The 72,089-nt window shown below is 35.0% G+C and overlaps 4 protein-coding genes across 5 annotated transcripts; 2 read left to right on the plus strand and 2 right to left on the minus strand.

The window, feature by feature from the left end:
* Positions 1-784: 784 nt before the first annotated feature.
* LOC128990968 (serine/threonine-protein phosphatase 2A catalytic subunit alpha isoform) lies at positions 785-18,697 on the plus strand. Its single transcript, XM_054413653.1, has 6 exons — positions 785-1,045; positions 8,943-9,152; positions 12,317-12,580; positions 14,122-14,294; positions 16,227-16,334; positions 17,628-18,697. Exons 1-6 carry the CDS (start codon positions 944-946, stop codon positions 17,698-17,700), a joined length of 930 nt encoding a protein of 309 aa, XP_054269628.1. The 5' UTR covers positions 785-943; the 3' UTR covers positions 17,701-18,697.
* Positions 18,698-25,119: 6,422 nt separating this feature from the next.
* On the minus strand, positions 25,120-44,080 carry LOC128990966 (solute carrier family 25 member 16-like). The gene is made up of 7 exons (XM_054413651.1): positions 43,777-44,080; positions 39,999-40,091; positions 39,161-39,294; positions 37,248-37,433; positions 34,525-34,681; positions 31,346-31,487; positions 25,120-25,730 (listed from the first exon to the last, which is right to left on the minus strand). Exons 1-7 carry the CDS (start codon positions 43,841-43,843, stop codon positions 25,547-25,549), a joined length of 963 nt encoding a protein of 320 aa, XP_054269626.1. The 5' UTR covers positions 43,844-44,080; the 3' UTR covers positions 25,120-25,546.
* Positions 44,081-46,731: 2,651 nt separating this feature from the next.
* LOC128990970 (uncharacterized) lies at positions 46,732-53,923 on the plus strand. Its single transcript, XM_054413657.1, has 3 exons — positions 46,732-46,951; positions 53,113-53,414; positions 53,655-53,923. The coding sequence occupies exons 1-3, from the start codon at positions 46,840-46,842 to the stop codon at positions 53,901-53,903; spliced, it is 663 nt and encodes a 220-aa protein (XP_054269632.1). The 5' UTR covers positions 46,732-46,839; the 3' UTR covers positions 53,904-53,923.
* A 3,210-nt stretch (positions 53,924-57,133) lies between these two features.
* Positions 57,134-68,741, minus strand: LOC128990969 (uncharacterized). Of its 2 annotated transcripts, none has more exons than XM_054413656.1 (6): positions 68,638-68,703; positions 67,057-67,226; positions 64,715-64,920; positions 63,730-63,834; positions 58,297-58,500; positions 57,134-58,131 (listed from the first exon to the last, which is right to left on the minus strand). In XM_054413656.1, the coding sequence occupies exons 2-5, from the start codon at positions 67,130-67,132 to the stop codon at positions 58,297-58,299; spliced, it is 591 nt and encodes a 196-aa protein (XP_054269631.1). In that variant the 5' UTR covers positions 67,133-67,226; positions 68,638-68,703; the 3' UTR covers positions 57,134-58,131. The 2 variants fall into 2 exon arrangements, with proteins under 2 accessions (XP_054269631.1, XP_054269629.1); XM_054413654.1 differs by having other exon boundaries at positions 57,136-58,131; positions 68,454-68,741.
* Between the last annotated feature and the right edge of the window lie 3,348 nt (positions 68,742-72,089).

The following is a 72,089-nucleotide window of genomic DNA, read 5'->3' on the forward strand; positions in this document are numbered from 1 at the left end:
CGCCCGCCTGTTAAGGGATGGATCGGTGATCTTTATTAAGAACAGGACATAGGACTCAATATTGAACGTTGGGGGATGCCCAATGACATGACCAATGCATGTAATTGTTATTTTTGGTTAAATAAATGAGTTATTGAGTTATGCCATATGGCGCTGGCACATTTCCTTGATGCTAAAGGAAGCTCCATGTAGTGAAACAATTTGTTTCCTGTTTTCCAAATAGTTAGCTAGTGATTCGTGGACGACTCCTCCAGTCCAGTGATGCCTTACTTGACGTGCTTTGTCAAGGAGGATATCATGGCGTTGAACGCCTTGCTTAGATCACAAAGACTGAGATTGACAGAATCAATAGATTCAAATCAAATGCGTCGGAGATATCCTTGACTAGGTTAAAGAGTACAGAGGTTGTGGACTCCTTAGGTGATAACAAATTCAAAGATAAATCAAGACAAAATTACAGGTGGTCGTGGACAAAATCCACTCCGGTCATAAATGATATTAATTTGTATGCTTTTATAATAATACATTTTTAAGGGAATATGTTTTATCAATGGTAGCCTATTACTCAAAATTATTATATTTTTAATGCAGTCATCATTCCAACACCAGCCAAGATCATAGCCTTTTATCTTTATACAAATATGCTTCATTCCATAATCTATGTTCATACAGTATACAGCATAATAGCAATTTTTTTGTTTAAAACAAAATTTCCTTACGGCTACACTGCATGTTAGAGCAATGACGTCATTCATACCAACAAATTAGGTGAAGAGAAGGGAGCGACGAACATTTTTCTCCGCCATTTTGTCACTAATGTTCCAGATGAATCGGAAAATCGTCTAGTGTTTTGTCTAGTTTTAACTTTATGAAAAGGTTTACTGTGTTCTTAAAGATCTATTATTGTACCGTTACACTAGCCTAATCTAATTTAGCATTTAATATGGAAGAGAAGGCATCTTTAAAAGAGTTAGATCAGTGGATAGAGCAACTGAACGAGTGCAAGCAGCTTACCGAGAGTCAAGTGAAAACGCTTTGCGACAAGGTAAGACCCAACTGTCATTTATTTATAAATACCGGTTGCGAATTCAATCATTCAACTATGTAGGGATTTATTTGTTGACGCCAATGAATTTAAAGTGAACCTTTTAGCATAACTAACTTAGGCCTAGGTTTTCCTGTGTACTAGACTAATGTCTTTACTAAGGCTCTGACTAAATTGACTAGGCCTACTTCTACTGTAAGTATTTTAGACCTAGGCCTAGACCCAGCTGGTTTTATACAACATATTTATTAATAAAAATCTGCTGACTTTCTGGGGGCGGGACTAAGTTGTCAAGTTTGGAAAACCGACACAATCGGTCTGTCAAACTTAAAATTGGAGGGCTAACTTATTTTAGGCTAAGTTAGCTAGCCTGAGGTCTCTTCCTCAGACAATTATGAAACTAGGTTTACATTGACCTTTGGCACAAATACGAATAAGTTACGAGACATTTATGCTAAGTTAACCCTCCCAGTGTTACTTGACGAAAATTCGACAAGCAGCACACTTTGTGTAGTGTTACTTGTCGATTTTTCGACACGCAGACATCGTTTACGGCGAAGGCTCTATGACTGACTGAATCGGATTGAACTGGATCGAGTTAGGTATCGTTCTTTCCGTAATATTCTAAGCTTTCTGCAGAGGTCTGTCTCTAAGCGCTATTCATTTTAGTTCCGAAAATATTGTAGCAGACAGCTGACGCTGCTGACGTGCGTGTATTTGTAAACAGCTAGGTTACCCTCGGACCGATGACTGATGTGTTTTATTACGTTTATCATTGTTTTAGTGTTAAAAATCAAAAGTAGTGATATACGTGGTGCATTATAAGAAGATTTAAGTGGTTTTGAAGTGCTGGTTGATGATCCTGAAGAAGTAGGTAGTGATATTGATGTAAATTATCAGCCAGATTCCTAGCTATGGTTAGGCTATGCATTCTTAGCTAAACGCTATGTACTGAAATCAGTTTTTTGCCCATAACTTATTTATTTGCAAATCTACTTCCTTATATTATTATATATTTGTAATCCTCATAAAATTTAGAACAAAGTGGCTATTTTCAAATATTTATAGGCCTATAATTTATACAATTTCATTGAGCGCGAACTTATTTTTTTTTTTGAAAATTTTCGAAATTATATTTTTTTACCTAAAAAAATTTTTTTTTTTAAATGTTCCTTATGTTTTATATATAATATTGAAGCCCATGATTTTCCAAACAAAATGGTATATAGAACATTAGAATTAACATTGTTTTAAGCTTCTCAGATCCGTTTTAATAAAACCTTGCAAATGCGTCAAAAATAGGTGGACATTAAGGCCTAAACTATGGACACTTGGAGGGTTAACCCGGCGGAGTTTGAGTCCAGACTGGGCTGGACTGTTTTCTTAACTGATCAGTTAGGGCCTATTATTTATCATAAGTCATTTTCTGGTAATCAATATGATAACTTACCCTTCGTATGAAGAAAGAAAACCGTCCTTTTATAGCCTGATGATGGTGCCACACAGGCACCGAAACCAGTTGTGTTTTACAACTTTGAATTGCCTGGTAAGGTACCAAATACCGGAAGGTTAAGGTTAGGTTATGAATTCATCTGTAATAACTTATATAAGTTATTCATAGGTATGTAATTTAGTAAGCCTTATTTGTTGTTATTAAAACGATTGCTGATATTTCCTGATTTAATTTTCAGCGTTTGGAGTCAATAATAATTATATATATATTACCAGAAATTGTGTTTTATTCAACCAATACCTAATAACTTTTTTTGAAACTGCCTAATACCGGATTCAAATTTCCTAATACCGGATTTTTGCCGCGGCCTAATACCGGACGGCAATCCCGCCGGCGCTCGAAAACGTATTGAAAAGCAATTTTTATTTAAGCTTAGCACATTAAAAATAACAAGTGGGTTGAGTTAAATCACGGTTGTGAAGGGGATGATCTCACTAGGTCAGCTGGTATTGGTTAGGCATTCCCTGGACTGTGAGTCATGGGGTGAGTTGACCTTTGGTATGTTTTTTTGCATATTTCAATATAATCAAGGACAGTGTCATGAAATTTTGATAAATTGTTATTTGAAAAAATGAATTAATTTAGTGACTAAAATAGATATAAGAAAAATAGTTAGGTATAGTTTTTGAACAGGTGGACTGTATTTTGTTTAATTTACATTTATGAATCACTTACTGTTCTTGGTAAAATAAATCTTCTTAAATAAATAACTTTTCTTCTTGAAGTTGAATAAAACTGACTTTAATAATAATAATTTTCTTGAATTTAGTTTTTGATTCCAATACTTTTTTTCATGCATCTTCATTCAGGTCATTCTCATTCTATCTTCCTTTGTTTATCTTCATCACAGTCACATTCACATGTTTTTTAAATATTTAATTGTTGTACATTTAAATTTGAGTAGTTAAACTGCTTGCATTTACAGTGTTGCCAATTTTAATAATGAAATATTCTTTTTAGATTCAATGTGATAGGCTATAATATAATAACATATGATAATTAGTAATATCGAAATGAATTGTAATTTAAACTAATAATAATAAATTGTAGGCTAAACCTAAACATTGGTTAATGAATTTTGATTGACTTATTTGGAATAATTTAAATATGAATGAAATAAAGAAAACTAATAAATACTTAACAGACATAATGATGTCATGGTTATACAGGGTGAGTTTCTACTGAGCGTGTTAACTTCGCCAGTAGGATCTACTCACTAATAGGAACAAAAAAGGTCCCCTAAACCCATGTCCGGTTTTCAACCGTGTGGCTGTAATAGGGAATTTTGTGTTTTTATTATTTTAGGCTAGGCCTATTAGACTTTGCTCCACAATTTATGTAATAAAAACTTAACCAATTACTTTAGAGTTATAGTTGAAATCTTTGGATAGAATATTAAATTTGCAATAAATAAAAGGTTTAAGTTAATTCAACAGTTACCATTACATAGTCCATGTTATATCCTAAATAAAGTAAAAATTGCATTAAATTAATTAGTTACGATAATTTTCATGGGCCCACTTTGATACATAAACCTGCATCTATGCAATGTTGAAATGCGTAAAAAACTTGGCCATTTAGTAGGTAATCTTTCAAATAAAATGCTATTATAATACTATTATTGATATAAACCAGTGAGAAATTACTACTTAATAAACTACGATAAAACATGGTTTACAGATTTCGTTTTTGCACAGTTTTTACTGTTAATAATATAATTATTGTATAGCCTACTCCCATGTTGTATTATATTGAAGAATCTGATAAAATTTGTACATTATTTTAACTTTTAAATATCTCTTATATTAATACGTGAGGGCTGTTTTTTGTGAACAAAACTCCTCCTTTATTTCTTGGCCGATTTTAACGTTTTTGGTGTCAAATAATTCGTCTCAATTCGTAGTTTTGCATAAAGGTTTTAGAATTTTAAAACTCTTGCCCTTAAGGGCACGAGACGCTCTCAAAGGTCGCATTTTCCTCCATAAGAATTACATTGAAAACCAATTTAAAAACAAAAACAGCTGTATATAAAATGAAACTCACCAGTTTTTTCGGAGTAAATATTGATGTTTGTAATATTTAGGAGGTTATAGACAAATCTAAACAGTGAATCAGTTTTGTTGGAAGAACAGACAATTTCTTGAGTTTAGGAGAAATATTGAAAACAGGAGGAGGAGACAATTAATAGGAAATCTTGTGCGTATGAGAAGAGTAGAGGAGAGGCCTGGTCTCACAGTAAGGAATCCAGGTACACAATCACTTGGGGAGATGAATCATTTTTGCCAGTTATGCTAAGCAACTTATTTTGAAAGTAAAAAATAACCATGAAGAATATACTCATCATGTTGTCACAGTGGTAAAGTAAACCTACCTCAAGTCAGATCAAATAAATACATGCAAGAAATGTTTACTGGTAACAGCTTTAAGTCGGGAAACATTTGGGATCATCTTCAAATGGTCCAAAGTCGTTTGGTCCACAGTTTATATTGCCGTTCGTTTGGTCCAAAATCGTTTGGTCCAACAGTTAAAAACTCGTTCGTTTGGTCCAAAATCGTTTTATCCAATTTCATTTGGTCCAAAGTCGTTTGGTCCACAGTTTATATTGCCGTTCGTTTGGTCCAAAATCGTTTGGTCCAACAGTTAAAAACTCGTTCGTTTGGTCCAAAATCGTTTGGTCCAACAGTTAAAAACACGTTCGTTTGGTCCAAAATCGTTTGGTCCAAAAGTACAGGCCAAACTAGAAGTAAAATGTTGCATTGTAGAGTAAACTTATGAAATATACTGTACGTTTATATTGCCGTTCATTTGGTCCAAAATCGTTTGGTCCAACAGTTGTAAAACAGTTCGTTTGGTCCAAAATCGTTTGGTCCAAAGTATAAACTATTGCGTCCCTCACATTGAAGGCGTTCAAATATCCGTCGTCGTATACAATAATAATATTAATACAATTTTTGCTTTAAACATGTTGAGTTTCTATGTTTTTAACGTTAAAGACGCCATGTTTTGTTGTATTCAAACCACTAAAGCGTACATAAACAAACTTAAAGCTCAATAGTGTATCATACGGTTGGAAATCTTATAAATTAACAGTTTTTATCACATTTGGCGACCTTCTAATATACAGAGTGTTCAGTGGACCAACGTGTTTTAAATGTTTATCATACACCTTAATTTGTATTGTTGTACCGGTACCTATTTACAATGGAGTGTTTACTATTGATCATGGTTGTCTATAATTCTTAATCAAAAGGTTAAAATAGAACATGAAAATTACATTAATTAGCCTACTCATATTTTCTGGACGTCCACAATTTCCTGGTAAAAATTTTGTCTTACAGAATTATATATAAGGATCTTATTTTCTTATTTTAAAATTGATGTTCTTCTGTATAATATCATGTTTAGCAATATAACGTTCCATTACGAACAGTTATATAATCTTAATATTACAGTAACTCTTTCAATCATTTCTTATTGCATTATGTTATATCTATTGTACTGGTTGGTGTCTGCCTTTTTGACTACTTTTGCCGATATTTTGTCTTATTATTCAATACTGACAGATCATCACGAGATTATTGTTATACATGTGTATTTAATCATTGGACAATTTCCCATTAGGCTATGTAATACGATACAGAATAATAAAAGTGCAGAAGGCTTTTACAGTCTATGAAAATGAATGTTAAATAGGCTACTTTTATTTATCATAGACATATCATTAAGGTACATCAATTATAGGTCTACTCTTTGTGATATGCGTAATTGTCTGAGACAAACATTCAGGCACGTTGCCCATATTTTTTTTTAATAATAGTGGTTTTCAGTAACTGGATAAAATTTTTAATAATTTTATGAATAAATGCATGATAAGTTATAGAAAGTTATTAATCCTAAATTCCAGTTTATTACATACTTTTAGAGAGTTTACTTTGATGCATTCATTCAGCTTAGTGAAAGAATACACAATGGAGTCAGTGAATGTTATTCAACTAAAGAAGTGATGCGCATGTTTACTGGCGCTACTCAGCAACAAAAATTATTGATCTCTCAAAGTTACTTACCCAGATGGTGACATCAAAAAGGCCCAAACTCCATACTATAAACAGTTTCTCAGACCAAAGTCAATTTAATGCGCTTGAATTGTGGCATTTATTAATTCGGCTTATATTTCTCGTAACCAACAGATTGTTCATCTGCAGAAGAAGCTCATTGAGTTCTTATCGTGTCTAATAACATCCAAACACAGAAACCTTAAATTACAGTAGTACCTATATCTTGACAGATGGTTTGCAGTAGCATCTGAGCCAGTAGAGCCACTGGGGCGGAGCCCGAAAGGATTTTTGGGATAATAATATGCTTTAATATTAATCGGGAATGTGAGCTATTATCATGCCAAATTTAAGCCCAATCCGTCCAGTAGTTTATGCGTGATTGAGCAACACACACACACACACACAAACTCACAAACTTTTAGATTTATAATATTAGTAAGATTAAAAAATAAACCATCTGTTTAACATTAAATGCAAACTCAAAGCAAAGTCAATATTTATCCACAAATCTAGGGAATTAAAACGCGTTGTTTTAAGATTGACTGGGGATAAAAAGTAAACATTACACAAACACATTATATATAAATAAATATATGTATATGTACGTGTTTAGAAATGCAAACATATATATTATTTAGAAACATATCACAAAACAACAAATAATAGGCCTCGGAAGGCAGGCGGTTGGGTTGACGACGTGACGGCGATTATTTGAACGCCTTCTATGTGAGGGACGCAATAGTTCATACTTTTGGACCAAACGAACTCGTAATAGAGTGTTGAATAAAACGACCCGATCGAATGGTCCACAGTGAAACGTACAGTCTATTTCATAAGTTTACTCCACAATACACAATTGTAATTCTGGTTTTGCCTGTACTTTTGGACCAAACGATTTTGGACCAAACGAACTGTTTTAAAACTTGTGGACCAAACGATTTTGGACCAAACGAACTGTTTTAAAACTTGTGGACCAAACGATTTTGGACCAAACGAACTGTTTTACAACTTGTGGACCAAACGATTTTGGACCAAATGAAATACTCCCCAACTGGATCATAAAACGATTTTGGACCAAACGAACTGTTTTAAAACTTGTGGACCAAACGATTTTGGACCAAACGAACTGTTTTAAAACTTGTGGACCAAACGATTTTGGACCAAATGAAATACTCCCAACATTTGGTAGAAAACACTAAAAAATAAGGCCGGGTCCAAAAAATGCTAAAATATTTTTACAAGAAGCGTTTATTATTTCAAAGTGCTATTAAATAGTGTGAGTATTTCAATTAGTTACATAAGCATTTTGTCGGGTCTTTTAAACTCATCGAAAATTATGACTGTTATTACTGTAGTTTTAAAATAACTTCTGTATAATACCGGTACTTGACAATCGCTCGATTTCGAGCAACAGGTACACTAGTTTATTAAAATTAACTGAATTAATAAAGTGTATAAACTCAAGCTTTTTCGCATTTTCAAAGCTGTAGTTTGATTCTTAAATGCTGTATATTTAGTTTTTCCTTGTGCTTGATTAAGTCAGCTTTTATTGATTGGTCATATAGCTAGATAACTCAGCTGTTTGAACATAACTTACGTTGTTGAGTAATTTGCTGTTTTAACTTTGTATTTCCAAGTCAGTTAAGAGTTTTTCAACATTTATTAAACTATGGAGCCTTTTACCAAGCAAGAGTATGCCAACATGATGAATACAGTATTATTAACAGTAAAAGCTGTGTCAAAACAAAATCTGTAAACCATGTTTTATTGCAGTTTAACTTATTAGTACCTAATTTCTCACTGGTTATATCAATAATAGTATTGAATATCATTTGAAAGATTATTAAATGGCCAAGTTTTATATGCATTTCAACATTGCATGCATAGATGTAGGTTTATGTATAAAAGTGGGCTCAGGGAAAATCCCTTGTTTAGGTACCGAGCTGTAAAAGTTGTATCATTCATTACTTTGTAGGCTAGGCCATGCTTAGGTTTCCCATCTTCTGTTTTACCTTTATAACAACAAAAACCTTGTTGTAGAATTAAATCCATTCAACAATAGTCCAATTGGGCATATTGTTAAGATTTATTTGGGGAAATTGATGTAACACTAGATTTTACCACTGGAGTTGTACATCAAAGTTCTGCCCATTTTATAAACTCTGAGACTACAGCTTTAGATCATTTTTATTGTACAGCCTAAAAGGCCTAACTTATACGTTAAAGTTCCTTAAGCCTATGACCTAACAAAACTTGTACAGTTGTATGTATTTTCATTAGCTTGGTTGCCTAAATGCTTTCTTAAAACAATTAATTTGTCTTTTTTCAGGCCAAAGAAATATTAGCAAAAGAATCAAATGTCCAAGAGGTGAAATGCCCCGTGACGGTGTGTGGAGACGTCCATGGTCAGTTTCATGATCTAATGGAATTGTTTCGGATAGGAGGGAAATCCCCAGACACAAATTATCTATTCATGGGAGATTATGTGGACAGAGGATACTATTCTGTTGAAACTGTCACCCTACTAGTTGCACTCAAGGTAAGAATTAGTTTATTCTTAGTTACCGGTACTGTAGAAGTTAAGGAAAGGCCAATTGGCTGATTATGATTATTATGTACAAGGATAGGGATCAGCTAACTTACCTGGTAGACAGAGCCCAGATTAGCCTTGATAACACACATAAAGCATATAATGTACAACACAGAAAACTTAATATTTTGTCGCAATTAGGGACATCAACAAAAGGGAGAAGAAATAAGACAGCTAGCTGATTCCTATCTTTATTCTTAGTTATAGTTTTTTGTCATATTGTGTGTGAATGAAAAATACATTTGCCGAACATTATAGACTTCATAATTTTTGTGTTGAATTTTATAATGGTCGTATGACCTTAAGTTACAATATAAATCTTTGACATAATAAAATAAAAGTAGTTTTAATGATTTATGGGGCTGAAGTCAAATCCAGATTCTTTTTTAACTCATTACATCCAAACCAGTACAATATACTTACGAGGCTTGTCCAGAAAGTAAGTAGGCCTACCATTTTGGAAAAAAACATAGGTATGGATGATTTTTTTTTTAACAAAATGTATTTCTAGGCTAAGAGGAAGAGGATCGGATATATTAAACTATTTTTCTACATAGTTGCCACCAATGTTTAGACATTTGTCGTAGCGAAGAACCAACTTTTCTCCTATACCCTCTTCACAGAAAGTTTCCGCCATTGAAGAGAAACATTCCAGTAAGCATTTTCGGAACCCAGCGGGAACATATCTTGCGATAATTCAAGCGATTAACCACAATATAACTACAAACGATTAATGAAATGATTTCATTAATATTAGAGATTTTGATATTTGTGGGAATTCATCTGAAAGAATCATTATGGTGAAACATCTGTTTTCACGAATTTATTCATTCACTTTTTCAACCAATTCCTGACTCAACACATGGGTGCCCGCTGCAATCCTCGTTATGAACATTGGTTCGCCATTCCATCACTGATAATTTTTTTCTCCATAAACTTCTCTAAGTAGGCGATGAATTTCAGCAGGGTTCACGTTCCTTGTGTTCAAAAACCGTATTACAGAACGCACTTCACAGTCCGCGGGATCAGAAATTGTTTAAAACATTTTGAGTGCACACTAACTAATGTAAACACAACACAATTTTGCCGTTGTTGAGTCAGCTGTTCAACAATGAACCAAGGTGACTAGTGCGCATGCGCGTAACATCGTTGTTTCCTTTGGTTGGCCCAAGTGATGTGCCTTAATAATTAGTACATGGTGTCTACTCTCCGGGAAAACCGGGAAAACTCCGGGAATTGTATCTTACCTTGAAATGTCCTGGAAAACTCCAGGAATCCACCCAAACCTCCGGGAATCCACAGCCCGGTCATCGGAATCGTCGGCTAACCAAACACTGCCGCTTTTGTTGCCGAAATCGCGGGAGACAATTATCGGTGTCGCCGAAACGGCAAGATATCCTCACGGGTATTGGCACGATCGCGGGAGACGATTATCGGTGTCGCCGAAACCGCAGGATATGCTCACAGGTATTGCCGCGATCGTGGGAGACGATTATCGGTGTTGCCGAAACCGCGAGATATGGTCACGGGTATTGGCATGATCGCGGGAGACGATTATCGGTGTCGCCGATACCGCAAGATATTCTCACGGGTATTGCCGCGATCGTGGGAGACGATTTTCGGTGTTGCCGAAACCGCGAGATATGGTCACGGGTATTGGCATGATCGCGGGAGACGATTATCGGTGTCGCCGATACCGCAAGATATTCTCACGGGTATTGCCGCGATCGTGGGAGACGCTTTTCGGTGTTGCCGAAACCGCGAGATATGGTCACGGGTATTGGCACGATCGCGGGAGACGATAATCGGTGTCGCCGAAACCGCAAGATATTCTCACGGGTATTGCCGCGATCGTGGGAGACGATTATCGGTGTCGCCGAAAACCGCGAGATATGGTCACGGGTATTGGCACGATTGCGGGAGACGATAATCGGTGTCGCCGAAACCGCAAGATATTCTCACGGGTATTGCCGCGATCGTGGGAGACGATTATCGGTGTCGCCGAAACCGCGAGATATGGTCACGGGTATTGGCACGATCGTGGGAGACGATTATCGGTGTTGCCGAAACCGCAAGATATGGTCACGGGTATTGGCACGATCGCGGGAGACGATTATCGGTGTCGCCGAAACCGCAGGATATGCTCACGGGTATTGCCGCGATCGCGGGAGACGATTATCGGCGTTGCCGAAACCGCAGGATATGCTCACGGGTATTGCCGCGATCGTGGGAGACGATTATCGGTGTCGCCGAAACCGCAGGATATGCTCACGGGTATTGCCGCGATCGTGGGAGACGATTATCGGTGTTGCCGAAACCGCAGGATATGCTCACGGGTATTGCCGCGATCGCGGGAGACGATTATCGGTGTCGCTGAAATCATAAAATATGCAAACCTATTTTGCCGCGATCGATTGCCTGTGTTGACGAGACTGCAAGATATGCTCACCGGTATTCCCACGATCGCAGGAGATGATAGCTGGTGTCGCCTTACCTACTAGTTATACTGTTTTATTATGTTGTATAAAATATTTTCTTTGGAAAAGTTTTGTTTTAAATTAAAATAATCATAATAGTAATAATAAATTATTATTAGCGGGTTGCGATTAGTTGAACGGGTTCCGATAGTAGCTCTTAAAATTCAGGAATTTGTCTTGAATTCTCCTGGAAAACTCCTTGAATTTTTCAAACCAGGTTTAGTAGACACCATGTAGTAAATTATTTAAGTAAGTAAAAGGGTTGGTGCTAAGCAAGTGCTATTCGGAAATGTTTCTACTTTTCAAAATAACACTCGTCATTAATAGGCTATCAATAAACTACCTATAAAAATAAATTATCAAACAATCTTAAAAAAAATTATAACAAACATCAAAGTAGCCTACCTACTTTAATTATCGTTTCCAGAATTTGCAATACTACAATATTGCTAACCTTATGATTAGTGTCTTAAGAGTATATTATGTAGTACACGTTTGATCGCCAAAATATCTAAACAAGATGGCTTTTAATAAATGATCCTGGCTACAGAAACAGTTGGTCTTGTGACATTTACAATTTCACACCTGCGCCAAATAAATAAGACCCCAGTGACTCAGATACGTTTCTTGTTGCAGGTTCGGTACAGGGAAAGAATCACAATCCTCAGAGGTAACCATGAATCCAGGCAGATCACCCAAGTCTACGGTTTCTACGATGAATGCCTGAGGAAGTATGGTAATGCAAATGTGTGGAAATTCTTCACAGATTTGTTTGACTATCTACCTTTGACGGCTTTGGTTGATGGACAGATCTTTTGTCTGCACGGTGGACTGTCCCCATCAATCGACACCTTAGATCATATAAGAGCTTTGGATCGCCTGCAAGAAGTTCCTCACGAGGTATGCAGGATGGTTCAATGATCTATCAAAAGGTCACCATTTTGGTCAGTTAGTTTGATTTAAGGAATTGTAATTTTAGATTTTCTGCACTCATCAAGCTCCTTTAAGTTTGTGTGTTATTATTCAATTAGTAGCTATTTCATATTAGTTTAGCAAAATGTAGGCCCCTTAACTCACTATAAGTTATATAAGTCCTGAACAAATAGATGCTAATTCCTTCATTCAATCTCATTACCAATAGAAAGTAAATTCTGAATAAACTTCTCAAGTTAAGGTAATTTGACTCATAGAAAACAAACTAGTGTTACTCATAACCACAAATCTGAGCCGCCTACGTTATTTAATATAGTGAGGGACTGGCGCGCGCGGCGGACTATGTTAAAAGACGTGGCATTCCTAACTCGGAGTATTGATCCAGTGTGAGCTCAGCCTCGCACGGGGAATGTTGTCACTTGCCGCTTGTGCCAGTTTTATACTTCAATCCAGTATAATTTGTTTTTCAATTAGACAATATCATCGATGGTGGGGACTGTTCCAAATTTAGTGTATTGTAGGGATTTGTCTTGGATTTAATGAAATTGAATATAATCACGACAATTACTGTAGTGTATAGTTGTGGAAGGCTGAACCTAACTTCAAAATTGTGCTTGCTACCTTTTTTGAGGTATTTTATGATGGGGTATCCAGGCTTTTCGTCCCTGCTTTTTCCCACCATGTGCCAATACTGAGGGCCTACTAGGGGTTTTTTATGCTGCTATCTGTTGGGTTCATGTAAAACTACGTCCACAACAACTGGAACACAGTACATGCTACGACATGCCTCTCCTTTGGATTAAACTAATTTTAAACGTTTTACGCACATTCAACCCTGTAGCCACCGGCCGCGGCTGGCCATCGCGCAACTATACTAAACGTGTTAAGGTTTGATGCTGCAGCTATTTTTTTAGAAACTTGGATGAGTTAAGGCTGTATGTTTCCATGTATAAATTTCAATAGCCTACATTGAGTTCATTCTCATTTAGGTAGATAGCAATCTTTTATATTTAGTATTGCCCCCAGCATTGATTTATGACAAATTAATTAGGTTTACATTCCTTGCGTCGTCAATCCTATTGTAATCTCGGGCGACTAGTTTCGAAACAGTTGTTTAATTTTCAAGCCCTTGTCGTTTACATAAAATTATTTGAACCTAATGTAGTCAATATACGCAAATTTAAGATTCAAGATACATGGATACATTGGTTTAACATAGCAAAATGTGCGGCCAGCCATAACGCGCATGTCGACGGACACGACTCATAGGTTACATCTATGAGTTGTTTGCACCTATGATCTTGTTAGTATTTTCATGATTCCGGTTTGTTTTTATTCATATCAAAGCCTGTTTATTTTTTATTTTATTTGTTCAATATTAACTTGACAATGCCTTTTATTTCGTATTTCTGCAAGGGGCAGCTCCATTTTGATATTTGTCCTAGATCTTATTCACTATTAATTGTATTTTGTGTTCTCTTGACTTACACATGACATGTTGGTGCTAGGGGCCCATGTGTGATCTTCTGTGGTCGGACCCTGATGACAGAGGAGGGTGGGGCATCTCTCCCCGAGGCGCTGGCTACACATTCGGACAAGACATCTCGGAAACATTCAACCACTCCAACGGCCTCACACTGGTGTCCAGAGCACATCAACTCGTGATGGAAGGATACAATTGGTGAGTCCATGGTTGTAACCTACAGTAAAACCTTGTGTACAGTACATGGCCCTCAATTACAAGTGTTTTAGATCCCTTGAAAACGCCATAACATATGATGTTAAATCAACCGCTATACCTCTGTATACGACTGTATCTCACCAAAACAACCTCAATAAAAACAAGTCATTTTGAAAAGTCATAATTGAGAAGTTACTCCACTCTTTACGTAACTGAGTTGAAGAGTTCCGCCGCCGAGAATTCCCCAGTAAAACTAAGTCTAAACTAGGGATGTGTCAATTGTACATACCAATTTTCAATACCACCGATACTTGGCCGTTAGTATCGGTATCAAGAATTGATCATCAAAAGTCGATACCTAAGTGAGATCGGAAAATTACCGCTATTACCGCGAACGTGCAAGACGATGACAACGACTAAATCCCTATAATTTAAGGTACATACCTTCACGTCCACAGTTCATAAATGAATGGTCAAACCCACTACATGTTTCGCCTATACATAGGCATTGTCAAGTGGTCCTTCAAGAACGTTTCGTCCATTGTAGACTCGTCAAAAAACATTTAAATAAATACACAAAACACGATACATTGTACAAAACATTTAACACTTAGTAGGCCTACTATTTACCGGTCACGGTACGGAGGCAGACTGGCTGGAATTACGTAACCCCGACCCCTTCTCCGTTCGTAATTCCAGCCAGTCTGCCTCCGTACCGCGACCGGTAAATAGTAGGCCTACTAAGTGTTAAATGTTTCGTACAATGTATCGTGTTTTGTGTATTTATTTAAATGTTTTTTGACGAGTCTACAATGGACGAAACGTTCTTGAAGGACCACTTGACAATGCCTATGTATAGGCGAAACATGTAGTGGGTTTGACCATTCATTTATGAACTGTTGACGTGAAGGTATGTACCTTAAATTATAGTCTAATCAACAGTTCAGGGGCTACATAATGAATTTTAATTTTGACTAAATCCCCTTAACACACTTTTTCTACTGTATTTAATTTTCTTCTAAAAGAGTAAACAATAGAAAAACTATTTTTTAGGCTTATTTATGAATGACATTGTTAGTTTTTTTTACATTTAAGTGAAAGTGTGTTTTACAATTGAATTTTTATGATCATAATATGAGTCATAAATGTGGAAATCAACTGTCCTATCACCATTGCATTATTTTTATGAATACATAGCTCAGTTGTTACATTTAATTAATACTGTAGATAGCCTCTATCATATTATTAATGAAGAATCCCCTACCAGTTTGTTTTGTTTAACAGAAATGTCAACTGGTATTTACACAAGCTTATAAGATAATAGGGCCTTATCTTAAGATTAGGTTGTGGGCTGTACAGTGTAATTTATGAAACTACTAGTAGGCTAAATGCTTCTTTACATTTATTTACACTTCACTTATTAAGTTGAGGCATGTTGAGGTTACTAAGTGTAAGTTCAGGGGAGGTTTGGTGGATTCACTGGACACAGCTGTTTGGTGGCTAAATAAACAGCTGATCTTAGTCACTCCTCACACTGCATTCATCTTCAGTTAAACATTTTACGTAGACAAAGTGTGATGCTGTCGACAATATGCTGACATTAATGCTGTGTGAAGTAGCGTGATGTAATTATTTGATACTAGGCTATGACTTATAAGAGTCGAGTTTTGTTTAAGGAAAGGCTCCGGGCCAAGATTTTGATTTGTAGAAAAAGGAGGATAGCAGCTAGTTTCTCTTGAAGAAGTCTAGGTAGGCTAAATAAAACATGATCTATTTGGCCTACCTCAAGGTAAGCTAGTTGCTATCCCTTTTCTTTTTATACAATTTATAAGACTAGAGTTACAAGTTACATTTATGTTTTTATTTATTTATTACTAGCTTTTACTCAAATATTTAGCACAAATTGTTAATTGTTGAATTTCATGTTTTTAGGTGTCATGACAGAAACGTGGTAACCATCTTCTCCGCCCCCAACTACTGTTACCGCTGTGGTAACCAAGCTGCTATCATGGAACTTGACGATGCTCTCAAATATTCATTGTAAGCTATCAAATATTTCTTGATATAGAAATATTTTAAAAAAATAAGGGACCTTTTTCGCTCTACACTACAACTTTATTTCAGGTTGAAATGTTTGAAGTATCTTTGAATCTCGTTTTGGGCTTGAATACTATAGTTCTACTAATTTTGGTGTGAGATTGATCAAATTTGGCTTGAAAGTGTAGGTTCATATAAACTTGGGTGAGTTTGCGAACTAGCATGATCGGGTCATGAAAACATGAGGTATTATGGGGTTTGTAATTTTCAAAAATTGTTTTTCCCCTTAGAATATGAAAGTGCCTAATTTCCATTAAAACCATTGTGTAGAGCTTAAAAATATAAATAATTTTGTCTATTGAAGTGTTGTACAATTAAAGGTAGCCTAACTGGAAAAAACTACATTTTATTTCTCACACTCTTTTTATGGAGAAAACCGTTGTGGTTTACTTGTTTATTGATATATATTGATCAAATTTGGCAAACTTATTTATTTCATCCTATACTATTAACGTTTGATCAAAAAGCCCTTTTTACCTTCTGTGCAGCAGCAAACCTAAGCACTCGTTAAATCTAATGTTACTAGGGAACCCGGCCGCATAGTATGAAACATAACATTGAGGAAAACTTTGTGAATAAATTAGAGTAACTGTAATAACTAGTAATATTCTTAGAGTTATTATAAAACTTGTTGAAAATTGATTTTTAATAAGCCTACCTTTTATGTTGTGAAGGTTCACATACATTAACTTCTCTCTTTTAATGAGTGCCAAATTAATGCTCTTCTTCAATTCATGTAAACATGTCTAAAATATGTTGAAACTAAGTTTTTCCAGCATGGAAAACTGGAGACAATTGTTTCTTCACTGATAATCTGTGTGAAGTCAATTCAAGTTGGGTAATTTTATTTCTTTGTTTAGAGACTCCCCTCCTTAGCCAACGGATTTTCTCTATAAGGGAATCCTGAAAAGTGGTGTGATATCAACCATTTAATGTGTACAATTTTTTGAGCTATACAACAAACTCTGGGTTACCAAGTGGACAGCTATTGATTGCATTATTTGTTCTTTCTCCTCTTTCCAAGGCTCCTTAATTGGAATTGAAAACCCTTTAAGTTATAATACCACTGCTCATTGAGAATACATGTTTTAGGCTACATGGAATGTTTTAGTAATGATCCTAATAATTCTACTTTTTTATATTATTTTTTATTGTAAAAATGTAATACAGCAATACAGCTGAAAGGTTGCAACAGTTGTAGTCTGTTGAGTTACAGTTGGTTTCCTCTTGTTTCAGCCTGCAGTTCGACCCAGCACCTCGCCGTGGAGAGCCCCATGTCACTCGCAGGACTCCCGACTACTTTCTTTAAACTATGCTATTATCGCCTGCATTCAAATTGTATATTAATAGTTCATTTAAAACCGATTACACATTTCTAATTCTAATGTAGATTATAGAAAACTGTACAGATTTTATGGTTTAGGTTTGTGTGTTTTAACCCGAAGCCAATATTCGCATAATGGACCTGCACTTTATTTAGCCGAGTAATATTACGGTATGTTGATGCAGGCTGCATTTTTGAGTGCTTTTAATATTATTTATGTGTTTACCCCGCCTTACCTTGTATGTCTATGTACGATATGTGTTTATATCAAACGAGTAATAAACTCTTCTCGGATAGAACAAAGTCGTAATTTCTGTACTAACAAGACAGGGAGTCGGAAGGCAACACATTTATTTCCCACTGCCACAAGACAGGTTTCGCTGTGTGAAGTGTGTTTGTAATGACTGAGCTGCTGTGAAACGAGTTTGAGCACACGTTAGTAAGATGCTGAAACTAGATTTTTTATATGACTTGTCCCTTAAAATGTTAATAGTTGCATTGTTTTTATCAAAAATATGGGTAACAGTTATAACAATTTATTTATTTTTTATATATTAGCATGTTTAATGATATTTTTATTATTGTGAAATACCTCAAATCAGTGCATTTGGTCGCGTTATTTTTAAAAGAGATTTATTTTATTCTAAAGTTGGCCAGTCAGGGTTGAAATTTAACCAATTATTTTGCACATCAAATCGTGCTGAGCATGCAGATGTTGTTAAATTTTGTTGACTATTTGTAGTCTGACCACGGAAACAAGGAGAGAAATATTCAGATATGCTATACTCACTATGTTTTTTGTTATTTTAACTATAATTTCTTTCTATCGAGTATTATTGATATCTGTGAACATATTTTTCAAACTCTTCTTTTCTCCAAGAAACCATGTACAAATAGTTTCTTTTAGTCATAGGAAATACTTAATTTGCTGTGAAATAAACATCATTTTATGATGAAAATAAATTATGATTATACACCAGTATTAATTGGATTTCGTTACTAACCCAGACAGTGATTGTTTTATCTAATAAATAGAACAATATGCAAAACCTTACCTTAAAGCATTTTTACCTTTTGCCTTTTAACCTTATACACTAGGTTTTCTCTCTAACATTGAACAAAACAGGGGGTTATAATTCATGAACTCTATGCGTGTTATATTGTGTTTTCCGTTTATTATTTATTTGTCAGAATTATTGTTTTTGGCTGAAAACGCAAATTAGTAACAAATCAGTTGCCAAATATGAATCGTCTTGATTTGATTGCTGGTTTGCAACCAATGTCTCAGAAAATCTTTTGTTTGTACATCATTATAGGAGAAGGTATTGTTTTCGTCAAAATTTTTGAGTTTGAGTGTGGGTGCTTTTATGCAACTTTTGTTATTTTTCACTAGGCCAGGTTGTTGACAAGCTTATGGGAGAAAGTATGTGTCAGATTGCTGATACCGTTTATTTTACTTCTCAGGATTTGCACACTTTGACTGAGAGAGCATAATATGAACCATCAAAATACACTGTTTTCTCTCCTTGTCAGGAAGACAAAGCTTCTTCTGTCCACTGATTAGACCTAGCAGTATCAGTACTATTAGTAAAACCAACACCCAAGCCTTAATGGTAGTTCTAGTTCTGGTTTGTCTCTGAGATTTTTTAGCTAGGCTTAGTTTCAAGTGATGTTTTTTTATGTTATGGCTGGTGTGTATTGATCTGTGGGGCCTAATAGGTTAAATTACATCGTGAAGGCGATTTCTACAAAACACTACTCCTCCGTTAATAATGAACGGATTTTTACAAACAACGTGTCAAAATAAAGTATTTTTTTTTGTAGACGCTCCCTTTCACCAATTCCTGTAATAAAGGTCCTCGGGCTTTGCCCCACAAGCCATTAAAATCCCAATGTATTTCTTACGAGGAAAAAATTTTGTTTGCTCAAACAGACGAATAATTTGTATTAATTGCAGCTGTTTATAGTAAACACATGATACACACAAGAGCGTTCGTTTTCAGTTTCGGTAACTGGAGTGGAGTGATTCATTACATTATCTTGGAGTTGACTCTTTTACATAGGATCGTATGACTGTAAGGGTTATTCGTTTTGAAATAACACCTATAATACTTTGCAATTGCTCGAATTCGAGCAACAGGTGCACTAGTATATACTATTACAGCTGATAATTTGTCTGGGTAGCCGAGTGGTTACAGTGCTTGCCTTCAAATCTACAGTCGCTGGTTTGATTCCAAGTGAGATTGTTAATTATATACTCAGATGCCAATTGTCATTGGCCTAACACAAAGGTCGATATGGTTTGGATTGGACCATTCCCTCTCAAAACATTAATAAAATGCCAATGGCGTAGTCTGGAAAAAATATTATCCACTAGCTAGAACAGTGCCTTAGCATAGAAATAATCCCTTTAAGACTACCATAGTATTCTTATCCAAGAGAATCTTAATAAAACTACAATTATACTTTCAACAATTTTATTACAAAAACTAGTAATGCTCAAAATTACCATACCTTAAAATCCCTCTAAATCATCTGAATTTTATATGAATAACAACAATATAACGAACAACAATACATATAACAAACTGGTATGTATAACAGAACAATGGTGTTGATTGTTCTAAATAAAACGATACTTATAATTTTACCTTATGTGTGCAAATAATAACTAAATAACAGTAACCTCTTATAAAAATGGCTAGAAAAACAGATCTCATATACCGTAGTAGATAATATGGTCCAATAACAATAAGAAAGTAACGATTTCTTTCAATATTACCAGAACAGTAAAAATTCCTCAACAAAGTACTTATGATTAAAATGATCAATGTCTTTAAGGCATTAATTTAATTTATTATAAAAAAAATATGTATAGCACAAGTAAATACGGATTGAAATAATGCTAACATTTCTAAATACCAGCCATTTAACAGCTATTCTTTGAAAAAAGAAGCAATTTTTAGGAAAACTAACCATAATAAAATACAGTAGAACCTCGATAATTCGCTCCCGGTACTGTCCAGATTGATCATTCCTAATGAAAATCATGGCCTATAAGAAATAGTAGGGTTTGTATGTAATATAATAATTAAGTACAGTACAATATAGAACAATTGGCAAGTGGGGAAAAAGGAGGAACTTGTACATACACAATCCCGACCCACTCAAAAAAGGTCATCACTATTAAGCTGCAATTAATTATTTATTGTTAATTTTGTTCAACTTAAACGAGGAACTTAGGCGGTCTGGTCTACTGGCTGCCCGTTTCAGCCGGAATATCGACGTTCCACTGTATGTAACTATATTTTTATTGTTATCGCTACTGCAGTGAATCAATAGGTTCATTACAAAATGTATTTAACTGTTTCAAAATACTTTTTCTACTATATGTATCCTTTAAAAACATCTTATCTAATTTATCACAGTTTCATGTTATTTTATTTAACTTGAATAAAGCGTAAGAGAGGTTTATGAGACCTCACTAATTCATGGTGGGAAAATTGAAAGCAATCTATAGGGGTTGATTAGTAATACCCTATTCAAATTATGGACTTGATAATTAATTATGTGAGTATCTGCACTGCATTGCCTGAGAGATTAATGAGGGAATATAACATGTATAAAAAACCTTAATCCATTCACACAAGAATTACACTATTATTTGTCATGGATGTTAAAAACTGCACGTCAGTACCTCATACAAATTGAGAAGTATAAAATACATGGCATTGCACAACATAGACAGCTTAAGACTACGTTTGAGTAATAACATTTTACTTAATTTATCTTCCTCAACAAATAAAATTTAAACACAAATTTTTTTGTTGCCACTATAAAAGAAAAATACAGAAAAAGTTAAATTACATGTCTGTCAGTTACATGTAATGAAATGTCACATTTTTCATATTTTGTGGGTTGCTGTTAACCAACATACAATTAAAAACAACCTTGATCTTCAAACATAAACATGTAATTTTATTGAGCGGAGCGAGCGAAGCTCTTATACATCGACTTTTATGCATTTCGTAATACGCAAACTCCTCCTAGACGGCTGAATCAATCGTTTTCAAATTTTGCATGGTGATAAAGACCATATCGGTGAGTGCCAACATCTATATGGCGTTAAAAAAGTCTCTCAGGAATCCGCCCCACTGGGTCTCAAAGTTTCAATGCAATCCTTATGGAATCAGTATTTGACACATAAACAAAGACATATGATCAGCTGTTGACTTTTGAATGCAGTACAGTAGATAAATAAATAGCTGATAGCATTATTCCACAGATATTAGAACATAAACGGTGGTATGGATCATAAATATAATAAAATGACGACACTAGCTTGAGGTCAGTGACGTAGGAAGTGGCGAAGGAAGTAGTAAAGGTGAGCAGTCTGGAGTGTGGAAACTGTTTAAGACGATTAGATTAAGGTAGGTATCTGCATTCCTAAAATTCTATGGGAAGGGAGGAAAACGGGTCCGTGACGTAGGAAGTGGTGAAGGAAGTAGTCAAGACGAGCTGCCTGGAGTGTGGGAACTGTTTATCACGATTAGATTAAGGTATCAGCATTCCTAAAATTCTATGGGAAGGGACGAAAACAGGTCCGCGACGTAGGAAGTGGTGAAGGAAGTAGTCAAGGTGAGCTGTCCGGAGTGTGGAGAAACTGTTTATGACGATTAGATTTAGGTATCTGCATTCCTAAAATTCTATTGGAAGGGAGGAAAACGGGTCCGCGACGTAGGAAGTGGTGAAGGAAGTAGTCAAGGCGAGCTGTTCGGGGTATGGGATCTGTTTATGACCATTAGATTAAGGTATTTGCAATCCTAAAATGCTATGGGAAGGGAGGAAAACAGGTCCGCGACGTGGGAAGTGGTGAAGGAAATAGTCAAGGCGAGCTGTCCGGAGTGTGGAAACTGTTTATGACTATTAGATTAAGGTATCTTCAATCCTTAAATGCTATGGGACGGGAGGAAAACAGGTCCGCGACGTGGGAAGTGGTGAAGGAAGTAGTCAAGGCGAGCTGTGTGTATTGTGGAAACTGTTTATGACTATTAGATTAAGGTATTTGCATTCCATTAATGCTAAGGGAAGGGAAGTAAAGAGGTCCGTGACGTAGGAAGTGATGAAGAAAGCAGTAAAGGCGAGTTTTTTGGAGTGTGGTAACTGTTTATGACGATTAGATTAAGGTATCCCCAATCCTAAAATGCTATGGGAAGGGAGGTTAACAGGTCCGTGACGTAGGAAGAGATGAAGGAAGTGGTAAAGGCGAGTTTTTCGGAGTGTGGGAACTGTTTATGACGATTAGATTATGGTATCTTGGTATCTACAATCTTAAAATTCTATGGGAAGAGAGGGAAACATGTCTGCGACGTAAGAAGAGGTGAAGGAAGTAGTAAGGTGAGCAGTGTGGAGTTTGGGAACTGGAAACCGTTTGTAGCAGTTAGATTAATGTATCTGCAATGATGAAATGCTATGATAAGGTATGGAAGCATGCCCACGACATAGAAAATGGTGAAAGAAGTAGTAAAGGCTAGCAGTGCGGAGTGTGGGCAATGTTTGTGGCAATTAGATTAACGTATCTAAATTCCTAAAATGCTATGGAAAGTGATGAAAACAGGTCCACGATGTAGGAAGTGGCTTAGGAAGTAGGTATGAACATATGTTGAGAACCGTCTGTGGCAGTTAGATTAATGTATCTTCAATCATAAAATGCTATGAGAAGGGAAGGAAACATCCCCCACGACGTAGGAAGTAGTAAAGGCTGGCAGTGCAGAGTGAGGGAACCGTTTGGGCAGTTAGATAAATGTATCTAATACTTAAATGCTGTGAGAAGGGAAGGAAACATGTCTATGACGTAGGAAATGGTGAAGGAATTAGTGAGGCTTGCAGTGCAGAGTGTGGAAACTGTCTTTGGCAATTACATTAATGTATCTGCAATCCTAAAATGCTATGGTAAGAGACGGGAACAGGTCCACTACGTAGGGGGTGGTGAAGGAAGTAGTAAAGGTGGGCAGTGTTGAATGTGGGAATGGATTAATGTAGGCCTATCTGCAATGCTAAAATGCAATGGGAAGAGACTGTAGACTGTAGGTTAAAATGATTATGAAGCACGAATCGTTACATAGTTCGATACGTATTCAATCGTTTACAATAGAAATTTACAACTGAGTTGACAACAGCTGAGTTTTACTCCATAGAGGCTAAAAACGAATTTTATTCCCTAAAGAGTAAAAATGCTACTTTAGACCCGCAACGCATGCATCAATGACGACTGTTTTCACTGCAGTATGACAAAAACAATATAATATGAACCATTGATGACTCCGCTCAATTTTGTGGATGCTTCTGCGAACGCCACCTAGTTACTCATTATTTTGAAAACATGAAATAATCTAAACCTAAGTTCAACAATTATCTACATAACAAACAAGATTTTATCTCACTAAATATTTATATAACAAGAACAAGAATAAAAAATGTGATATCGACATGCGGCAACAGAGATTTATTTTTTATAGAGTAAAGTTCATCTTGTTAAAATAACATTTTAAATTAAAGCTTTGTCATTGTTCAGAAATATTTGGTTTGGGCTTTGGACAGCCAGGTGCTCAGACACCCCGCTTCCACAATCACATTAAAAACTAGTATGTATCAACTTGATACCTTTTCACTAACAAGAATTATTTGCGAGGCACATTTTACAACAACAAAATCGTTGTTATTCTTTATTACAATTTTGATTTTCCAGTATAGGTAAATTAACTAATAACTAATGCAGTATTTTCCATATAAACTAGATCCAAAACTACATGCAATAGTTATATCAGCATATAACTTGTAATGAAAATAGTTCATTCTAAATTAACTATCTAAGCAGAAAACAATAAAGTGTGAAGTTTAACTGAATGAATACCTTTAAACCTGTCCAACACCCATTACGGACTAGGGCTATTCTAGAAACTTTACTTAACTTATTCTTTTGAATGATGAATTAGAAAAGCCACTACGTTATCTTCCCATTGTGTAATGTGAAAACATAAAAATTTTTAATCTATGATTTTTTTGGTTCTTTGAAATTGCTTAATATTGTGATTAACAACAACATTTATCATCAGTAACACCACAATAGAAATTAATTTTGAAAATTGTGCAAAAATTGTTTTCTGTAAAATGTAGGAATCTAAATTAAGCAGTACTACAATAAGTTTGGTTACACATTAAAGCTACATAAAAAATAAATAATGGGCGCTCATAGAGGTGAAAAAGAACATCGTCTCCACTGAGGAAAAACTATTTGAAAAATGTAATTAAATTAGGGGTTGAACAGCTCAATGCATTCAAGATAAATCTGTGTCGTTTATATTTACTCATAAGTTACACAACACTATATAAAATATAGGTAGTATAAAGTGTACGCTAACAAAATAAAAAGGGGGATATATTTTCCAAACCCCGATCAAGACAATTCCCATAATCACCCTTGAAATAGCTATTGTATCTTGTGCAAGTTGAAACTAGAAAGCTTTATCTAAATAATACTATATGAAGGTTAAGGTAAACACAGTTACACAGGTAAATTTGTCTTTGTCTTTAGCAAAGGTCTTGTAGTTTGCCAAGAGGTAACACTTTATTTACTCTATAATCTGTATTAAATAACATAACTGTAGCGGAACTAGCAACATTTAGCAGTTTTAAGCTACAGAAATTACATGAGTCACCTTTCTGTGTGAGTGCTAGTGTAAGGCCAATTTCCTATTGAACTGTTCCTACTGACCGGCCTAAAGCCTCACTTAAACCTAAAACATGAAACACAGACTGGGTCTTCAAAGTTTCACGAAGTTGAAATCTTTATGCCAGTGTCGAGTTGAAGGGCTTGCTTCATCAGTTCGTAAGTTGTGAACGAGACGGACACCATCGGAATGGCTCGGATGTAGTTGATGCTCATTCCCCGGTAGAGGCCTCGAATCATACCATTGTCTTTGTAGATAAACACAAGAGTCTTCACCATTCCCATCCTGTGCAGAAAATTTTTTTAGAAAAGAAGAAAATAAGTTAAAAAACACAGAGTAATTTTCTAAAAGCGAGGAGGTGAAGATGAAAAGCTTTAGTCAAGCCGAGAGTTCAGTAGGTGTTTCTTGTTTCAAGAGGTTTTAGGTAACATGGCTTTATGATCCTTTGAAAAAGGGTACACTTTAAACTAATCGCCATTTGACAACCCAAAGATAACCAATGTCTTTGAATTTAATTGAAAACATCTTTATTTAAGAAGTAAACATTATATACATAGAAACAATCACTATGATTAGTTGCAATAAAAAGAAAGAAACTACAGTTGCACCGTTATTTTTAGCTAAAAATCTAGTGTCTGGTGATATAAGGTTACCATGGTTAATCACAATAATTACCAACACAGCATAGCCTATAGATTTTGATTTTACATCTGAAGTTAGTTAACGTGGGTTTACTCAGGGGAGGTATAGAAGAGGCTACGATGACAGCTGTGGGCTTCTTATTAGCTGCGGGAACGCCATTACCGTAACAAATCGATCTGTAGCCATCGGCCTCGGTGGTCGTTAGCATACCGGGCTGATATAATGCTGAAGGTCCCGGGTTCGAATCCCGCTGGTGGCATTAACTTTTTGTCCAAGATTTTTTTATTATCAGCAAGTTTGGTTCGGTTATGACAGTTTAATTTTATTATTAAGTTTTATTATTAAATTTTATTTGAGCAATTTCTAGTTTTAGCCCAGGCAAATTAGACATATGCTCCCCAAAAAATCGTCTAAAGCTGGAAAGTGTTTTAATACCTTTTGGGGGTCCCAAATAAGAGTCCTGTGAGTTTGCGACGGATTCTGACGTCTGCTTAAGTTTTGGGAGTCGAAAAACTATGAAAATTTTGTACTTTTTTCAGTTTTTCGCTTATAACTCCTAAATAACGAATCCTACGGAAAATGTTGTTCAAGGGTCTCTTTTAGTGCATTAAATTCTGAGTCGATTGGTGTTAAATACGTAAAAATCGGCCGAGCCGTTTAGCCGCTGTAGCTTTTTAAAGTTGGGTCATTTTCATCAACACGGCGAAAAAGTTGATTATTTGACCAGTTTTCGGCTTACAACTCCTAATCGACGCTTGCTATACAAAAATGCACCTGTAGTTAGTTTGGAAAACACAACATTCTGCGTAATATGTTTTTTTTACTAATCAATAATGGCAATTGATTGCTACCTACTTTGTATGGTCGCCATTTCATTGAAAAAATTATTAAAGTAAATGTATTATAAGTTGGGAAATTTTACTAAAATTTTTAACAATATAGATCCTGTCCTTTAAATGGATTATGAATCATTAGTTGGTGATGTATTCCATGGTGATTATCCAGAGGTTTATCTAATAAGATGTGAAGAGAGTAAGACTCCCTAATATATGTAATTTTAAGTCAAAAATTGTGTCTGAGGTTCCGAAAATTCTAGGATTCATGCCAACCATGAATCTTCTTATTATATACGATCTATAACTGGATTCATCTCTCAGTTTTTTGGCTTACATCTTCTAACGCATGCTATAGAAAAATGTACCTGTAGTTAGTTTGAAGAGCACAAACGTCTGCGTAGAATGTTTTCCAATTCATTAAGATCGGCTTCACCATTTAACCGCTATTGATTGTTAACACTAGATCGGATGCTCGTCAAGTTTCCGAAGTTTAAAATCTTACCATTGAAATCTAACCAACCAGCCTAATTACCAAAAACATAGAGAGTTTTTATTGTCAACTTGCTGATAATGTGTTGAAGAGGTGATCCCACAATATCCCTTAATTTGATGGGTAACATTAACTGCGATGGGCCTGCCAGCGAACCATAGGGCTAGATCCCTATCATTGATTCCCCTATCTCGGAAAAGCTCTCCACAATAAGATGTTGCTCTCATGAGCACTTACTTGTGCAATGGTCATATAACACCATAATCCGGATTTATGCTTTTTGTCTTGATTTAATTGTGAAATATCCTTGTTCAATAATACGTGGATATTTAACATTAGCCAGTTTGCCATTCAGGAGCAAGAAAATAAATTTAATTGTTTACTATTGTTGAAATTTTAGTTTTATAATTTGTTATTTAAATCTGTGTTGCTCTGAAAATAAAATTGAATAGTTTTTTTATTTTGTGATTGTTGTTTTACTATTAGTTAAGGACGTGTTCAGACAAGGCCCCACTAGAAAAATAGGCTATGCTGCAGGATCCATGACGTCACACTAGTGGATAGATTCATTGATAGATTCACTACCATATACCCTATGTTTTTGGTAATTAGGCTGGTTGGTTGGATTTCAATGGTAAGATTTTAAACTTCGGAAACTTGACGAGCATCCGATCTAGTGTTAACAATCAAAAGCGGTTAAATGGTGAAACCGATCTTAATGAATTGGAAAACATTCTACGCAGACGTTTGTGCTCTTCAAGCTAACTACAGGTACATTTTTTCTAAAGCATACGTTAGAAGATGTAATCCAAAAAACTGAGAGATGAATCCAGTTATAGATCGTATATAATAAGAGGTTGGGATGAATCCTAGAATTTTCGGAACCTCAGACAACAATATTTGACTTAAAATTACATATAATAGGGACTCTCTTCACATCTTATTAGATAAACCTCTGGATAATCACCATGGAATACATCACCAACTAATGATTCATAATCCATTTAAAGGACAGGATCTATATTGTTAAAAATTTTAGTAAAATTTCCCAACTTTCGAAAACTGGTCAAATAATCAACTTTTTGGCCATGTTGATGAAAATGACCCAACTTTAAAAAGCTACAGCGGCTAAACGGCTTTGCCGATTTTGACGTATTTAACACCAATCGACGCAGAATTTAATGCACTAAAAGAGACCTTTGAACAACATTTTCCGTAGGATTCGTTATTTAGGAGTTATAAGCGAAAAACTGAAAAAAGTGCAAAATTTTCATAGTTTTTCGACTCCCAAAACTTAAGCAGACGTCAGAATCCGTCGCAAACTCATAGGACTCTACAGCGCTTTCTACCAAGTATGCTTTCTATAAGAGTGGAAGTACTCTTATTTGGGACCCCCAAAAGGTATTAAAACACTTTCCAGCTTTAGACGATTTTTTGGGGGGCACTCCCTATATTTGATCTAATTTGCCTGGACTATTTTATTTTATAAACAGAATTATTTTTTCTATTACTAAACTTTTGTTATATTATTTCATCATCAGCAAGTTTGGTTAGTTCGGTTAGGTTATGATAGTTTAATTTTATAATTAAAAAATAATATAATTGAATTTGAAGCATTTATAATTTTATTTTATGAACATAACTATTTTTGCGATTAGTAAACCTTCATTGCCAAAGTGCTCTCTACTACAGCGCTGTTCACGGAGGAATTTTGAACTAATGCCTCAATCGTACCTCCCCTAAGTCAGGCCCAGTTAACATGTTCCCTCCCAGCAGTCAGGGAGGGAACATGTTTGTAGCCAACCACCACCAATTAAATTGTTAATTGTTGTAAGTGTGTTAATTTCTATTTGGAAACTAAAAAATTCTATTAACTGCAATCACTGACTCCAATTAGTAATATTTACAGATAAAGCACCACTAATGCAGTAAAATACTGGGGAATGATAGAGCTGAAGCAAAGAGTGTCCCACTATAAATCTAATAGTTAATATTATTTCATATTTCCCTTTGAAAGCTCTTCATGACTATTTACTCAGTCGTAAACATGCAAACATTGGCACACTAAATCTTCTGAGAAACCTTCTAATTGACTTGTAAAACCGGACCAATGAAAGAATTACTAGCCATCCTTTTTTTAAACTCTAACCATTGATTAGTCTTAGACTAGCAACGTGTGGTTTGAGGACCTAAGAAGGCATTACCAATATGCTACTGTGATGGGTGCTTTTTATTTAACTTTAAATAGTATAGAAGGCAGATTTTTAAATAAACAAGCAGCAACTTGAAGAAAACAAGCTAAAAAAATATAACCTCAATGTTATAAGTACCTTTCATTTAGTTAGTATTCCTTTAAAGTTAAAATCTTATTCAAGAGCAGGCAGTAATACTATCAAATATAATGAGCATACACACGTGAAGCTGTCACAAAAACATGTAGAGAATATAAATACACTTTTAATTTTAATTTTGTTCATGCATAAGCTAAAGATAAAGAAGACAAATACTTCCTAGTAAGTATACCTTAGAACAAAGGTTGTTGAAAAGGTGGTTAATAAGAGAAATTTAAGAACCTTTTAATTTGGGACAGGTTAGTAAAAGCATGTTAAAAATATTTCTATGCAGAGAAATGCATTTGGAAGAAAACCACATACCGTCTGCAGAAGAAGAAGAAGAATCCTCATCAATATAAAGGCATAATATACATGTAAACATAAAGTATGATTAAATTAAAACATCATAAATTAGTGCACGAAAATGCAATTCTTTCAACATTATTATAACATATGCAAAAATGTACATGATTAATATTGACAGTACAGAAGACAAAAAAGTCAGTAGACTCCCTTGATTCAGTTTTGTTTGGTTCAGACGAGAAAATGTGTATGGCCGCAAACAGTAACATTTTATTCATCTAGCATGGTTTGATTCATGCAGATTACATTATTGGTTGCTTTTCTCATTTAGAACAAGGCCTATTAACTGTACAAACAATATATTCCAATGCATTAATTCATTTGCTTACTAACTATTGATGGTTGTAACGTATTTAGTTCGAATGAGGTGCCTGAAATCGAAGACAAAAAGAGAGTCTGCCATACAAAGTCACAACAAAAATACTGTAAGAATAGGTGTCACAAGCAATTGATTCAAATACTAGCGTAGGTAAATAAAATAATAACTACCGGTAAATGGTTCAGCCTTATCAACAATACTTTACCACACAAATATACTCCTGCTAAAAGTACAACTGCAAATCAGAAAAAAAAACTAAATGATCAACTAATATAACTATGCAAAATCCAAGATTCCATGTTGATGGCCCCTGGATTACTTTATATGACTATAATAATGGTACAATACCTCGTCAAGTAGTCCAAATGATGATTGAGGTTAGAAACCTACATGTTTCGCCGTAAATACGGCATCGTCAGGGTTACAAAAACGAAGACATCGATGTCACACGCACACAATAAATACACGGATACGAACATTTAATTACGGAAAGACAAAGTAAACATTTAATTGACATTGATAGGCCTATCACACGCACACGACACGGACGGTCCCGGCGCAGGTAGTAGCTACTAATTCCGTAATTAAATGTTCGTATCCGTGTATTTATTGTGTGCGTGTGACATCGATGTCTTCGTTTTTGTAACCCTGACGATGCCGTATTTACGGCGAAACATGTAGGTTTCTAACCTCAATCATCATTTGGACTACTTGACGAGGTATTGTACCATTATTATAGTCAAAATCCAAGGGTAAAATGCAAAAGTAAAGACAAAATACAAATTACTGCTAGAGTTTGGTAAATAGCACAAGTTAAGGTGAAACCTTCTTTACTTGTTAAAAAGAATCAAAACATTACTCACACACTTTTTTGTTCACTTTTTGTTAGGAAAAAAACTTATGATGAGATTACTCACGCAAACTTTTGAGTTTCTGGGCTCATCATGGCTAGCTGCATGCGTCTGCGAGTGACGTCCATGGGATATGAGAAACTCTGCGCGACAGCCCCTGCCAACGCTCCACAACACAGCTTGGCTGGCAAGGACAGGACTAGGCCACCTGTGGAACAATGTGCGGTGTTTTTATGAGTTTTAATCAGAAGCTTTGAAGGTGGGGTTAACGACTGCCTGAAGAAGGCTCCATATAACGCCTATCATCCTACAATAAACTAAGAGATAAGCTTGCGTCACAGCTGATCTGCAATCAACCCGTTCAATCCGCCGTAGTCCCCAAGGGGGGGGGGGTAGAGAGGAGACACAGACAGTCGTGGATGAGTCAAGGAACAAGGTAGATAAACAATCAATAGCAATTAATTAAAAGTTAAAAAAGCAATATTCAAAAGTTTTCTAAAACTCTTAGACAAAATTCAAATTTGCGGTGTTTATGATCATGATACAGATACGTTGGGGTTAATAGTGGTTGGATTAATTTTATTAATCAATTGCAGGATTATTCAGTAAATTAATTGCAATGATTGTTAGAAATGGAATAAAATGTATTGATGCCTTTACACAAACCATGTTTAAGTTATTCAGTCCGAAGTGGCAAAAGTCTGAGATGGTTTAGTAAAACAAAAAGTAGTAAATGTTGCAGTGGCGGATATCGAATATTTTTTTGAAGGGGGTCGAGAATTTAAGGTTAGCTTAATTAATATCAAGTAGACATGCCATGACTTCATCTAAGTTTTGCTACGTTAATTTGCACTAAACCTTTACTTTACCAAGATCACGCTGTATCTTTAAATTGGTCCATTAAATTATAAAAATGTATCTATTCAAGCCAAATGAAGAAAATATCTCAATTAGTCAATTACAAAATCAAAAACATTGGTCAAGATTTAACAGTGTGTCATCCCATCTGTAAACAGAAAACACTTATCCGAACCTAAGGAGACATATACGTGATTGTGATTATCAAATTTGGAGTTCTAACTACTGTATAAGTATTCTATTGTGGAAACTGCAAAACGTTACCATTTCAGTACAACGTCAAACGGATGTAAATAACAATGGCTACTACTGAACTGGCTGAACTCTTCATTACTCCCCTCCCATGTCGTCGGTAGATATGCTGATCTCTAGCGGCCACTGCTGCAAGCGAAGATAGCCAGGCGTCTGAAGCAACCCGAACTCGCACAAACTATCACTGTCTGCCATGGTGATGAATTCGCGGATGATTCATGATAAATAATTTATTTTATGGTACCTATTTTTTTTCTTTATATCCATCATTTCGGAGGGGGCCCTAGAGCACAATTCACACCTTCAAAAGCAGAGCAGGTTTTGAAATTAAACAGGTTTTTAAGCACATTGAGTAATGAAAGTACTATGATTTTTTCAGTAAAGAATTTTTTAAACAACCAACAACATTTTCTTAAATTTTATAGAAACAATGGTAGGATTGACAACATTAATTTAAATGATAGAGGAAACCAACAGTTAGTGTTCAATTTAGTCAATTTGCTAACATAAATTAATAGCCTAAAATAAGTAATGAAAATTATCTAATTATTATTTAATAATTGTTGTAATTAATTTATATTTGTAAATGTAGTTGTTATTTATTTATTTAAGTTATTAGGAAACAGTAAATTCCCAGTTATTGTAGGAGCCCATATGCGCTATACAGGTATTCTATTTGGTTTTGTTTCGCCAACATGCAGGCCCGTTTTGGCCGTTTTTGATCCTGTCAGAGCCCTAGGCACAAATAATAGTAGCTCCACTTTGCAATATATATAATCAGGATGTCCACCGACCAGGAAATTCGGGAATTATGCGTGAGTTTTTTTTTACCGGGAATTACACGGAAATTACGAATGAATTTCGTATTTCTACCTGGAATTTTCAATTTACCGCAGTCGCGCATGACAACAGTGCCATTTCTAGAAGGCAATTGCAGAAGACAATAATATCTACAGAGCTGCGAGGGATGATCAGAATATTGCTGCGATTATCGAAGACGATGATAATGTCCACATGACCGCGGGAAACAGCAAGAATTTTGCCATGATCAAAGATCATGATGATAATCTCCACACAACTGCAGGATATGATTGACATTTTATCGCAATTGCGGGAGACGATAAAGATATCTTCACAACCGTAGGAGAAGATTACAATGACCGCGGAAGATACAATAATGATTTCTACACGGCCGAGAGCGATGATCAGAATTATGCCGAGATTGTGCAAAAACGATGAAAAAGTCCACATGACCCCGGGAAAAGATCAGAATTTTTTTTCTCAATCGCGGAATACTATGATCCACATAACCGCGTGAGATGATTACCATTTTGCCACAATTACGGGAGATGATTACTATTTTGCCGCAATACTGGTAGGCGATTACTATGTCCAAATGACCACAGGAGACAATATAATGATGTCTTCACGGCTGTGAGGGGTGATTAGAATTTTATGGAGATCGTGCAAGACGATGATAAGGTCACACGATTGCGAGAAAAGATCACAATTTGGCCTCATACGCGGTAGACGCCCAACGATAATCTCCTCATGACCGCGGGATATATTTATATATTGCCGCAATCCTGGAAGAGCATAATTATGTCTACACGACCCCGGAAAAGTCAGAAATTGGCAGCAATCGCAGGGGATGACTACGATGTCTATACGATTGAGAGGGACTATCAGAAGTTAAACAATAGTGGTTGTATTTCATATAAATACAACCACAACATTTTTATTTTTCAATAATTTGGCGCCCCCCAAAAGCCAATTGCCTCGTGCCCTAGGCACGTGCCTACTGTGCCTATGCGGTAAATCGGCCCTGCCAACATGCTAAATTATGTAAGTAATTATTTTACTTTGATCCTTATAATCATTATTATTAGTTTTGTTCAATGTTACTCATTATTACAAGACTTTTGACAATAAGATTTCAAAATGGAACAGTGAAGCTACAAAATCTGTGAGGTACAGAGAATTGAAATCAACCAAGTTTCAAACATATTTCAGTGTAGCCACTGAATCACTTCTGGTAGTGAATAAAATGAATAAAGTAACTAGTCCAACAATCTGTGTGGCAAATACAATCTATATGGCCAGACCAAGTTACAAGTTCCCTAGGTTCAACAAACCTGTATTCCTAGAGCAAGGCGAGCAAGTGTACTGAGGCAAGTATTTCATACAGCAATACTTCATCATTTCAAAACAGTAGAATGAGAAGCCTGCATATGGCACCATTCCACAGAGGGTGGGCAACAGCCCTCGGTACAAGGCACGCATTCCCCCCTCCTGAAACAGGTAAATCTTGGTTGATTTTATTGTAAAGTTAGACCATATTAAATTATGTAACATGAAAACTTATTCCTCAACATTTTGATATTGCCGTATAGCTCTGTGGTTATAGTACTCCCCTAATCACCGGTTCCATCCTGAGAAAAATCAGTCGTTTTTTGATGGTATATGCTACAACCAAGCTTTTCTTCATCTTTTGGTGTTTAATGCAATGGCCATAACTAGCAGCTAATCAGTCAGTAGCAAAGCTATAGAAGGTGTCTCCCCTTTCTTCAGCCAACAGCTAATGAGTCAACCAAGCTAGTCAGGTTTGCCCCATTTTACAACTAAAAATTGTAATATTTCAGCCATTTTGAAATTTTAAGTTGAATCAAGATGAATTTTTTTCTAACATTGGTCTTCTCTACCTTAACCTACATACCAAGTTTTATAAAAATCGGTTGAAAAAATTCAAAAGTAAAAATGTGTATGTAAACAATACAAAATGGCGGATATCTGGTAAACGAAGCGATTCTGGGAAAAATGCTATTCTTGATTTTCTCTTTATTTTGACTCATAGAAAGAACCCTTTCCCAGAGTTTGCCTGTTTACTTACGGGACACCCTACATAGCTTTTTCTATAGTAGCCTAAATGTTGCATAAAAAAAATTCAATGTCCTAAATTTAGGACTGGCTTATGTAAATAAATAAAATAGTAATATATATATATATATATATATATATATATTTTTTTTTATAAAATCATGGATAATAAAGTACTGTGATTCAATTCACTCAATTCAGTTTTGTAAAGAAATAAACTTATCACAAAACAAGAATGTTACAAAGCACATTTAGATCAAGATTAAAAATTGAGTCACTAGTATAACACTGATAGCCTACATAACAAATGTTTTACTTTGAAACAACACTTAATGAGTTTCCAAAATATGAATGTCCACAGTTCTTTCAAAAAATTATATCGTTATTAAAATCGTACTGGTACTGTAAAAGGCCTACTCAATTATCTTCTATAGAATTTATGATTATTAAAAGGCATGTATGAATCAGGCAGCAGATATGTAAAATATAAGACTTGTGTAAAGATAATTAGCATAACCAAGGGAGAGTTAGCAGAGATTTAAGAGACACTGGTTTAATACATTGCGTAAATAATCTTGTTGCGTCAACTTTCTCTATTGCTCAATCAGTTTTTTTATAGCATTTCGCACTTCCACCATTATAAAAGATATTAGTACAGTAGTAGGCTTACTAAACCAAACAGTAGATTGTATGATATAAATATTTACAGTAAAGCCCGTTTATATGGAATAATGGGAAGTGATTGATTTGGAAAATATAGTTTCAAGATATAATCAATGATAAGAATCAAAGATAATTTGGGGGAAAGTTTTGCATGTGGCATTCTTGACCCCTCCACCATAATATTGTCACCTACATCCTACATGTTGTTAACACAACAAGATCCATGATCTGTACGATAATGTTGTACTCCTCTCCTCCCGTTATCAGTGTTTTTTTCTTGTTTTATTGTCTCTCAAATTTTTAAGTATTTTTTATGTGCGAGTGCATTTTTAGCAATGAGCAAAAAAATAGAAAAGAAAATTATAACATTTGAAAACAAGGTTCTCAGGAAAATATATGGCCCGACGCTCGAAGATGGAATATGGAGAATGAGACACAACATTGAAATTAGAGAGCGCTATAAAGACCCTGACATCATAGCGGAAGTCAAGAGCAGAAGATTGAGATGGTTTGGTCATATTTCGAGAAGAGAGGAAGACTCCACTACGAGAAATGTACTTGATAGAAACCCCGAAGGCAGGAGACCACGAGGCCGTCCCAAACTTAGATGGAAGGATCAAGTACAAAAAGATGTAAGAAGACTGGGAAGGAGTGAAAATGACACCAAAGACAGAGACATCTGGAGGCAGTGTGTGGGCGAGGCCAAGTACCTCTTAGGGTACCAGTGGCCACTCCAAGTAAGTAAGAGTGCATTTTTATTTATAGATACTCTTGACAACCTTCAAATGAAGCAGCAAGACATCTAGTACTCAGTGGCAGCTAGCCTATAAGGACTCTTGGGCGCTACCCTCACTACAATAGATAATAAATTAAATACTATTGTTCTTTAGTAAAATTTCATTAAAATTACTCTAATGAGTACTTAAAACAATACACAATAACAATTTTCAGGTAATTTATTTCAGTAATGAATTATTTTGATCGTCGCTTGCTTGGTAAGAACGACGGCCAGACCATCCCAATCCCAATACAGTCTTATGGCGGAACAACCAAACAGGGCTGAAGGTGCCATGACGTCATTCCAATACATATTGCTGTAGGCCTATGTTTGTGTCTATTACAATTCAACTTTAACATTGCGTTCAATTCAACGTGAATGATGGTAGGCTTTCGTTTATATGTTCCCATCACCTATGAAGTTACATGAAAAACTTAAGTGTAGGCTATTCCAAAAAAACAGTATGTTTTTCATAGGCGGAAAAAGAGTAAAATTAAAACACCAATACAAGTTATGAACAAAAACAATCAAAACACTTACCTGGTGGTACATGGAGAGTCCTGTGTGTACAATACCGGTATAAACGTGTTCCCCCGTCACTTGAAACGCCAACCTCGCTCGGATTGTGTCCAGAGGGTATGTAAACAGAACAGCTGTCACCCCCGCGGCCGAACCTGACAGGAATTTCCCGATGTGAGAGTTTGATCCCAACGCTACCTCACTCCACTGTCAACACAACACAACCTTGTATACCAACATTTTGGAATGTTCAATCATAGAAATTGAGCTAACGTATTAATTTCAAACCCAGCTAATTGAGTTAGGTTCCGTGGGAGGATGTAAAACTGTGGGTGGTGGGATTTTGGTTTATTAGCAGATTCAAAGATTCCGGAGAGATATTATGGTTCTTCTTTGCTTAGCCAATTTGTTAGTTCAGTGTTGAATTTGTCAGTTAGATCTTCTTGCAATGGTTTGTAAACGCTCTTGTCAGCTAGGTGTTATTGTGAAATAAAACGAGGTTTTTCAATTGAAGATTGTAATAATGTAATAGTCAAATTGTAATATATGTGACAGGTAAAACATATTTACATCCCAGTTACAAATGTATTTAACATTATATTTTTTCAATTCTAAAAATCAAACAAATGAAAGTACACATTTTAAATAACTCCCCAAATAAATAGTCCAACATCTAAAGGGTTAAGTATGCACTGAAAGTGTGACGCATTTTGACTTCTGATTGTTGGAGTTATCTTAGAGGTTACTAAAACTGATGGTGTCTCCCTCCCAAGCAGGTGAACGAAATGAGGAGGTGGGGGTAAAATTAGCACATGGTCACATTCTAAAACAAAAACAGTGATTTTTACTCACAAACCACACATGATAGAAACACGTTATAAACTTCATATTGCTATAAACATTATACACTTTACACTTTCATGAATGTTACAAGAAAAAGTCCTGTAATTGTGTCATGACCTAAGTAATTTAACATAATTATAAAATTACTGGCTGACACAAATATAGGCATTTAGACCACTTCTAGAAGGAAAAGAGGCTTGAATTTTGGACCAGTTGTTGGTCTTAGGCTAAAACTGCCAGTAAAATTTTAATAAATTGAATTTTAAAATTTTAACCCCCCCCCCCAAAAAAAAAAGTTTCTCCTCTATTTTATTCCTATAAATAACATTGTAAATGACTTGACTTTCCTGTGCAGACCTAAACCTCTTTAGAACATGCAGGAGACCTAAAACTGTGAAAGAAAATAGGCTACTTGACCTCATATTATTGGACTATTTCCTAAATAAAATGCCATAAAGAGCATGTTTTCATCTAGTCTAGTTGTGAGATATGGGCGCTGTATTAGAAACCATGCTACTTTCCCCCCACAGTCGTAAGCTATACATGCTGATCTCAAAAATGCCCCCAACATCAATCAGAAACAAAATCTGTTACACTTTCAGTGCACAATCAACCCCCTTTCGATGCTGAACTGCATTACTCAACTTTTTTCAAAACAATTGAATGTAAAATAAGCGTTCAATAGAGTTGTGGACCAGTTAATAAATCCAGTAGGTTATTCGGCAATCTTAAAAAGAGATTAATTCTGCAATTGTATCATAACTGTTCACACAATGTATTGTTTCAATCATATTAAATTGTTCAACGAATAAAAATCAACTCAAATAATTTATAATATTTCTATGTGTTTGTCCAAGGCCCCACTAAAAAACAGGTCATGCTGCAGGATCCATGACGTCACACTAGTGGATAGATTTGTTGATAGATTCACTGCAATATCCCATATGTTTTAGGTAAATAAGCTGGCTGTTCGTCAGATTTTAACCGTAAGATTTTAGTACAACTATCCACCACTGTGACGTAGTGTTGCGCTGCCCGTGCTGCAGCATGGCCTGTTTTTCTAGTGGGCCTTGGTTTGTCATACAACTTACTTTTTTGTATATTTCATAAGCTGTAAACTGGGTGGCAGCGTATGGAAATATTCTAACCATTTGCGCTCCATTGCCTTTGTATAAAGCTATAAACTGTTCTCGTTTTACTATCTCCTTTAGTCCAGAAAAAACACCTGCAAATCAAAAGTTATAGTCATGACATAGAAATGATTTATTATTGCACAACACATCCAATACCACTGTACATGTAATAACATTCAGGATAGGTGCTTTGTCAAAATAAAAATAAAATTATTAAAATGGTGAAGTGCTTAGCCTTGTTAGGTTCAATGTTAGTTTAATGTTCATGACAGCATGATTATTTTCCTGACCTCTTTAACACTCTTTGGTTAAAGGAAACCATAAACACCCACGCCCCAGCAAACCTAAAGACCAAGCAAATTTCAATTTGTCTAATTTAATTTTAAGTCAAATATTTCCAAGTCTTATAAAAATTAATTTCCCATATGTAAAAAACCAGGGTACCAGGAGGCCGAGCTATGCTCAGGGGTTTTTAATTTGTTTAGGAGGTTGACAATATACAGCATACATAGGCTATTTATGTTTTCCAACAAATTAGATTTCATTTAAAACATGTTTCAAATTGTACGTTACTTGAGTATTGATAACCGGGAAAAGGACTGGGAAACTATACAAAAGTGATTGATATTTTTTTAAATATCAAAAGGTTTCAACAGACTATAAGATCCCGTACGCAGAACAGTAAAAGCTTATTCCCTATATGGGAAATTTGCTAAAACCATGCCCCTTAGTTATATTATATTAGCTTATATATAAACTTTTTAATTAATGACGTATATGTTTTTCTCTACTTCACCTAAATGTTTGTAATGGTTGTTATGTGCCTGCAGCAGGATCTTGATACGATCCAGAGGAGCAACAGTTGTTTTCGAAACCATTCCAGCAACCCCTATAGAACAAAAACAGAAAATTATTGCTTAGCACTGAATTGTTTAAATCATCATGGTGTTATTTGTTAACAAATTAACACTATAATACCATGAAAAATCATTTAATATCCAGCCTACAATAAGTTAATTAATATTAATGGTACATTTCACTTTTAAAGGTTCTATAGTTAGAATAACCTCAATTGTAAATAACATTATCTTTTAGGTAATTAGGTGGAGAAATTAAATGCAGTAAGTTATTTTGATCAATGTAGGCTATAATTGTAATTGGGGGCATTAGAGCCTTATTACTTGAGGTAGCTTGGCGACGTCACCAGCGACGCACTGGCTACAACACCTAGCCAGTTCAGTAGCCAGAATGTTTCCTGTTTTATAGCCCAGTGGCGAAGGGGCTCAGTAGCAAGTCGGTCATCAAAGTGTGGCTACATCGCTGGCTACCCTCGTGTAATAACATCCATAAGAATCTATGGTCCATGAGTGAGTTTAAATAAATAACTACAATACCGGTACCTTAAAAGTGACTGAACAAAGTTGGCTATGAATATAAGTTAAGCCGGGTTTTCCTAGACGCGGAAGAGGCGCACGGAGAGCGTAGGGTGGAGAAGCAATTAACATGGAGTTCCACTCCGCTTCTAAGAAAACAGTAACATTAAATTACCTAAGAGGAGAGAAGTCCGCTCTCCCCTTCCGCGCCTAGGAAAACCCAGCTTTAGAGAGAAAAGAATTATACCTTGAACCAAAGTTTTACTTAGCAGAAGAAAAGATACTAATGTAAAGTTTAAATGAGAAAACAAATAACATAATTGGATCAGCTGCTAAATTTTAAACTAAGTTATAACCGACTAGCTGTACCCGCGGGCTTTGCTCCATTTGACTTCATAAATATGATAAAACTATTGATTGCCATACCGGGTTGGGTGGCATTTTGAGTGGCTTTTCATGGTTACTTCGAATAACAACATTGGACTTAATGAGCTGTCAAAGAGTAGCCTATTTACTAAGCCTGTGGTTATAATATTCGCTCTATTCATGGAAAAATCAGCTCAATTCAGGTCAAGTAGTTTTCACGTTATTGACATATATACTTCAAACATTCATATCTATAATATTAGTTCCTTCCATCTAAGTCATTGACTGTATCATTACCTAATGCACTAAAATTATTAACACACTACTCCGTTTTGCAGATATTATTAAAGAAGAAAACAAACACAATACTTTTTTTTTAATTTGAAAAAAAAAATCAATACCGGTAAGTTGATTAATTGTGCACTTAAAAATAAAATTACCCTATTTTCGCAATAGCTCAACAATTAAGTATTTGATAGTTCTCATTGTGTATCACAGCTTTTTGTTGCTGCTTTTTTCAAATTAGATGTTATCATAAACTAGCTGTTACCCACGGGCTTCACCCCATTTGAATTCAAAAGATTAATAAAACTATTGATTGGTTAAGGCTAAAATAAACAAAACAGAATACAGTAATACAATCACACCTGATTTTAACCCTTAGAGTGCCAGGCGAGAAATAAAAGTAACGCTCAAAAAATGCCGATGATTTTTCCCGAAGGTCGCGCTAAAAATGCCGAGCGCGATCTGGCGATTTTTAGGTTAAAATTTCGTAAAAATCGAATTTTCGATATTTCGACCAACGAAAATCGATGTATCGCATCTAGCAACTTTCGACTCAATGTTAATATATGGGTTAAAAGAATCCGAGTATTTATTCGGTTGTTATGACAGCTGTTCGATCATTACGAAACGTCCGGTCAGCCGGACGTTGGCACTTTTGGCTCGTTCTAAAAACGTCCGGTCGGCCGGACGTTGGCACTTTTGGCTCGTTTTAAAAACGTCCGGTTCCCCGGACGTTGGCACTCAAAGGGTTAATAAGGTAATAAATTCAAAGAATAACAAACAAATGACACAGTACAGCTGAGGTATCTATCTATATATTAATAGGCAAGCATGTTTCTTTAAAACCTTTTTTCTCAGCTCGTGTGCATCGCAGGGAAAATCTACGCATACCTTTAGAAAGATATTTTCCTGTAGAAGTGCAGAATCCCTTTAAAAATTAAAATAGGCTCAAATACAAGCACAAAAAATGGATTTGAAATTTTAAAAAAATTTACATGGGCTTTATGGGTTGCCATGTTGGCGACGAAATAACAACAAAATATAAACAGAAAATCAAAACAAATGGAAGAAATCACAATCACATGTTTTATTTACAGCGTGGGGTGAAAATAGAGAAGCCTGTACATTGGATATTTTAGGTCGAGTTTCGACCACTGGACGACCACTAGTTTTTAACATTAGGTACTGTAATTGGAAAGTTCCCTTTAGAAAGGAATTACGACCTTAAAGAGCAATTTTTGAAATAATGGATAGTTTTGTGCAAGATTTCTCGTCATGAAGAACATTTTAAGTAGGCCTATATGGTTTATGGGGGGTGTGACGTGTAGTTTTCTCAAAAGTGCATGGGTAAACTTACCTTGAGATTTTCTTATATGGAAGAAAAAAAATTCAAGAGAAAAATGCCTGATTACAACTTCTTTCAGCTGGTTAAGGAATCTTAGGTTTGGATAGAATAGACCAACGTAAGCTAACAAAGTAACGATTGTTGTTAGGGTATACAACAAAAATAAATAAACTTAAACTTAGTGTATAAAATTACAGAAAAATACCCCCGCCGCAGCAAACCTGCCGACTAAGCGAATTTCCATTTGTCTGAATTGATTTTCAGTTAAATTATATTTTAATAACATTAGGTTTAACAAGTACCTAGGTTTGCTGCTACAAGGAAACAAATAAAGTGTGTTTTTGAGTAAAATATTGATAGCTTAGTACAAAATAAAAAAATTTGACAAGTTTGATCAAAATATATTCATAAACAAGCAAACTACAACATTTGACAATATTCTCCATAAGAATAACATGGGAATTTTAAATTTACAATTTTTTACATTTTCTCCTTTACTAATAATTGAACAAAAATACTTTTATATACTAAATTATTTGTTTTTTTAAGCTCTTTAAAAAGGTCTAAACAGAAATTGGGAAATTTTGTGTTTTGAGGGGCAAAAGTGAGAAAAACCAATTTTTACCCTATAAAACCCCCCGTAAAGCCCCGTTCCCATGGTCCGGTCGTGCTGGTTCGCGAACTCATTCAAGTTTATCCCGCTTTACACCTTTAAACCAAATTTCATCAAAATCGGACAAAAATTACTCAAGTTATCACGTTCACGGACGTATATATATATATATATAAGTCTATATATATATATATATAAATACATATATAAAAATTTGAATGAATAGTGTTCTTGGCCTCTGGGGACATCAAAATGAAAAAGTAAATCGGTCCCGGGTCTAGGTCTTACCGTGCCACCTACGGTAATAGCTACTTCCCTATAGGGAAATTCGCTAAAAAACAAAAAAAATAGGACTAGATGACAAACTTAGTTTATTTAACAACCAAAATGGTAAGTTAACAAATATAACTTAGGCCTACTTTGTGATTGGCCACTGTTAGTGTGTTAAATTGTAGGCCTAAATGGGCTAGGCTAAGATGGAATCTTATAGGTTAACATAAAGAAAATTAGTGCTAACAACAAATTTAAATATTTAATCAGCTCTTAAAGGAATGAAAATGGCTTTAGTATAATAAATTTTATGTTTACTTACCACCAGCGAGTAGGGATTTTAAAATAAATTCCAACTGCACGTTCTTCTCTTCACTCTTTAAAGTCATGTTGAATAGTAAGATCAAAAGAACCTAACTAACTTGAGAAACTATCACGCAAATGAGTAAGACCGTAAGACTAAAACAAAAAGAAATGTACCAAACTTCACCTGCATTTCATTTTCCAGCCTTGCACACTTTCTCTGAGAGTCTTATCACATAAAATACGAACTTTCACCTGAAAGAGGAACATCCTTGAACTAGGCTCTGACATTTGAAATTCTTCCTAGTTTGACAGATAAACTCTGTCCCGTACCGTCCCGTCCCAATCCCAATCCCTGACCAGCGTATTCAATAAAAAAAAGACCTATAAACGAAAAGAAACAGCTGTTTTTATTTTCAAAGACCAGTAGGTCATTTGAATAAAATTATGACAGGTTTCTATTCTATAATACTTCATATAAATATTTACCATATTTACCTGTTGTACCCACTGGAGCTTAAGTGGTTGTACCTAATATAAATTATTTTTCTTTTTAGTGTATTACCTGTTGCATGCTTTGTGTGAACCTGAGTTTTTGAAATTAAAAAGACTAACCAACATATCGGCCAGCCACAACACAAACAGTACCAGGTGGGGCGGTGCGACGGGAAATGCACAGGCCTTATGGAGCGCCACATACAGGACTGTGCTTTTGGGACGTCAGTCAGTCAAATTTGTCTAGTATTTCCGTTTCGGTCATTTTGGATGTCGGTCATTTGGGATTGGGACCAAGGCCACACTACTTGTTTGGGACCCATGTCTAGTGTACTCCTTCACCATTTGTTTATTTTAGTCCTCCTTTCTTTCCTATTATCCTATATCATGTGTTAAGCACGGGTATGTGTGTTATGTGTATGTGTGTTAAGCAAGAAGAAAGATGAAAAAGAATTGACAATTCCCCGGTCTCCAAGGACTGCGGCGAAGACTTCGATGGTAAATGGTAAGTGGTAAAGCACGGGTCACACTAGGCTGGCATCAGCGGCGAATTGAAAGAAGCCGCGACTGTCAGCTTAATGTGACCACAAAATTCGCAGCTGGCATCGCTAGCAGGCGAGTATTTGACAGCGGCTGGCGAAGTTGGACATGTTTAAAGCACGGGTCACACTAGGCTGTTTGCCAGCCGCTGGTGATCAGCAGCTGGCACCAGCATCGCCGGCTCACCAATCCAGGCTGAGTCAGCTCAGTGTCAGCTGCGAATTTTGTGGTCACATTAAGCTGACAGTCGCAGCTTCTTTCAATTCGCCGCTGATGCCAGCCTAGTGTGACCCGTGCTTAACTTTTGGTAGCGAGGCAGCGGCGACTAGAGGTCACGTGGCCACCTGCGAGCAGCCAGCAGCGTAGTCTGACCACCTCTAGAAGCGTGCCAGCGGCGACCAAAGATAATTTCCAGCTTGGTTTAACACAAAAGGACAAAAGCAACTGTCTCAATTTTTTAATTAGAGGCTTAACTTGATTCTAGTAATGCCTGAAATGTATGTGGTGACTGGTGACATTCGTAAAACATTTTGGTATGTTTCTGATTCTTTTTTTAGTGCGTTTAAAAAGTGGTACCTATTTTTAAAAAGTATTTTTATTTGTAACCAAGACCTGATTCACTAACGTCTCTTCTCGAGGTTAAGCATCTTTTAATGAAACTATTTCTCTTTCACCCACATCCTCAATATAAAGTGCTGAATGAGGGCCCAAAAAAGAACGAAATGGCGACAAGAACTTGGCTTTAAACTTTTAAGTAGTATTTGTAGCATAGAAATTACTGAGCTTAGGTGGTCGGGGAAGCAGGTTATTGATTTCTTAAATTTATTCCAAAACTAAACTTGCTTGTGGGACGTTTCTTTAAAGAAGTAAACACATCAAATAATCAGCTTACAGTGATTTATTTGTTACAAAACCTCACAGCTGTTCTTTTCCTTCTCACACATCGTTAATATCACGATCACGATCACCAGCGGCTGACAAGCAGCCTAGTGTGACCCGTGGAAAAGCCGCTGCTTGGTGGGGATGGGGGTGCTGGTGGCTGGCGAGCAGCCTAGTGTGACCCGTGCTTTAGTTTTTTTTGTACAAACAAAACTAAATAAACAACCGTCGTTACCTTCCGCTACAAGGCCCCACTGCTGAATTTTTATTTCAGGATCAGTGTTGCCTACAGTATTATTTTGAGGCTTCTGATTGGCTGAGAGAACATCATTACAGCGACGATTCGATTGATCCTAACGACCTCGGTGGTGTAGTGGATAGAGTGCTGGGCTGATGATCCGAAGGACCCGGGTTCGAATCCCATCCGTAGCACTATTTTTTGTACTGGATTTTTTCATTATCAACAAGTTTGGTTGGTTTGGTTAGGTTATGACGGTTTAATTTTATAATTAAAACATTATGAAATTGAATTTGACCCATTTATAGCTTTATTTTATGAACGGAAATATTTTTTTCTGTTAAGCCTTCATTTGATTTTTCATTATTAGCAAGTCTGGTTAGTTTGGTTAGGTTATGATAGTTTAATTTTAGAATAAAAAATAAAAAATAGGATTTGAGGCATTTATAATTTTATTTTATGAACATAACTATTTTTTTCGATTAATAAACCTTCATTAGATTTTTTCATTGTCAGCACGTTTGGTTGGTTTGGTTAGGTTATGACGGTTTAATTTCATAATAAAAAATATAAAATTGAATTTGAGGCATTTATAATTTTATTCTTGAACAAAAATAATTTTTCAATTACTAAACCTTCGTTATAGTCAATCAGAAGCCTCTAAATGACACTGTTGGCAAAATTAATCCTGAAAAACAAATTGTGCGGCCCCAGTGGGGCCTTGTACTACCATAGACAAACAAACGACAAACTAAACAAACAGACAGAAACGAAAACAATAGATCACGATCACCGTCACCGATCGGGTGTTTGTCCAAAAATGTCCACATTGATCAACAAAGCATCATATCATAATTAGTAGGATTTAATTAGTTATTTGCCCTCGAATTACCAATTTATTAGTAAATGTGAAATGAAGGTGTGACAGGTATGTCTACAGACAGTTTATTAGTTCGTAGAGAAGCTAGAAGACGGAAGATATTGGAAAACTCGGAAAACAGATTAAAACGCATCACAGGAAAAGATGACACAGAAAAGACAGGTTAGATTGTAACTTAGGCCTAATTTAAGGGTTTTATGGAAACATACACTGCAGTTGCCTAATAGTTCAAATATAGGCCAAATTGAAAACTTACGTTTGGAGTTAAAGTAAACTTAGTCCTTGCTTTGATAGGTAGTGAAGCTAATTTATGATAAAACAACAAAAATAGCCTATCGACTGTTATTAAGTGAGAGCCTGTCAGTCGGGAAATTTAGCAAAAAGTAGGCTAAGTTTAAGTTATTCATTAGATGAATTATAGGTTTGGCCAAAGCCATCTCTAGTAATAGGCTAAGGCTGCGGCGAGCGAAATCTGGCACCGTCGCATCAAAGGCACAGTCCAGCCGGCTCCCGCCATTGGTCTGCACTGCTAGACTGTGCATCACCGGTGATTGACCTGTTTGTTTTACACAATTTGGAGACACCTATGGTATTAGTAGTGTTTTATGCCTCATAAGTGTGTCGTGCCGGGATGCAATAGTAACCACACAAAAGCATTAAAAACTCAGGGGTGTATACCAGAGCATGTTTTAAGGGACTTCCACTGGGCGACAGTGGTGCCAGACTTACCGGGGGGTATTCAAAAAGGGGGTCCGGGGGTTCCTTTCCGGAAATTTTTGCATAAATTAAAGTGAAAATCACACATTTCTACGTAGGGTAATACATATTTTAATGAATTTTTTGATTGTACTTAGCCTAGGCTATTTGCTTGTTATTTTTAAGTTCCTGCTCCCCCCGCTAGGATTCAGGACTTGTGTCTCCTGCTACCTTCCTACCTCAACTCAGTCTACCACCAGATGCTTGGGCGAAATTTTGAGGTTACAGATTCGTCTGTAATTGTGTAATTCGGTCCCATACACTGAAGACACCCAACTCGTGATTGGTCAAACTGACCGAAGACACCGTTGAAAATGAATAATATTACCACATAAAATATTTATAAAATACGAAAACTATCTCACAGTCCGAAGACACCAATAGTGTAGCTAATCAAAATTGCCATTACTCTATGGGTAAAATAGGCATTATTTGAAGTCTCAGTCAATCTTTAAAAATAGACGGAATTCTGATGGTTCATGTTTATTTACATAAACTAAGTTAGTTCATAAACATTCATAATATATCAGTAAAGGCTTAAGTACCTAATTTAAAAACAGTACCTAAGTTATTTTAAAAAAAAGTTGTACTTCACCAACTTTTGATACATGTATTTGTTTTTTCAAAATTATTTTAACAACACTCAGAGGGAGTTTATTTCACGATAAACCTCATGAACATGTAAACATATACAGGGTGTCTCAGACCACCCGGCCGGCTTGTATAGCTCCAATATGAAAGCAAATATAAACCTAATTTCAACCGGAACCCCCTATTTTGACACCAAGGAATTCAGCTAAATTATTTTCAACCCCAAAAAAGCACCCCAAAGGGCAGATTTTGGGGGGTGGGGGTGGTTTTTGGGAAATTTTCAAATGTAAAGGGGGGTCGTGTTATAGCCTACCTCATTTTAAAGGTCCTTTAGTCCTGAGTATTTTAGTGGAAAAAGATTTAAATTATCTTCATCCCTATTTACAGGGTGTTCAAAAATGAACAAAAAGTAGACCTTTGAACTACTTTTCACTGTAAAGAGGTGGAATTTCAAGGGGGGGTTCAAATTTTGATAGGCCTAACACTTTAATTGCTAAATGAGCTTTCAAAAAACTCTGGTTTCAACCCATTTGTTATCTTTTTACTTATGTTACGCATTTTCAAACTTTTTGAAGTTTCAAAAGCTGTTATCTCAAAAATTTTAAATGGCAACATGGGTTTCATTACAAACTACATTGTAGCCCTTAAAATAAGCTACAAATTTTGTATTTAATGTTTTTTGGTATCTTCATTGGTTACAGAGATATAACGAAATTAGTGTATTTTAATGTTTTATTAAATGGTATTCAAAGTGTTTGCTGTTGTAAATGTACACCTCTAGGTCTCAATTAAAACTAATTTTGTCTAAAAAAACAAAATAGTACTCAGATTGTTGATCTTGGAAGATTGATAAAGGAAAGAACACAACTCCAAATATTCTTCTCGTTATTTTACAATTCCATGACTCTAATAGTGCTTTGAAAGAATAATTTGTTTGAATCAGCATTAATAGCCTACATATTGAGACCTAGAGGTGTAAATTTACAACAGCAAACACTTTGAATACCATTTAATAAAACATTAAAATACACTAATTTCGTTATATCTCTGTAACCAATGAAGATACCAAAAAACATTAAATACAAAATTTGTAGCTTATTTTAAGGGCTACAATGTAGTTTGTAATGAAACCCATGTTGCCATATGAAATTTTTGAGATAACAGCTTTTGAAACTTCAAAAAGTTTGAAAATGCGTAACATAAGTAAAAAGATAGCAAATGGGTTGAAACCAGAGTTTTTTGAAAGCTCATTTAGCAATTAAAGTGTTATCAAAATTTGAACCCCCCATGAAATTCCACCTCTTTACAGTGAAAAGTAGTTCAAAGGTCTACTTTTTGTACATTTTTGAACACCCTGTAAATAGGGATGAAGATAATTTAAATCTTTTTCCACTAAAATACTCAGGACTAAAGGACCTTTAAACTGAGGTATAACACGACCCCCCTTTACATTTGAAAATTTCCCAAAAACAACCCCCACCCCCCAAAATCTGCCCTTTGGGGTGCTTTTTTGGGGTTGAAAATAATTTAGCTGAATTCCTTGGGGTCAAAATAGGGGGTTCCAGTTGCAATTGGGTTTCCATTTGCTTTCATATTGAATCCATACAAGCCGGCCGGGTGGTCTGAGACACCCTGTATAGGAGTAATTTTAAATTATTGTAGTAAATAAGTACAACTGAGCACCCTGAATATTATATTTTTAAGTATATTATTTAAGTATATTTAAGAATATTATTAATATATTAGGCCTATATTATATATTAATATAATATTATAATATTAACTTCTTTTAAAAATATAATATTCAGGATGCTCAGTTGTACTTATTTAGCCTACTACAATAATTTAATATATCAGCAGCCCTATTACGTGAACACCTAAATTGAAACATAGTAGTAATAATTTGAAACAGTTTTATCTTTTATGATTTTAGTTGTATAGGCTACAAAATATTTCCAAAAAATCTATAACGGTCTCGCAGACTGAAGACACCAAATGTGTTATAAAAATCATGACAACACTCTCTAGGGGTTAAGTTAATTACATATTCTAGAATGTTGAACAGACCAAGTCTCCATTTACAACCTCTTGGGCCAAAATCATAGCTTAATGCTATAAAATATTTATATAGGCAATGTTATTTTTTAGATTCCAATACATTTAAAATGTGAATCATAAAAAAAAAATAATAATAATGCCGGCACCACCCGTAGCCACTGGGTGACAAAATCTCAGCTTTTGGCAACACTTTTGTCGCCCAGTCAACATGTTATTTTATACCCTATTTTATTTCACTTCCCTCTAGAAGGTCCGCGTCAAGATGAGTAGGTTTGTTAGGGCTATACATTTACACTTGGTCAAGTAACGCGTTCTGATTGAGAAAATACACGTTTCATAGCTTATTAAAACTAATACTAAACGTAAAACATATTGGATAACAAATATAAAACTAAAATAGCAATCCCAATATCTGTATGAACAAACAGTTTTTGTGTACCTCTTATGTATTATCGAAATGAAAAATCAATACACTAAGTATTGATAGGCTACCGATAATTTGAAATATTTTAAATAGGCAAGATGTTTTCAAACCTTGCGCAGTTGTGTTTTGTACATTTTAATATGCATGTATTGCATACATTTCCAATGCATTTAGTCGTTAGAGCTGTAGCAATATTTTTTATTTCTACCTTAGTACAGTTCTTCATGCACATTCAATGACAAAAATCTAAAATATAAAACAGCTTTGCATATCTCGCACTTCAGTTTGAAAGAAATTATAATATCCTCTTAGTTATATATTAATAGGCAATTCTTCAAAACCCTTTTTCTCAGCTCATGCACATCGCAGGGCGAATCTACGCATACTGTGGAAAGATATTTTCCTGTATATGTGAAGAATCCCCTTAAAAATTTAAATAGACTCAAAATAACTTAAGCACAAAAAATGAATTTAAAATATAAAAAAATTGTCATGGGCCTTATGCAAGGCTGTAAAAAGTTGTGTAAAAAGTGTATAAAATGACGTTTTGGAGGACAATAAGTGGGGGAATGCAATTCCGGTCCAAAATATTAGCCGGATTTAATAAATCTGACCTTAAGCACAGTTCCTCGTTCCTCCAAAACTCCAATAAGTTATAACTTACTTAGGCCTACACCATTTTTACACATTTTAACATAATTTTACATAATTTAAGAGACAGAACTTTGAGTTCTGTCTCTGTCAGTGCCGTGAAAGGTTGCAATAAGTGTTGTAGGCCTACATGAAAATGTTTTGTTCGTGCGTGTTAAATTTATATACAGTTTTATGTGTAAATGTAAATTTCTACAACTTGACAAGTCCAATTCGGATGGTATAATGTTTCAATGTTTCTGTATACCACTTGAAAATGCCAACATGGCGAAACATAGTGGATTAAAAAAACACACTATTTGAACTGCAAGATGAGGTATGTTTTATTTTAGTCTAACCAACACAAGTACACTTCCCATCCTTTGTTAAAGTTGAAGCTCGTTTATCGTGTTTAAAGTAGTTCATGCTGGTGCTGGACACTGGGCGCGCTGATGTCTACAAAATCTTATATCAATTATTATAGGTTCAATTTTATTTGTAGAAAATTTGCTATTGCCTTCAAAAACAATTTTCAAGTTGTGTAGGCCTACATATAGCAAAATGCTAAAAATGCTACTGCAGCTCAAACCCTGGTATAGGGTTATTTAATTTCATGACTTGTACTTTCCTACTGTTCCACCGAGCAAGCGATACCTCTAATCCATGAATCTGCGCCCCCCATCGAAGCCCATCATCCAGCCTCACCCCTAAAAAAGTCAGTCTATTATTTTTAGAGTTTTGCTTTTGTGCTGTTTGAAAACACAAATATGCCTAGTTCGTTTTCTGAGAATCTAGACTGAGTTTGTTTGCTTCAAAGAATGTGTACCGTACCTATTAAATATTTGTTCAAAAATTAAATATTCATTTAGTTTGTTGAGATGCTGATCTAGGTTATTCTGGTATGGAGATCTAGATCTATTGTATAAATTGATGCAACAGTAAAACGTTCCCTATTTATGGTAAAATTTATTCTGAAGCACTAAAAAACGGTTTCTTTGATGAAGTCCTTGCCAATGGTTGTTGATAAAATATTTTTGATTATGTCACAGTGTATTTTTTAGAATATGGCTAATCCACCTAGGCCCTTCTCCTACCCATCTATAAATTCATAATTTTTGGTGATGTTAAACACCTAAGTGTTTAATGTTGATTACCGGTGGATAGAGCCATACGTATGGCTTGGTATAGTTTATTTCAATTATTGTAAAAGCAATATAAAGGAAGCTCACGTTTTTTTAGCCTACAACTAATCTTTGCTTTTATTATGTTTCCGTGGAATTCAAATTTATTATGATGGTAATTTTATCCTGGCAATCCACAAAACATTAATTTATTTTACAGTCAATGGTAGAAATCACTCGTTTATAATAGCCTATAAGCCTACTTCCATAAACAGTTCTTTGACATTTTGTTTAAATTAAAATCTGATTACTTCGGGGAGTAAAGTTTTGGTAGGAGAGAGCCAAGTTTAATGATCGTTATTTGATTAGAAGTATTTTCACTTATTGGCTATCTACTAATCTTCAGTGTTGTTATAAACACATGTCTTTTGCTTTTGTTGACTTTTTCCTTGTTATTTTGTTCAACCAACATGGTTAAGTTACTTAGCAACCCATAAGGCCAATATTAAAAAGATTTGACTTTCAATTTCTTTTTTTTACGTAATTAAATTTTTGTTAGCAGTTTTAACTGCAATAAACACGCTTTTAGGACGGAAATAAATTCTATGCAAAATTTTAAGGAAATTGTCAAATTTGTTTTCGATATCTTTGTGCAAGCAAGTATTTATACATGCAAGCAAACATTGCTAATATAATAGTACCGTATAGGATAACTGTGTGATTAATTTATGCTCCTTTTACAGAAACTACTACTCATCTTGAAGAAAATGGATTCGTTAGTTTTTCTGGTAACTTCATATCAAACGGATCTGTTAAACAGCAACAAGAAACTGTTCCGTGTAGCATTCCACCGAGAGCTTGGGTAGAAGAATCTTACAATGAGTCGTCAATATCAGAACAATTTGAATTCCTCTCCAGTACAAGTGGATTGATAGAGAATGACAAACACTCTGCAAGCTATTTGCCTAGCAACCTTGTATACATATCCATGGCTATTTTGTTTCGTTTATCCATTGAACTTGACAGTCATTTTATATGTGCCAACGTAAGTATACTGATGTACCATAACTTAAATGTTTAAGTGGTTAATGTTTTTCAGATTATAAATCTATCATAACCTGTTTAAATGTATATGATGAAATTTGTCGCTTTTAAAATTTTAATTACATCTGAACGTCTCTTATGTTCTTGATAACCTGTTAATGGTAATGAACAATTAAGGTGGTTGTTTAAAAATATACCTCAACAGTTTTAAAAATCTGCTTATTATAATCTGAATTTTCAGAATCTGGTGATTGCATTTCTCCTGACAAAGCTTGCAGTCTGTAGTTTCTTCGGCCTGCCAATCCCGGAAACGTCAAGGTTTCTCGGAAGTCTTCTCCTTTTAAGTGGCATATCATCTCAGAAAATCAAAATATTCACTTTATTAATAAGTGTCGTCTATACAGGACTTCATGAATTTGCATTATGCATTTTTGTATTTGTTTTCTGTGATCTACTCGTTAACTTCTACAAAACTATTTTTTATGAATAAAGCTTATATTTTGTCTAAAATTGTGATACATCTTTCTAAAGCACCAAATTTCCCATGTGAAAATCTTTTAATTAAGCAGCCTAATGAGTCTCTTGGGCCTACATGGGTACTTCTATCATACTTCTATCATTGACTTTATATTTACACCAGATATAAAGTCAGTGTAGATTAATGCTTCTCTGTCTGTAAAACCATTTTAAGAACTTTTGTACAACCTTTTAAAAGGCGAAAGGCCTCATAAAAATTAAAAATTCAGAAATATTGGCGAAGTTATTATTTTAAATTAGTAACCTTTTAAAAGTTGGATAAGAAAAAGCCACTGTGGCATTAGTATATTGGCGTTGTATTGTAACTACATTCAAAACTCTTAACAGGTTGTTTTTGGACCAAACTTAAGTTCGGACAATCAGCAGGGTCATTATGTATCTAAGCGAATATATGGTTAGTTTTATTAATTCAACCAAATAATAGTACAGTATTGATAATCATAGTGAAAGTGAGTCATCTATAACAGGGGTTCTCAAAGTTCGCCTACTCAAGGAATCCCATAATTAATTATGTATGTAATCCGGACAACCTACAACTACCCCACCCTCTACCACCCAAACCCAATATTTATCTGCTGATCATAGGCATGTGTTGAGCTTGCTATGTAAGTTTGTAATGCAAACTGAAACTTATATTTTCAGAAATAGGGCTTTTGGTGTAATTAAAAATAAATTTGTTTAGAATGTTTTTTGCGGACCCCTAGGAGTTGTCGGACCACACTTTGAGAAACTCTGATCTGTATAGGATATTCATTATTAAGGTAAAAAATAGTAAACTTAAATAGTTTTCAAAAAACATTTTGCAAAAGGGTTAAGCCTTATATGGCGTATAAGCCCTCAGTTCCAATGTTATTATTCTTATGGACATAAATTTTTACTTTATCCCCCTACAGGCCTACACAGTACCTATAATATGGAAGAAGTATTCTTTTTGTCAATATTTTCGAGTTGAGTTTTGGCATAGACTAACCAACACAAGTAGACTTCTCATCCCATTGTAAATTTTGAAGCACGATTTTCGTGTCTAGTTCATGTACGTGACACAAAGGCGCTAGTAACGACGAAATTTAGTTTCTATTATTTTAGGGTTAATTTCTTGATTTGTGCTTTACTGTTTGGTTAAATAACTAGGGGACAATTTATTGTTTATGATTAGATCGTATTATTTGGTTAAACGAGGTTTTAAATGACTGTATTAACGGGAAACAAATTGTAAACAAAACACGACCTCTAACATAAACCGTACAGAACTAACAATAAAATTGTCTTCAGCTGTTCCATTAGGATGAGAAATCTACTAAGGGCCATGTCATACGAGCGCTATTGCCGTCGCGCAGATGCCGTCGCGTTAAAGTCGCTCCGACCCGGCAATGGGGTTCTTATGAAGCATGTCATACGGACGCTAATGCCGTCGGCGAGTCCGCGTTAGCCGGACGCTGAGCGCAGCCAACGCGGACGGTCGCGCCAGCGACGCGGCGCACGTGACGCGGGACCCTGTCATACGGAGCGCTAGCGCCAGCGGGGCATTTGCCGCGTGAGCACTGTCAGAACAACTGGAACACCTTTGGAGTGATCATTACGATATTTGATACGATGTTTGATACGGAAAATTGTATTTGTTGAAAAACTGCCACCTCTGTACGACCGACATTTGATAGTAACTAAAAAAATTATCTTCATACTTCCTGTGTTCCTGGAACATCAGATGAAACTGTCCTGTCGACAAACGAGAAGAAAGCACAGGATGGGTTCCCCATCGTCTTGGATTCATCCGATAATACTCTTCATATGTATCTAAAATGTGCAAAAAGCTGATACAACCCAACTGGATGATGTCCATCTTGGTAATAACATAATTGCCGCAACGGCAAATGCGCCCGGAAGACGCTACGTATGACAGGCACCTGGCGTTGGCGGGACGGCATCAACGCGACGCATTTGCCGTCACGTATGACATGTACTTTTTCCGGCGCTATCTCGACGTCATCTGCGCGACGGCAATAGCGCTCGTATGACATGGCCCTAAGGGAGTATGTTTTATCTATGGTTTTGGGGAACCCAAAAAGATTTTTTACTCCTGTGTATGTGTGGATCCGATTTTAGCGTTATTTATGAGAAAATCATCATCAACCCTGCAAGTGGCAGTGTGACTGTAAGTGTTGCGGTAGTTGGTGTCTGTTTGTTTAGTAAGGATTTTGAAACTCCAAATAAATAAATACCGGTACTGTAGTTACAAACTAAACTATTGTAAAATTGAATAATTTGTACACAAATTTACAAGATAAGATTCTAAACTTTTATTTTATTACATAAATGAACTTTACATTTCAAGGGAATTAATGTAATAGCACAAAAGTGAAAGAAAATGTTGAGCAAAATCAGTTGCACCATGTACGTGCCACAAACCTGCCAAAAAGCACGGTGTTTAAAAAAACTACAGCAAGGAATATTTTCTTCCTTCACAGGAACAGGTGTACCACTGTAACGGGAAAGAAATTTAATTTTTTTGGTGTAAATATTATTTTTAAAAACTTATAATACTCTCAAAACAATAACAATTCAGTGACTTTTTACTTGTTTGTGAATTGACAGAGCAACTGCAGTATAATGGTCACAGTCGTAAAACATATTTAATGTAATTTTTTTCAACTCTAGTACACTGTTAACTTTTTAACTGTAGTACACTGTCAATCTTTCAAATGGGGTAACCTAAATTACAATTAAAATCGATGTTTTAGCCCCTGAGCTGTGTAATAACTTATTTGGGCTTAACCTTCGTCACTGCAGCTCAAATACTGTTATTGTTCTCGTGTGTTATGTGTTTAAACTTCAACGACCCTACTTCAGCTGAGTTTTTGTAGTCTAATGATGGCATTATTGGCATTGTAATGCTGAAACGGCCGTAAGGTAGTTACACCAGTATTTGAGCTGCAGTGACGAAGGTAAAGCCTATTTTAGCTAAATTAAAAAGTTTATTTTATGTTGAACTATTGATGGTAAAATTTGTTTCTCCATAAAATCCATTATTGCAAAACCTGTTTACAGCGGTTGAATTCACTGTTTTCTTTTTTTTATCATAACTACAAAAATAACTGTATTTTGAATATTTTTATATATCTATCTCGGGGAAAAATTAAAAACATTTAGTCCATCTTGGAGTCTATAGTTTTTTGATTAGGCTATAGATATATTTCGACAAATATGATATAATTTGAAAATTTGTTTATTTCATGCTAGGCTATTAACATTTCACTTACAACATATATACAATACATTAATTAATAAATCATTCCCTGTGGCAGCAAACATAAGTGTTTATCAATTTTATGTTATTTAAATATGGTGAATAGATTTGCTGTGAAGGAAATATTTCAGTAAAAATCCACTTAGGCAAATAAAAATTGCCTAGCAGGGGTATATACATTACACATACATTAATAATTTTTCAGTTAGCTTAGTCAAAATGATTTGGTTGTTGTATTAATAGTCAAAGGTTAAAGTAAAATTCTTAGTACTGTTGTACACTTTATTAAGGTGTACAAATCAAGTATCTTAGTTTGTGAAAAAAGATTATAGTTGAAGTTGACTTATTGTTTTAAACACACAAACCTATTTATGGAAAATAGCAAACAAATCATAATTTATTACTTCTTAATTTTACTAAGAACCAAGTACCAAGTAATAAAGATACCAAGTATTTTTTCCCACCAAGGCCAATGCTTGGTTTCATCATCACCATTTTTTGATTCCAAAATGTTCTTCTCAATTCTTTGAGCAAACTCTTCTAACTGTTTGTCTTCTGGGCAGCTCCCTTGTTTGAACAGTGTACTAGAGTTTACATCATTGTCTGATGTATTGTCAGTCTTTATGTAAACTTTAGATTGTTCATTTTCCTTTGCTACTTTTAAGTTTTTACACTCTTTGCTGACATTTTTGGTTGGTGACACTAACGCTAACTTTTCTAAATTAACTTGCCGGTTGCCTAATTCAACAATAGAGTTTATTTTTCTTCTTGAAATTCTTACTATCCATTTTTTTTGTTGTTGTGTTGGCAGGTTTTGTGATTCGTTGGCACTTTCCGAGTAGGGTAAATGTTTCAGAGAGTTTCTTTGGCACGTGTCTGTGCCCTGGCTCTCTTCACCTACTGACGTAAAAACGTTGGAACCAGGGCACGCCTCATCCTGTACACAAAATCTGGTATTAGTGTGTGTGAGTTTAAAATTGGCCAAACAAAAGACAAGTTTTTAAACAAAGAGATAATCAACGAGGAAATAGGAACACCAAAACTACTTTTATTACAACCATATATTTACATACTAACAATAATTTTACAGAAACCAACCAACCTATTTTTTAGCTTTGACTTTTAGAGTTTTGACTAGAGAACTGGTGCGAACAACGTCAATATTTCCTTCCTTGATCATTTTTTGTTCCCACTCATTCAATTGTTGTTGCCAACTCTCATGTTCTTTTTTCCTTTCATTTTCAAATTTTGCTTTCACTTCAGGGCTAGTGTTTTTCCAGTCTTCAGCTGCTGCTTTCACCCAGTCCTGAAACAAAATTATTTAATTTAAGAGTTTTGTTACAGCTTCAACCAAGTACTGTTCATCCAAGTGTTATACATCCTATTTTGGTTAACTACCAAAAGAAGCAGAAGTCTGAACTCATTTGACTTTCTCCTCCTATACATAGTATATGGAGAAAGTAATGTTTCATCAAAATTGTTGAGTTTGAGTTTTGAATGGATACATCCCTTTTGGGTCCCCTTGAACCCCCAAAAGCTAGCCTAAAATGAAATGATATACTGTACATAATAAAAAACACACAATGCTATCCAAAGATAAAATAATGAATTCAAACTTGAATAATTATAAATACCCGGAAATATTTATAAAAAATGGTTTATTATACCTCATTATTTTACACCTCAAATGAATATTTCTCAAAAGTAAAATTAACTATTGTGCTACAGCACATTTATATTTATGCAGGGCTTGACAAATTTTCATACATGAATACAGGGCCACACAGTTAGGTTGGGGGGGGGAAGGGAGGGTCGTATGCCCCAGGGGGCAAGTTTTGGGGGCAGCAAAATTTAGGTTGCTAAGTAATTTGTTTTAACCTTACAAAACAAAAATGTTTATTTTGCATACTAAAGTGGTCTAGCCAATACAATGAAAAGGGCTTTCAAGGAAATATTAATATGAACACGTTTATGAGGTTCAGGGTTGGAAGCAGCAGGGTTCCATAGGAAATAAGCTATTACCGTAGTACCCATCCTAAGACCTGGACCGGGGACCGATATATTTTTTGTTTTGAGGTCCCTAGAGGCCAAAAACACCAACCATTCAAATTCTGATGTACAGTGTTTCAGAATTCGTGTCGGATATTTTAGGGTATTGTCCCTGGGTAAGAAACAAATCCAAATATAATATTTAAATTGACCGGAAGTCCTTAGTTACTCACACAGCCGCCATTTTGTTTTTTTGCCTATTAAATGTTTTCTAAAAAATGGTAAAAGATACGAAAATGAAATTTTGCAAAAGCATTTATGACAACTAGACAAAGCTACAAAAAAATTATGAACATTTTTAAAATTCATAAAACAAAATGGCGGACATTTAAAATTTTGTTTCTTAAATTACTCGAAAGCCGTTGAGTTTACAAAATATTTACAAGGATAACTGTTTTAAGATAATTTAATTACAAATCGATTGACACCTTAATCTTTAAGATTGGATGGATATTAACTGAGTTATGGCAGCTTTAGTAATACGTGACCGCTGGAGGTTAGATGTAGTGCATGCCAAGGCATTCGGCCTGAGTCTGCCACAACAATGCAACAGTCTGCGCCCGCTTTGAAAGTTATTTTTAAACGATTTTAGATTATTTCAAACAATAATAAAATATTACATAACCCCAAAAGTGTTTTTTTATCAATTATCAATCATTAGGATGGCTTAAAAATTGCACACCTATTTAATGTTTTTAAAATTCACACTAAACACCCTAATTTTTAAAATCAGCTGTGGTGGAAGTCAACATAATTTTTTACAAACTAATCAGCTGATTTTATTTTGTCTGAAAAAATGTTATTGTTTATTCAATGTAGTCAGTACCTCTAACCTGTACCTGTACAGTGAGAGTACACTTTAAAAGTAAGTGTAAAAATGTTCATAATTTTTTTGTAGCTCTTTGTCTAGTTGTTATAAATGTTTTTGCAAAGTTTCAATTTCGTTTCTCTTACCAGTTTTCCGAAAACATTCAATAAGCGAAAAAAACTAAATGGCGGCTGTGTGAGTAACTAAGGACTTCCGGTCAATTTAAATATGATATTTGGATTTGTTTCTTACCCAGGAACAATACCATAAAAACTAAACATTTTGCAATTTCTTTTTAAACTGTTTTGTAGAGCTTAAAAAAAGAAATAATTTAGTATATTGAAGCACTAATGTATGCTTAATGGTCAGGGAGAAAATTCAAAAATAATTTATTTTAAAATTCCCATGTTATTCTTATGGAGAAAATGAAAACTGTTCTAGTTTACTTTTTTATGGATATACGTTGATAAAATTTGGCAAATTTATTTATTTCATCCTATACTATTGACCGATGGTCAAAAACACTTTTTACCTTCCCCGTAGCGGCAAACCTAAGCACTCGTTAAATCTAATGTTGTTTAAATTGGGAATAAAAATATGTCTTATTCATGGAAATATTTTAGTAGGGAATCAGACAAGTTAAAATTTGCTTAGTCTGCAGGTATGCTGCGGCGGGGGTATTATTTTGTTTATTATTGGTTAACATTTAATAAATTTGCCGTTGTGGCGGGTGACGACAATGAGTTTTGGTGTTCGCAGCAATATCGGGAGACTTACCACTAGACCACTGCTTAGGGCCGCAGCGTTTAGTATAAAAATACCCCCGCTGCAGCAAACCTGCAGACTAAGCGAATTTCCATTTGCCTGATTTGATTTTCATTGAAATCTATTCAAATAACATTAGGTTTAACGAGTACCTAGGTTTGCTGCCAAAGGGTAAGGTAATAAAGTATGTTTTTTTAGTAAAATATTAATAGCTTAGTATAAAATAAATAAATTGACCAAGTTTGATCCACATATATGCATAAACAAGCAAACTACAACAGTTTACTTATTCTCCATAAGAATAACATGGGAATTTTTAATTTACAATTTTCTACGTAACCAATAACCATACAAAAAGACTTCAATATACTGAATTATTTGTTTTTTTAAGCTCTTCAAAATGGTCTAGAGGAAATCTGGGAAATTTTATGTTTTGAGGGTCAAAAATGAGAAAAACCAATTTTTACCCCATAAATCCCCCTACCGGTATAAAACCCCGTTGCCATGGTCCGATCAATGCTGGTTCGCGAACTCGTTCGAATAAATGAAGGTTTACACATTTGTACCAAATTTAATTGAAATCGGATAATTTTTGCTCGAGTTATCGTGCTAACGGACACACACACATATATATGTATACAGGGTGACAAAAAAGTCTGGAAACGGCTTGATATCTTTTTATCTAAATTCGTTAGAAAATTGAAACCTTTCACTACATTAACTTATATATATGAGAACTACTTTTTACAAGCATTATCATTTTTTACCTCTACCAGGGGACGACCCATGAGGAGTTGGTACATAATCTTTAATGTAAGCATAGGTTGATATGCACATCATTTTAAAGGTCTGGTCAAGTGGAGTTCATTGCCGGAAACCGCGTTTCAAAAGGTTCATCCATTACAAAATGGCGGCTGTTCAAAGTTCTTGTGGAATATACCTTTACAGGCCTTAGTATTGGTAAATACTCGTATTAAACATTATCTTGAGAGCTGAAATTGTATTTTAAAGTCAACTAGCTCATAGACTAAGTTTATTCAATCTTCAAAACAAAATTAACCGGGTTTCAGATTTCCCGGCTAATTTTGACTATGAGTATTTACCATTACTAAGGCCTGTGCAGGTATATTCCGCAAGAACTTTGAAATGCCGCCATTTTGTAACGGATGAACCTTTTTTGACGCGGTTTCCGGCAATGAACTCCACTTAACCAGACCTTTAAAAGTATGTGCATATCAGCCTACGCTTACATCAAAGATTATGTACCTACTCCTCATGGGCCGTCCCCTGGTGAAGGTACAAAAATGGTAATGCTTGCAAAAAGTAGTTTTCATACATATAAGTTGATGTGAAAGGTTTGAATTTTCTAACGAATTTAGTTAAAAAGATATCAAGCCGTTTCCAGACTTTTTTGTCACCCTCTATATATGAATTTGAACGGATGGTGTTTTTGGCTTCTAGGGACATAAAAATGAAAAAGTAAATCGGTCCCAGGACTTAGTCTTACCATGAGACCTACGGTAATAGCTTATTCCCTATATGGGAAATTTGCTAACACATTTTTAAAAGAACAAATAGTTTTATAAGTTAATGATAACAATGTCCCCATGATGGCGGTAGACGTTAACATTATTTCCAGTTGATGGTTACAATGTCCCCGTGATGATGAAAGTCGTTGAAGATTTATCCGCGATTGCGGGTGACGATAATCATGTCCCTGTGATAGGGGGAGATGTTCACGAATGACGATTCAGCCGCAATCGCAGATGGCAATAACAACGATGTCCCCGTAATAGCGGGAGGTGTTCACAATTTTGCCGCGATCGCAGACAATTGTTTTGCATTTCTGTTCACCCGGCGACTTCTGGCTGGATCCGGCACTAATCATTAGACAAGACAAAGACTCCTTAATTATTAGCAAGAAAATCTCAATTAAACATGTAAGAACGACAAACGTTTTTTTATCTGATATAATCAAGTCGTTTGTTGCTAAAAATCAAATTTAATAATTTTTTAAACTTATTGAGGAACTTTATGTATTGAGAGCTGTAGTATGTTCAGAGTAATTTAATAACTAAACATTAAAGAATTTGTTTAATTAGTTCTTTAAAAAGTTTTACTTTCAGGTCTAAGAATTACATAATATACCAATTTTTAAAATTATTACATTTTTGATAACGTACGTAATGTTAAGCTAGGCGCCCACCGGGCAACTCAGCGGGTGACGCGGCGCGGCGCCGTGGAAAAAAGTTGCCACGTATCCGTGCCATGTTATCTTATGGACTGACGCCCACCTAGCAACCCAGCGGGTGGCGCAACGCGGCGCGGAAAAAAAACTTCTTCTCGAATCCGGCAGTGAGAATTCGGTGGAGAATTTCTTCCTCTCGTGTTGCCGCGCCTCCGTTGAGTTGCCTGGTGGGCGTGGGCGCGGGGTAGAGGCACGGAAACGGCGTCCGCCCCTCGTCTGCCGCTCATTCGGGTGTTTTCGGAAAGTATCGCGAGCCCTTCGGGAGTGTTCGGGTCCGAATCGAAGTGCACTGTGCATCCCCTCCAAAAGAATAATTCTCCGCGCTGCCCCGCGCTTCCGCTAGAGTTGCTTGGTGGGCGCGAACCCTGGAGAAGCGGACGGAAGTTTTTCTCCGCGTCGCGCCGCGTCACCCGCTGAGTTGCCCGGTGGGCGCCTAGCTTTACGGACCATTTTCTTAAAAAAAAGTTTGTGTGCCTCGTGTTAAGACTGACAGTAAAATGCCATTTAGGATTTGCACCCCATAGAAAAATATGTAGTTGCGGCCCGGCATGAATAGCATACCCCTTACTTCCAAAGTAGGCCTAGTGTTAAAACATCTTACATATTTAATGGATTTTTATGTGACCACCATTCGTTTACAGATAAATTGTATTTTCTACACTCACCGTGACATGGGGGTATTTTTGTTTCTCTTTTTCATTACTTCTACTTTCAAGATATTTAAAAAAGGCTGAGACTGGTCGTTTGGGTTTTCCAAGTTCTTGGGATTTCTAGAAAAAGAAAATATAAATCATACTTGTATGGTGCAGAGTGTAATGCAAACTCCTGAAAAATGTAGTGCACTTGTTCATTAGGTCAAGACACGATAAAAACCTCACAATAGAGGTCAATAATGCTTGGTTTTCTGTGTGCCTGTAAGTATGTCTTTTTTACAAATGTTTATAGTAGGTCTACATATCTTTTGAAATATTTACCTCAAACTTAATAGGTACTTGAATAGCAATAAATAGGACCTATCTGAACACTGAAATTTTTACTTTGTGTTTGTATGATTCAAATTGGCGGCCATTTAAAACGTACTATTTTTAATATCTCAAAAACAAATAAGATTCTTATCATGGAAAGGGGGCAGCCAAAATTCTACAGTTACAATTCAATTTTTTTAAATCCAGCTGGGATTTAAGTGATGTTACCTTGGGTAAGTAAATAGACTTCACAGACTGCACAAATTTTACAATTGTTTACTTTAATATCGTTTGTTATCACATAAATTGCTAACAGACAGTAATGATCCCAGAAATATGGTATAGCAGTGAAGTGTACATGGTCAAAAATACTCTTTAACTCTTCCATAACTGTTTCATTAGACCTTTGTATTGTGCAATCATGAGAGATAGACTGATGATATTAACAGTTCTTTAAAAGATTTATGGTATAATTTTATTTTTGAACAACATATCAGCAGTAATTTATAATGAGAGGGATTCATACAAAACATGTATTTGGTTATTTGACGTGTTCAGACCTTAAAATCATACCATTATACAAATAAAGTAGGTAATGTACGACAAAAATATATTGTAATTACAAAAAGAGTCAAATCTTGCAACAAAAGGTTATAATAAACCAACCACCACCAATGATACTTACTTTTTTTGTTTTCCTTTCTTTTTTCAAATCCCTTTCAAACTGTTCGGCTCTATGTATGGCATCTTTTTGATCTGGTGTTAGGTGTTTCTCATAATCTTCTTTCATCCTATTGTATTGTGTGTTTGCTTCTTGGTACTGTTCGGTTAGTCTGTTTTTTACAGTAGAATCGATTGAATTCCAACGTTTAGCAGCTATTTTAACCAACTCTGTAATAAGAGATAGATAATGACAATCTAGACCTTACTAAAGTGAGACACAAAATAATTACATTATTTATTAATTTAAATAACAAATGTTTTATTATTTTTCCATGTCAAAATTGATTAAATTAAAGTGTTTTGCTCATTTTAGCAAAAAAAAATTACATAGACTCAATAAACTACCTACTTCATATGTTTTAGCGAATTTCCCTAGAGGGTAGTAGCTATTACCGTAGGTGGCATGGTAAGACCCTAACCCCGGGACCGACATTATTTTTCATTTTGTTGTCCCTATAGAGGCCAAAAATACTATTTGTTGAAATTGTTATATATGTACCGGTATATATATAGGTTTAATCGTCCGTGAACGCCTAACCTGAGTAATTTTTGTCCAAATTTGATAAAATTTGGCTTAACCCTCCAAGTGTCCATAGTTTAGGCCTTAATGTCCACCTATTTTTGGCGCATTTGCAAGGTTTTATTAAAACGGATCTGAGAAGCTTAAAACAATGTTAATTCTAATGTTCTATATACCATTTTGTTTGGAAAATCATGGGCTTCAATATTATATATAAAACATAAGGAACATTTTTTCAAAAAAAAAATTTTTTAGGTAAAAAAAATATAATTTCGAAAATTTTCAAAAAAAAATAAGTTCGCACTCAATGAAATTGTATAAATTATAGGCCTATAAATATTTGAAAATAGCCACTTTGTTCTAAATTTTATGAGGATTACAAATATATAATAATATAAGGAAGTATATTTGCAAATAAATAAGTTATGGGCAAAAAACTGATTTCAGTACATAGCGTTTAGCTAAGAATGCATAGCCTAACCATAGCTAGGAATCTGACTGATAATTTACATCGATATCACTACCTACTTCTTCAGGATCATCAACCAGCACTTCAAAACCACTTAAATCTTCTTATAATGCACCACGTATATCACTACTTTTGATTTTTAACACTAAAACAATGATAAACGTAATAAAACACATCAGTCATCGGTCCGGGGGAACCTAGCTGTTTACAAATACACGCACGTCAGCTGTCTGCTACAATATTTTCGGAACTAAAATGAATAGCGCTTAGAGACAGACCTCTGGAGAAAGCTTAGAATATTACGGAAAGAACGATACCTAACTCGATCCAGTTCAATCCGATTCAGTCAGTCATAGAGCCTTCGCCGTAAACGATGTCTGCGTGTCGAAAAATCGACAAGTAACACTACACAAAGTGTGCTGCTTGTCGAATTTTCGTCAAGTAACACTGGGAGGGTTTAAGATGAAGGGCAGGATAAACTTGAATGAGTTTGCGAATTAGTATTATAAGACTATGGGAACAGGTATTCCAAGTGCCATGTTAGCTAGTCAATGTCTATACTTACACCAAGAATTCTAAGCTGAAAATTCAGCCCTCACATGATGTGAAGAGGCTCGGCATGAACCATCCTCAGATAGAACCAGATAAACATTTAAAATCAAAGATTTAAATGAAGTAGGCTTAGTCCGAATGAAGCATGTTTTACCATTATATATTATTTTTTAATAGCCAAATACAAAACATTTTTATTTTTCTTTACCTATTTCAATTCTTTTCATTTAGGCTAATACTCCTATTTCAAACTTTGCAATACATCGTGACTGTAACTTGTTATTTGTGGTATTACACAGGACTCACTGGTGCCATGGAGTATACTACACATACAAGGGGGGTCACATAATGCTAAAAGTTGTTACCGATTTTGGCGACTTAGTTTGGGCCACTGACGCTTGAATTGTGGTAGGCTAATGCGTCTGAAGTGCCTTAAAATAATTAGTAACCTATTAAAATTAATTATAAACAACAAAACAACTACCAAATACATGAATTTCATCAACAAAACAACATTTTATAACCTACTATAAACACAAAATTAAAAACCAACAAAACTGCCTTAAGTTACTGATAAGCCCAAGGTGGCGCAGTTCAAACCGCCGAAGCTACACTGCAACAGCGCTGTTCAGGTAATGGTATCCCCCATTGAGTGACCACTCTAATGTATACTCAATGCTGGTGCTTTCATGACTACCGGTAGTTGAAAGTATAAGTTTTAAAAACTAAAAAAAATCTCGAGTAGGGTACCCTAGTGGCTTACCTTGGTTTTTCACTCCTGGAAACTCTTTAACTATAGTTGGTCGAATTTGTGAAAGAAACTGAAGATAAGGAGTCATTGGCTTTTTAGGCTTAGGTGATATGTTCAACTTCTCATAAACAGACTGTTTGTGAATACCACATTTTTGGTATCCTGTAAATAACGCTGAAAATCTGAAAACAATATTTTAAAAACTCAATTTATCAACGGTGAAATATAAATATATATTTTAAATCTAGTCAAATAATACCTAAGTTAAATAAAATATTATCAGTAAATAAGGTAGCTTTAAGGTTCAAAGGGTGGTTGTTCAAAGGTTTACTGCGGACATTTTCTATCACGATGGTAAAAACAATTTAAAACGTTTTGGGATCTGGAATCTGATCCCGTCCTCAGGTGAAAAAACTTAACTAACACATTACAACCAACAATATAACTTACACAAACACCCAACCTAAGTTGAAATACACTACAGAGGGTAGCAGTAAAAAAATATGACCTCTCATGGGCCAGAAAACACCCGCACAGTTCTAGCGCCCATTTACAGAATAATGTTTCCTTTCCCACTAATATAGTTCAACAATAGTTCTCGCCAAATAAGTTTAACTTAACTGTGATAACTTATGTTTATAGCATTAGGCTCTTAATTTTGGACCGGAAAATAGCAGGATGGTAACTTAGGTGGCTTGCAGCTTCTTTGCGATTAGTAACTTAGGCCTGCCTAGACGCTTTGTTTGAACATTACATTATTACCAAAGCTGCGTTGTTGGCTGCACTTTACTTGACGTCCTACACTCATTCGATTGGTTTTTTCGATTCGATATTTTCATTCGATATATCGTTTGGTTAGGTTAACCTTACCTAACTAACCAAACGATATATCGAATGAAGCAATCGATTAATCGATATATCGATCGATATTTTCATTCAAATGAGTGTAGGACGTCAAGTAAAGTGCAGCCGCGTTGTTGACCAGCATAAGTTAGCTTTTTTAATATAAATATTAATTATTTACAACAAATAAAACTTGTACACTTAATCTTTTATTAAAATTTTTAAAACTTTTTTAAATTACAATTTCAGAGTTGGCCTAACTTACGGTAAGTTAGGGCCTAATGTAGGTGAGGTGTTTGGCACACTTGTTTCCTCCTAGGCATTGAGGAGACAGTAGGCCTGCACACATTTTGCCTAGGCCTACTTTATATTTAAGATTGAACAGCTAATAGGCCTCATCTAGCCTATGCTTAAAAATCCAATGCTTTATTTACATTAGGCCTAAAAAAAATCCTCAAGACACAAAACACAAGTTAGTGGGTGGTGAGTTTATGGAAGGAAGGCGTGACAGGCATCAGAATAAAATGTAGCCTCTGTCGTACTGTTGACTATTGACAAATACTTGCCTGTAGAAGAAATTAGAATTCATCATTCCAATTTGTTGATGCATTTTAAACTAGAGCATACAACATAAAATATCGTGAGAAAGCTGTGTAGTTATGTATGTGATAAGCCTACTTGCTAGTAACTAAAATTAATTATAACATTATTTATTTAACAAAAATATTTAAATCTATTCACACAACATACATCAAACTGAATTTAATTTTACAGTTGAATGTTATATTTATATTATAAGCTTAAAGTTTAATTCAAACGAACAAAACAAAGCGAAGCTAACCTAACACTTCAATAAAAAATTCCATTCCATATCCATATATAAATATTATTTTCCTTCTTTCCATTCTTGTTTACCTTATAACAGGCTTGAATAAATGCCATGAAGCGCGCTAGCACACTGGCGATTGCTTACCTCATAAGTCCTTGGTTTAGAGGAACTTCACTGATCCCATGAGTCGGTACGATGTCATAGCTTATAATGTCATAGCTTATAATTGCGAATTTGTTGCATAGCTTATAATCTTGAAAATGTGGCATAGCTTATAATGGAAAGTTTAAATTGTTCCATAGCTTATAATCGTAGAAATGAGGCATAGCTTATAACGGTTTCCTTAAAATGTGGCATAACTTATAATGGCATAGCTCAAATGTGCTGCAGCTTATAAAATCTCGTTTGTTCTATAGCTTATAATTTTAAAAACGTGGCATAGCTTATAACGCGCGGGAATTACGTCATAGCGGATGGGACAGCTGATCGATCCTGAGTAGACAAAAAAATTATCGTGCAATGGTCCTCAAATTATCGTATCGACTAGCAGCCGCTACTCGGCAATAAGAAGTCGCGTTAAGTGCAGCCAACGTAGCAAAACCAAAAGTATTTCAAGTTTTTTTTTACTCCTGGACGACATATGTAATAGATGTATAAATGGTTTTTGTTGAATAATAGAATAATGTGTTGTATCTGCTGTTTTACTTTAATTATGTAAGCTGAAATATATTATCATAAGTTTGATATTGCTCGTGTTGCTTATTTATGCTATGCATGATAACTATTGTATAGGTAATATTTATTTTGTAATATTGTGTAATACCGGTGTAAAAATACTTTTTCATAGATAAAACCGTAGACTATGCAACATAAGTAGACTTCTCTTCCCATTGTTGATTTTGAAGCTTGTTTTTCGTGTCTATTTCATGTACGTCGACACTGATCGCTAGTGTAAACGAAATCTTGTTTCTATTATATTAGGGTAGTTTTATGATTTGTGCTTTACTGTTTGGTTATATAACTAGGAGACCAGTTATTTTTATGATTAGATAGTTTTATTTGGTTAAATTAGGTTTTAAATAACTGAAATAACAATATTAAGAAACATATTGTAAAAAAACACAACCTCTACAGTTGGCATAGAATAGCAATAAAATTGGCTTCAGCTTTTCAAACAAGAATGACAAATCTTCTAAGGGACTTAATGTTTGATCTATGATCAAAACATGTTTAGTAGATTTGTCATACTTATGGAGCAGCTTAAGCCCAAATTTTAGTTTTATTTCTGTACGGTGCAATGTAGATTATAGAGGTCATGTTTTGTTTACAATTTGTTTCTTATTATTTCACTGTTTACGCCTTCATTTAGCCAAATAAAACGATCTTGTCATGTAGCGGTCAGTGTCACAGGACAAGAACTACAAAACAGTGCAACCCCCATTTCTGTAAACATTATGTTTCAAAAGTTAATGCAACTTTTCTGTTAAAAAGTAACCCAAGCATGATTTTTTATTGCAAGAAAAATTAAAATATTCTTCCCAAAGATTGGAAACATACGTTAGACAATAGTTTTGTCCATTGATGTAATTTCTGTAATATCAAAAATGATATATATCCAAGTATTTATAAACAGTACTAAAATTCTAAAATCCATACTGAACTCGACTACGTCATTAGCAAAACTTGACACAAGAAGGCACTTAGTTACCAAAATAGTCATAATGTAGTAATGTAATAAGTTAATTTAAGATTTTATTTGTATTGATTAAATGATTCAGTACTAAGTAAAAGTGTAAAGAAAAAACGGATTTCTAACAAGATATTTAATATATAAATATTCAAATATATTTTTACTCGTAAACTCTCAAATACCTCTCGACTGACTGGTTCTTTACAAATTGGTTGCCCCTGGGTTCGAAGAACTATAAGTGAACAAAAATATTACAACAGAGTGTTGGCAGTGGAAGCTTTATGTTAAATAAAAATTTAGTGGGCCCTGTGGAATAAAATTACCCCCAGAAGTCCTAAGGGGGTTCTTGGTAGTGTTTAGTTCTTCCAAGGCTGAAAACAATCTTAAGACTACACTGACTCTACCTTGCACACTACCACACTAAACTTAGTGTTGCACCCAAGGTGTATCTTTTGTAGTGGATTCTTATTAGTTATAATTACGACTCTTTGAAAGAACTATATTTATGCTAGGATTGAAATACCAAAGGTTAAAGGTAATCATCAGTAAATAAATCACAATTCCATATATTTAAAAACAACTTCAGTGGAGAATATAATTATAATATAACGATGACAAAAGGTGATGTGTTACGAAATGTATGGCCTTTTACCCTAATATATTTGCCATTAATGTTATCACTACTATATGTGTGAAAATTTAAAAACGTACGTTTTCAGGAAAAGCACTTTGCAAATTTTTTCCCCCTTTTTTCAAAACTTTTATTATTATTTTTATTTCATTAACATTTTAAGTTTCATAAAATGTCCATGGTAACGCAATATCTTTGGTAGTTTTTTTAAAAGAGCATCTTTAGTGGAAAAACACAAAATCCTGTCACGACCATAACAGACGTTTAAATGAATATTAAAAATAGTTAATATTATCTTTAGAACTATGTTTTGCTATAAACTAATTTAATTTTATGACCATTATACAATAAAAAGGTCACTGAGCTTTTGGTATATTTGGTCTTTCTAGAAAAAAATAAAAAACTCAAAAAATTGAAAAAAATTAAAATCTTTTTAAGTTTGTATAACTCCGAAAAAACTTACCTGAGACCCGAAAAATCTTTATGTTTGTATAGAGGTGTGCTTCTTTTTTGTATAAAACATTAAAATATGACGATATTTTAATTTTTTAAATTAATTTATGATAGAAATCATAAACGTGATGGTCAGGGACAAGCGGTACGGTCGTGAATTTTCTGAAATGATCTTAATCTTTCTAAACAATCCTTCAATTATACTGTTAGTTATAATAAAAATATGTGTTTCAATTGAACTAAACTGTTCAATTTACAATTATATTAAAGTTATTGTCACGACCAAACACTTTATAATCCATAAGGCTAGATTGGTCGTGAAAAAACCCGCAATGGTCGTGAAACTTTGGTCGTGAAATTACGTGTTATTTGGCTCTGTTCTGGCGGTTGCCCTGCACCTCATGTTCGAGGATACAAAGTGGACTTCTAGATTAATCTAGCAATTGAAATATCTTATAAACAAAAATTAACACCATGTCTACTTCATCGAATGACTATGTACGGTCATGGGCACACTAAAATTACAATACCCCCGCCGCAGCAAACCTGCAGACTAAGCGAATTTCCATTTGCCTGATTTGATTTTCAATTAAATCTAT

This window comes from Macrosteles quadrilineatus, unplaced genomic scaffold, assembly GCF_028750875.1.
Source record: "Macrosteles quadrilineatus isolate MER2022 unplaced genomic scaffold, UCM_ALF_1.0 Scaffold_3__2_contigs__length_128488019, whole genome shotgun sequence".
In the NCBI taxonomy this organism is placed as follows: Eukaryota; Metazoa; Arthropoda; class Insecta; order Hemiptera; family Cicadellidae; genus Macrosteles; species Macrosteles quadrilineatus.

Bases quoted from the DNA above. Each gene is read 5' to 3' on its own strand.
- LOC128990970 (XM_054413657.1), top strand. From the start codon at position 46,840: ATGTCTACAGACAGTTTATTAGTTCGTAGAGAAGCTAGAAGACGGAAG. The intron at 46,952-53,112 runs GTTAGATTGTAA...CTCCTTTTACAG, and splicing joins AGATGACACAGAAAAGACAG to AAACTACTACTCATCTTGAA. The intron at 53,415-53,654 runs GTAAGTATACTG...CTGAATTTTCAG, and splicing joins GTCATTTTATATGTGCCAAC to AATCTGGTGATTGCATTTCT.
- LOC128990969 (XM_054413654.1), bottom strand. From the start codon at position 68,497: ATGCATCAACAAATTGGAATGATGAATTCTAATTTCTTCTACAG. The intron at 63,835-64,714 runs GTAAGTATCATT...TTCTTTTTCTAG, and splicing joins AAGAAAGGAAAACAAAAAAA to AAATCCCAAGAACTTGGAAA. The intron at 58,501-63,729 runs GTGAGTGTAGAA...ATTTTGTTTCAG, and splicing joins AAAAATACCCCCATGTCACG to GACTGGGTGAAAGCAGCAGC.
- LOC128990966 (XM_054413651.1), bottom strand. From the start codon at position 43,843: ATGACTTTAAAGAGTGAAGAGAAGAACGTGCAGTTGGAATTTATTTTA. The intron at 40,092-43,776 runs GTAAGTAAACAT...TTTGTTCTATAG, and splicing joins AAAATCCCTACTCGCTGGTG to GGGTTGCTGGAATGGTTTCG. The intron at 25,731-31,345 runs GTGAGTAATCTC...TTTTCTGCACAG, and splicing joins CCAGAAACTCAAAAGTTTGC to GATGGGAATGGTGAAGACTC.
- LOC128990968 (XM_054413653.1), top strand. From the start codon at position 944: ATGGAAGAGAAGGCATCTTTAAAAGAGTTAGATCAGTGGATAGAGCAA. The intron at 1,046-8,942 runs GTAAGACCCAAC...GTCTTTTTTCAG, and splicing joins TGAAAACGCTTTGCGACAAG to GCCAAAGAAATATTAGCAAA. The intron at 12,581-14,121 runs GTATGCAGGATG...TGTTGGTGCTAG, and splicing joins TGCAAGAAGTTCCTCACGAG to GGGCCCATGTGTGATCTTCT.